Raw genomic sequence first — 71,015 nt, 5'->3', positions numbered from 1 at the left:
AACAAGGCTAGGCAACTACACGTGAAAACAAGGCTAGGAAAATGCGTTGTTATGTCACTGTGGCAGAAAAAAGACTCGGCAAAGTGAATGAGTGTGTGTGCTGCTTAAATAGTGTGTGCAATCAGTCTCTGACAATCCTCAGGTGGTGCGAGTGTAATCAGTCTAGATGAGGAAGCATGTGTGTCTGGGTGAAGTGCATGTATGCAGTTGTAGTCCATAAACTGGCAGATTTGTAGTTAGAATGAGAGATAATGTTTAGAGGTTTAGAGGTAATAATGGTTAGAGGTCGCTGGTGATTGTGACACGCGCACACGCATTTAAAATAGAATTTAATATTAGATTTAGTAAAAATATGCACTCGCTTTCCATATTAACTGAAATATATGTAAATGACACAAACAGGGCTAATGTTTGTTTACTAATATTATTGAGAAGTTAAACATTACACATTCTATTCTAAAACATATCACTTACAAAAGCTAACACGTATTCTAATATCATATAAATCATAAAAATAAATAAATAATAAAGGCTATTTATTATAAAATGAAATGTAATATTAATTATTTATTAGAAATGAAAAAATCATACGTTAATAATAATATTAATGATGATGATGGTGATGATGATGATTATTATTATTATTAGGTAGGATATATACTTTAACACATATAAACCACTGCAGAAAGTTCTAACCAGCAGGCCTATGTCATATACAATACAGATACTTAATAAATAACCCACTATAAATTGAAATAATTAATGTATGCTTTTTGTTTTCACAAACTTTGAAGACGTAACATAAATTTTGCTTTTAAATAATAGGTCACCTATAGCTTTCGTCATGAGGCTTGTTCAAAATGACATCAATGTTTTCAAAGTGCACTGCGAAGGGAGCACAGTTGTAAACTGTAAGATCTGTAAGATCACGAAAACTGAACTGTAAAAATAGTTTGAACGCAAATTACACCTAAGAGAGATGACTTTAATGTTTTTTTTTTTTTTAATAATTGTAACTTTGAATGTTAAAATGTTCTAAATGAATAGGGCATAGGGGGATAACTGAGAATAGAACACAGTCAGGAACTGTTTCTAATTACAGCTCCAGAGCTGTAGTTTCAAGTGCTCAAGTTTGTGACGCAGTTTGTGAATGTTCTTTGGAGCGATGGATTTGGGAAACGGCAAATTAACAAACTATGTTTATAACAATGGAACTTGTGACCTTAGTTGGCTAACAATGGTTTTGGGAAACGCACCCCTGGTTAGGTATTTTTTGGATGAATGGATGGATGATAGATTAATGAATGAATGGCTGGTCAGATGGTAAATACAGTAGATGTCCTTCCAAGAGGAAGGGGGTGGAGGTGGGCATAGATAGTTGGAAAGATGTGTGGCAGCTATTTATATTGTAGTTGATGTACACACAACAGACAGAATAGGAGATTGACCAGGGGTGTCGCTAGACCCCATATACGGAGACACGTGCTCCATTAAAGGGGGCAATGCAGTAAATAAAGCAACAGTTTAATCGAGAACAAACTGACGCATGTGTGCAGAAAACCACTCTTGTGTGCCTCACGCACGGCTGCTTCTGCTTCTGCTGTGAATCCCGGTTGTTTAACATGCACACTGAAAAAAATACATGCCACTCATAAAACCAGCAGAACAGCCTTTAATGCAGTGGTGTCTGCGCTCAGTAAGTTTTGCAAGTCTGCAAAACTACTGTTTAAGTAATATGAGGATGATCATATTTTGACTATACAAGGCTTTTTTTGTATGAAGCACAAAGGAGAGATGATGAATGAGTCAGGAAAGTTAGACTTAATAACATTATTTCTCGGCCATCAGAGTCAGGTCTCAGACAACAGATAATTCTATACATTTTTGTTTTGTGTTTCTCAGAATTCTCATAATTTAAAATTCATGCAAAAGTTTTTTAAGAAAATTTAAAATCAGTTGAATGTAAAGACACAACTGAGTGATAGATTATGAGAGTGATTCGATTATGTTAATTATTTAGGGAAAAAAGTATTATTATAATACAAACATTAAATAATAATAATAATAATAATAATAATAATAATACTTTTATTTATAATATAATTCAAATTTTAATGTAAAATATTCAGTATAGCTATTTATATATGGGTAAATAAATGTTTTTTTGGGTGGGGTGAGGTTGAGGGGGGCTCATGGCCCAGTAGAGCTTTACCCCTGAGACTCACAAGGGGAACAGTGGAGATATACTGGAAGACCTGGAGCTCGGCAAAGAGGTAGAACTGCTTGAACAGACTGAAAAATGGAGTTAGTTTCCAAAGAAATGTAGTAAGATTAATTATAGACCTGATATCTTTCTCTTTGGCAGATTTGTACGGAGCATGTGAAAGAACAGGGAAACACACCTCAGTAATCACAAGTGCATCGTAATAAATTAGGTACAGCCTTACATTTTTAAGTTGAGTCAAATTAACTTCATCAAACATTTTAATTTATTTATTTACATTTTCACAGAGTGATAGTCGGGTATTTTCTTTAGATAGGATGGATGGACGGACGGACGAATAGATAGTATCAAACAAGCAGGTAGAGCTCTGTTGATGTTTTCTTTGTCTTTTACAGAGTGGAGTGGAGAATTTAGGGAATCACATCTCTGCAATGATGAGAAACTGCTGGTCAGGAATCACCTATCACCGAAAGATGTTCAAGAGGAAGGGGGTGGTGGTGGGCTTGAGCTGGGCTCAGACTATAGGAGTTTTAAAAACCTAACCAATAATGAAATCTGGTTGCTGTGAACACATGAGGAGAATCTTTGGCTAATTTTTTAGCCCACCTCAAATCTTAAATGTGTGCTAAGTACAAAATATGAAAACTGCGCCACAGAACACAAGATATTAAGGTTATCGTGACCGATGGAGCACATCACTCTCTTTATCAATAATTACCATTTATTACTATACTAATATTAGACCAACTGCCACTACTGGCAAAACACTCTCATGCGCTCAAAATACATTTGGATCCTGTTTGAGTAGCTGTTAGTGGCGGTGATAAAGTTAAATAAATGGTGACCAATATGAATTATGTCCAGTAAGGGTGTTCGGCTCTGGGTTCTTCGGGGTCGACTGCTATTCTCTTCTCCTAATTTTGGAGTCGGTGGAATCGGCTCAAGAATCGACACCTTTTACATTCACTTAAAATAGCGCAAGGATTAAACATGCTGTATCATATCGTTCTTTATACAAGCAGTTCTCCTGTGGTCAGACAAAATCAGCATTTTAAATCATCTGCAGTCGAAATAAAATAATAATCCGCCTATACTTTTTTTAATTTAGAAAAGTAAATTGCAATCTTTGAGACAGAAAGTTAAAACATCAATTTATTATCAAAATATTTAATGAAAAGATGTGTAGCAGCAGTTCAATAACAAATTAAAAAACACCCCAATTGAGCCCAAACAACGCTTAAATAAAAATCTAAATGTTTGATACATAAACACAGAGCATGAGTGAACAAAATAATCAGGAATAGTAATTTTTTCTGCAGTTCTTATGTAAGTTGATCCGCTTCCAATTTAGAAACAGACTCAACTCCCATATTTCTGTTCTCAAGTCGATTCCAGTACTAGGTTCATTGAGAGTCGAGGAGTCGACTCCCCGTCCCTAATGCCCAGACAAATGTCTAATAATAATAATAATAGGCTTATAATCTCTCCATCATGCCACGATGTGCTGTGCATTCTTGCTCAAAAGCTAAATTGTTACCTGTTGCACTGCCTATATTGTGTAGAAAAATAATCTGTTATAGCATATAGAGCTACTCTATGTTGGTTTACGGCACTAGACACAGGCCTCACAGGAAAGATATATCTGTAATTTCTAAAAGCACATTTTAATGTTGAAGCTTTTTGTTTTTTGGAGATAACTAGCAATTTAGTAGGCATAGCTACCCAGCTACATCTGGCTCATAAATATTCACACACAGAATAACGTTAGTGGCTAATGAAAACTGATCATTTAAGCTTATTATAAGGAGGTTGTTGTCCTATCCACAAACGGAATAACTCACTTTTTTAATTACTTATTATTAATTTAGTAATATTTTACCAACTGCCACTACAGGAAAACACTAATATCCTGCACTCGAAATAGGCTACACTACGTCTCAGTGTGCATAGCTGTTCATGCAGTTAGCCTGTAAAATTAAATTAACACACGCAAGTTGAGCTGCAAGTGTCTTTTAAATTTGCTCTCACACACAAACATTCATTTCATAAATGCGTATTATATATAACTAATAATCATTGGCAATTGGGATGTTTATAAGGGTCTGACATGCAGGTAGTGGACAGCAGAATGAAGAAATGTTGATTTGATATGTCTAAACGAATGTTCAATTATAATTATATCAATTATTCACACACCCATACACTCTCACATTCACACCAATACACTATGGCCAATTTAGTTTATTCAGTTCACCTATATCGCATGTCTTTGGACTGTGGGGAAAACCACACGAACATGGGGAGATCATGCAAACTCTACATAGAAATGCCAACTGACCCAGCTGGGACTCAATCCAGCAACCTTCTTGCTGTAAGGCGACAGTGCTAACCACTGAGCCACCCTGTCACAGTGATATTACTATTTATGACAATAATTGAAATCTCTCCGTCTTGCTGCGATGGCTGTGCTGTGTTTGACTGGCAATAGCTCAGCTTTTAGATTGCTAGAGCCTCTTTAAAAGTGAAATTGTACCTGTCACGCATTTAATAAGCCCAGTAGTGTAGAAAAATAAAATAATTCACTCAATCCAACACCCCTGATCTTCAGTTATCACTTACTGTCAAATTATTCTCATAGATTAAAATATTGTTTACTGGACTAGGCTATATAGACGTTGACCTAATGATTTTATAGGCTATTGAACTCATTCTATCCTCATCACAGAAAAATAAATAAATAAATGTATAAAAACACAGTTTAGTTTTTCTCAGTGGCTTTGGTGCATTTCTCACAACACTTTTTCCATTTGCACAACAGTTAATGCATTTCTCAAAACAATTAGCACAAACTGCAAAACCTAGATGATAACCTGAAAAAGTGAGTCACTTACTCAAAATGGATAGCTCATTCCTCAAAAGCAAGTATTGATGTCAATGAGAGTTTCAGTGTCATCGAGAGGAAAAGTCCTGACACCATTGTTTATTCACAAGATAGTCAAATGGCTTTGTCATGTTTTCATTATGACAGTTTGCTCTATTTTTTTTTCAATGCAATAAAGTCTGATTTTGGTGACACTTTCTGAAAATGCTCAAGACAGCACTATATACTATTTGCTCAGCCATTTGAAAACTACAGTAAAGTTAGACATCACTGCATTTAGTGAGGAATCTGATTACAAGACACTGAATATGTATGTTTCACATTTTTACTGCAGATGCTCTTTGCAATTCTAATTTATTCACAGCATTGGGCAAAAGAATAAATACACTCTTATTTACAACAAACATAAACTCCCTTTGGGCAGAGCTGTGCACAACTGTAAACAATGTGTGCTGTGCACAACTTTCAAACATTAAGTACAAATTGCAACTGAACCTACAACATACACAGGTCTGTAAATCATTCATGAAATTGTTCAATTTAGAAGACATTTTCTGGAAAATAAAGATGTAAAAGTTTTAATAAAATTTTCTTGTCAGATTTCGACAACTAGTTCAACATTTTTGTATGTAATGACTCAAGTAATGAGATGAGGACTATTAGTTTTTAAATGGAATGACTTTTCAGTATTCACAAGTTTAGTTTATTTTGACTGACATGACATAAGCGAATAATAATTTTATAAACAGCAGAGAGTTGTATGAAAGCAATTGATACATGTCCAAAAGCATTCACAATTTGTTGGAAGGAATGAGAAACTGCTACTATGATGTGCACAAATTACTAATAGTTTTGAGAAATGCATTAACTGTTGTGCAAATGTAAATAGTGTTGTGAGAAATGCACCAAAGCCACTAAGAAAAACTGTAATATGTTGAATCATTTTGGGTTTTGGAGATAACTGGCAACGTTCTAGTGCCCGGCTACACATGTGTCATCAATATCTGCACACCGCTATAAGAATAACGTTAAATCTGGCTAATAATAAAGGATAATTCAAGCTTATTATTCAAAAAAATTATATATTTATTTATTTATTAAAAGCAACATGATTCTCTCCAGCTCATGGCTTTGTTAATACTGAATAGGTTTGAACTGCTGTGATTAGCCCGATTTCAAATCCTGGATTTCAATCATGTCTGTTATGATCAGGGAGGCTGCAATTTGTGTTCAAGATGGCGAGGTGCAAGATTCTATCTTTAAACGGCTCACATTACCAGATAATCTGCGCTGAGAACCGATCAAAGTCCTCGACAAGATTTCATCTCCGATTCTCAGGAGGTCAAAATAAATTGGATTACAACTTCTGTAGTCTGAGCTCAGCTTTAGATAGATAGATGTATTCTCTGCGGCAGGCGTTTCATTTTCAGGTAATGGACACACAACAGACAGAAGAAGGAAACTCACAAGAGCATCAGTGGAGATTTGTCTAAGGAACGCTGGAAAACATTTAGTGCACTGCAGGAGTTCAGCAAGCATGTAGAGCTCTGTTAGTCGTGTCTTTGTCTTTTACAGTCTGGAGTGCAGCTTGTGGAGAAATATAGGAATCACACACCTCAGCAATGACTGGACACTGATGGTCAGGAGTGTCCTTTAAAAACAGGTGGATAGGTGCATGGCATGAATGTCCTTCCAAGAGGAAGAGGGTAGTGGTAGACATGGATTGTTAGCTAGATGTCTTCTCTGTGGCTGTTATTTATTGTAGGTAATGGACATACAGCAGGGAGAAGACAGAGACTCACAAGAGCATCAGTGGAGATTTTTTTTTTAATTGCCGGAGAACCGCATGTGCATTGCAGGAGCTCAGCCATCAGTTAGGGCTCTGTTGGTGCTGTCTTAGTCTTTTGCAGATTGGAGTGAAGCAGAAGGAGGAGAGTCACAAGGCAACAGTTGAGATATATCTGAAGAGCACTGGAGAAAACTTTGTTTATTGCTGGAGATCAGCAGCATGTAGAGTTTTGTTAGTCTTGTTTTTGTCTTGTATGTCAGATTACACTGGGGCATGAGGAGAAACGGGACTCACACCTCAGCAATGACTAGAAACTGATGGTCTGGTTAGTCATTTTACTGAATAGATAGGTGGATAAATGAATGAAAAATAGATGTCCTTCCAAGAGGAAGGGGGTGGTGGTGGGCTTAGATAGTTAGCTAGATGTCTCGTCTTTGGCAGGTGTTCAAGTAATTGACACACATCAGGCAGAAGAAGGAAACTCACAAGAGCATCAGTGGAGATTTATCTGAAGAACACTGGAGATTATCTTGTGCATTGCTGGAGTTCAGCAACATGTAGAGCTTTGTTAGTCGTGTCTTTGTCTTTACAGAATGGAGTGCAGCATGTGGAGTAAAATAGGAATCACACACCTCAGCAATGACTGGACACTGATGGCTAGAGGTTAAGTGTTTCCTTAATGGATGGATGAATTGAAAAATAGATGTCCTTCCAAAATGAAGGGGGTGGAGGTGGGCATAGATTGTTAGATGTCTTCTCTGTGGCAGTTATTTAAATTGTACACTGTTAACCCTTGATGTAGATTATGCGGTAAATAACTCTAAAATAGCCAGTGTTCTGCTGTAATGAATGGAAACAGTATTTTACTGTAAAACCAGCAGGATTTGTATGTGTTGTGATTGGAAGTGACACAAACAACTGAAGGTAAGATCTAAATGCAGGTTTATTCGAAGGTCAGGCAAGCAATGGTCAAAACAGGTATGAACAGGTATGTGAGGGCAAATCCAGAGTCGTAATCGAGGTACAGGCAAAAGGTCGAAAGGCTGGCGGCTAAACAGGATAACGAGGATACTAAGCTAGATTAAGACACGGAAAAACAAGACAGGAAGAAACGCGTAGAATTGTCACCAAACAGTAAACAAGACTCTGCAACCTGAATGAGTGTGTGTGCTGCTTAAATACTGTGTGAAATATCAGTCTGTGACAAGTTTCAGCTGGTGATGTAATCAGAAAGATGAATGACCAGGCGTGCGTGTTTGGAAGAAGTGCATGTATGAAAATGTAGTCCTGGAGAATGCGGAAGTTGAGTTCATGATGATAGAGGAAACCAGCGATCTCCAGAGAATGATCGCTGGTTATCGTAACATAGCCCCCCCTCTAAAGAGCGACTTCCAGACGCTCCAAATACAGTTCAGGCGGGAGGTGGAGCAGAGGCGGAACAGGGGGAGGGATGGAGGGCCAGGACCATGCAGCTGGAGCGTACCTGGGGCGTGAAGCTGAGGCAGGCCTGGAGCGTGGAGTTGCTGAAGGCCTGGAGCGTGGAGCTGCGGAAGACCCGGAGAAGGGAGCTGCGGAGGACCTGGAGCGTGGAACTGCGGAAGACCCGGAGAGTGGAGTTGCGGAGGGCCTGGAGCGTGAAGCTGCGGAAGACCTGGAGAGTAGAGCTGTCGTGGTCCTGGATCGTTTGACAATGGAGGACCAGGAGCGTGGAGCTGTGGAAGACCCGGAGAGTGGAGTTGCGGAGGGCCTGGAGCGTGGAGCTGCGGAAGACCCGGAGAGTGGAGCTGTCGTGGCCCTGAATCGTTTGACAATTGAAGACCTGGAGCGTGGAGCTGGCTGCGTCTCCAGCTGTGGCGCTGACTGCGGCGTCGACTCTGGCTGCGGCGTCGACTCTGGCTGCGGCGTCGACTCTGGCAGCGGCGCTGGCAGCTCCGGCGGTGGCAGTGACTCTGGCAGCTCTAGAGGATCTGGCAGCACTGGACGGTCTGGCAGCACTGGAGGTTCTGGCAGCACTGGAGGTTCTGGCAGCTCTGGAAGGTCTGGCAGCTCTGGAGGGACTGGCAGCTCTGGCAGCACTGGAGGGTCTGGCAGCACTGGAGGTAGCCTTTCAGGGACATGAACAGATTCAGGACAGGAAGCCATCTTGTGAGCTGGCATACTGGAAGCGGCCATCTTGTGAGCTGGAGGACTGGATGCGGCCATTTTGTGAGCTGGATGTGCGGTGCCCCTCCCCAAAAAACATTTAGGAGTTTGAAATTAGGTCATTACTTTATGTAGCCATTACAGGTAGTAACTGTGGTAATAAATGGTAAATTACTGTCTCATCTACTCTGATGCTTTATGTGGATATTTATAGAGTTGCATTTATTTTAAGACAGAAAACAATGGTTTAGGCATTAACACACACATACACTGGCTGTCCGTCTTATTCTAAACACAAATGTGTTGTCCTTTAAGGGAGCCACAGGTGTTTGATTTGTTTACTTCTGAGTGTGCTCTATTCTCTGTCTGTCAGTTCAGATGCAGAGTCTGATGTGTTTTAAGCTCTAAATAAGAATCTACAATGAGTGTAAAGGAGTAAATGTGTTCAAATATTTTGAGGGTTTCTTAAATAAAGTCTTTGTGTTAAATCCAATTGTTGTTATCCTGAACTGTGCACTTGAAAGCTACATTGTTAGCTAGTTAGCATCTCCTCACACTTCTTACATGACTTTCATTGAAGTATATGTATTAATTGGACAACTCATCTTTAATGGTTTTGCCATAATGTACAGATGCAAACAGTGTAATGTGCCTTTCTGGAACTAAGCAGATTTTATACCCATTAAAATCCTTCAATTTGAATCTCCTCAGTTAGATAACGTGCACAGAAATCCTCACAGGGAATCATAACAGATGATCTATACTGTACAGCCATCCACACACAGACCTCCACTGTCAGGTCCCAAGTTGTGAATTTGATGCTGAGAGTTTTTCAGAGATGTTTCCACCTGTCGGTTCATATTAGCGACAATAGAAAAGTTTGTTGTCTTGAGCTTTTTTTAAGTAAATAATAATAAAAGATATTTGGATCCTTGGTGTTGCCGACTTTTGTTTTTACCATTATATTAAGATTAATCAAGTCAATCAATGCCACACTAGAGCTTATTCAAAGGCAAGTATTATCTATGGACAAGATACATTTGAAGGCAAAATTATTCAGCCTCTTTTGAAATTTCAATTATTTTCTAAAATATAAGTGATGTTAAACAGCGCAAGGAAATTGTCACAGTATTTCTTATAACTTTGTTTACTTTTCTTATAATTAACCTGACTTGCCTAGTTTAACCTAGTTAAGCCTTTAAATTGTATTTTAAGCTGAATATTAGTATATTTGAATATCTTGCAAATTAACTAGTAAAAATGTGTTTGTTTTTTAAATCTTTCCGTTAAACAGCACTTGCATTCATTTTTGCAGAGGCTAAATGAATTTGACTGGAGAACTGAACAAATTAAGTTTTTTAATTATTATTATTTTATGTGTGATTGAGATAAATGTTGCCAGTTGCTTTGACAATGTGCTTTATACCATCAGTGTTGGGGAAAGATACTTTTAAAAGTAATGCAATACAATATTGAGTTACTCCCCCAAAAAAGTAACATTATAATGTAAAGCTGTGTTACTTATACTTTATGGAAAATATTGTATGTTACCTTTCAGCTTTATTTGTACAGCGCTTTTACAATGTAGATTGTGTCAAAGCAGCTTCACATAAATAATCATAGTAACAGTTATAGTGTTTCTGCTGGGAGAAAACTATTATTAATATTACTATTATTTATTTATTTATTTATTTTTTAATTCAACAATAAATGTTTTAAAAGAGAATTAATTAAACTAAGAAGTAACTCAAATACTCCTTAATTTGTTAAAGTAATGTGTTACTTGTTACTTAGAAAAGTCATATTATTTCATAACTTGTGTTACTTGTAATGCGTTACCCCCAACACTGTAACCATCGATGTCAAACTCAGTTCCTGGAGTTCCCCCCCTACTTCAACACACAAGTCCTACTGTATATACACTGCATGTGTTGTTCATTATTGAACCTTTTTGTTTCATTGTGAATAGAAAATGTCTTCATACCTGCTGATTTGTTTAATTTTGTCAGACATTTTCTGTTGTTTGTTTGTTTGCTGCCAAAACAATAAAATACATTTGTCTGAAGAATTGATTTGCTTTTTATTTTTCATAACAGTTCAGAAAACTGATTAATTTGAGTTAAACTACAATAACTACTGTATATATGATTTACCATTAATGTGTGTGCAGTAGCGATTATGCTGTGAGTACAGAAGTACAGTACAGTAATTAACTGTAAGCAGTTTCCAGTTAGTTTCCGCTACTGCTCTGTTACACTGACTAACACTGTTGCCAGTATTCTACTGTAAAAAAAAAGTCAAACCTGGTAAGATCTAATACATTTATTACAGTATTTATTATTTGTTAACATTAGTTAATGTAAATAAAGTTTCATTGTTAATTCACGTGAACTCACAGGACATTAACTAATATTAACAATTTAATTTAATATTACATTAATAATAAAACAGCCCAGACCTGGCAATGGTCATGCAAGCAGACTAGCTTTTCTCACACTGAAGCAAATATATGCATAAACACACTCCTCAAAGATCTCTTTTTTTAAATGAATATTTGAATAAATGAATGCTTTATTTTAATATATTTGTGCATAAACATTAGATCAGTCAATATCAAAGTCAAAACTGTAAACAAAAAACTTCAAAAAAAATCTTAAGATCACATTTAAAAAATGAGTTCACCCAAATGGTTCACGCCACTGGTACTTCACAGCTACTGTGGGGTCACCCATTGTGGAGAGGTCTCAGCTGAGATGCCCAACCAAGACAAACCACCTGATTCTGGACAGCAGAAGATTGGCCTGACGCCCAGAAAGAAGATGTTGCCTGAATGACTGGAAGAAACTTCAAAATGACCGGAGTTACAGATGGACCAAGCTACTGTAAGCTCTTCTCTGGAATAAATATAACACACACACACACATAGAATAACACGAAATAAATCTAGCAGACATTAAGAATGAAATATTTATAAGTCAAATATTTATTAATAACCTTCATTTAAAGAATATTTTAATAATAATAAAATAAAACATTTTCAGTGTCTTGAAATGGCCGAGTCTACTTTCACTAAAACACATTGAAATGAAAGGATTATTTCATCAAACATGTAAAACTTACGATCCTGAGGAAAAATAAAAAGAAGTGACCACTATAAAGTTATTGGTTATCCTGAATTAAATTAATGCAAATTATTGAGAAAATTCCATGTTTAATGTTATAAAATTGACTCGAAAAAGCGAAAATTTTCAATTCATCATTGTGTTAAATGTGAAAAGCAGCAAGTAAACACACAAAATAATCTACAATAAAAAAGAAATTGATTTAAATGGCACAAAATGTGTAAATGATGACAAGTTTATTTTATATGTGTGAAAACAATTCAGCTTATTGTACTTTACTGCATTTATGAAAAAAATATGTTTTAAAATAAGAAAATAATAATCTTCAAAATAAGAATCTAAAACTTCCAGTAGGTGGTGGTAAATACATACACTTACATACCTTTAACTACACATGACATTTTACTCCACCTTACATATTACTCACCCGGATATATATAATTGTATAAGGGTCATTCTCACTATAAAGTGCCTTCGAGACATCAAAATGATAAAACTAAATTGTTTGAGAGTTTTGATTTAACCACAGTTGTTGTATTAATTAGAACTTAGACTGTAAGAAATGAATGTTGGTCAAGCTCCTGCCCTTTTTACAAATAATCTGCAAGTAGAAAAACAGTAAACAAACCTCACATTGTGTCAACCCTCACGTCCAGCAGTGAGCCAGTGCATCTGTGCTGAGCGGAGCAGTGGCCGGTCTTGGGTGAAGCAAACAGGTAAACCTGAGTTTCTCCAAAACACCCCCATATCAGCTGGAGTACTTTAGGGTGAAGTTGGCACTTTCCTGGGAGTGTGAGCTGCATGATATTCCTTGGTGCTTGCCACTGACATCCCTGAGACATGCAACAAAAACCTAAAATTAATAACAGAATTTAACATGAACCTGTTTATAATAAGAACAATTAAGAACAATCAGTAAATAAAAGTGAATAAAAAGTTAAATGTGAATTAGAGTTTTATAACAGATTTGGACAGTTGCACAGTTTAACCAAGCTTAATGTTGTGTTCAATGTTCTCTGTATTTCTCAGTTCTCCTGCATTTGTTCTGTTAATAGGTGTGGATGCCAGTTCACAGGCCAGTACTCATGAACTTTGAGAGACAGTTTTTGGGGAAACTGTATCATAGATAGGGGTGTAACGATACACTCAAGTCCTGACGATGCACTGAGGTCTTATGAAGCAAAGGAATCTCTCTCTGTGCAACAAAGTGAACATTATTTACAAATGTATCATCTGTAATATCTCTGTGGTAAACAAACGTGTGATTTCACGGCCATGAAACAGCATTATCAGCGTAATACAGGAAAACAGAATTGACCTTTTTGGGTGAAAATTAACCTTATACAATAAGTCGAGTACTGCAAAAAAAAAAACAAGTTCAGTATTGCAAGTCCTATCGTTTACACAAGCGATGCACATCAGCACATTTATATTTCACAGTTTCACATTATGATGTATCGTTATACCCCTAATCAAAGAAGAATGTAAAGAACACGCCTTGAACTCATTTTAATCTGTCTACTTTATATTTTCAGCTAATAGGCTGTATAATTGGACGTCAGGGCACTAAAATTAATGAAATCCGTCAGATGTCTGGGGCTCAGATCAAAATTGCTAATGCCATGGAGGGGTCATCAGACCACCAGATCACCATTACTGGAACACCTGCCAACATCAGCCTGGCACAGTATCTTATAAACGCCAGGTGAGATTCAAAGCAAGTAACAGAATAAATGCTAAACACAGATGTGAATAAAATGTATTTAATATATATATATATATATATATATATATATATATATATATATATATATATATATATTTTTTTTTTTTAATACTGTAATCAAACGTAAAGGAATGCAAAAGTTTAAAGAAAAGTGTTATAGATACCAAGGCTGAATTTAATTGATGAATAAATAAAGTAAAATTACAACAATCTTTTATTATTACAGATTTATTTTTAAAGCTAAAGCTCACTTTTTAATGATCCTCACTAAACCAATGTTTCTATCTTGTCTTCAAAATTAATTCTATACTGATTGTTTTCAGGAAAATTATTATTATCTGTAGTAGTAGTAGTGTTATTAGTAGTAAACATAGCAGTAGTGGCAGCAGCAGTTTTTATTTTTTTTTCTTAGCAGTGTGGTTGAATTTGGTGGTGGTCAGTATTGCCAGGATAACATTTTTATTTTTTTGAAAATGCAGTTGCAGGAAAGAATAATTCTTAATTAAATCTAGTTTAGAATTATAGCACAGAAACTTAGCATGCTGAATGTCTAGCGGTTATTACTCTTATTTATTTCAAACTAATTGTTTTATTCATATTATACAGTATATTCAAATGTATTTAAGTTATCATACATGTAATGTGAGCAATAAATTGTATGAAAATATGCTTCATTTTAAATTTGTAAGTGGCGAAACGGGCAGTCATAAATGTTGTGATTTTGAGAAAATAAAATCTCATTTTAATTACGCTGTAAAAAGCAATTAGTTGACTATAAAAAGGTAAGTTAAGTCAACTTAATAGGTCCTCATATTTTTAAGTGAAGTCAATTGGTCACTTTTAAGGCAGCGGTTTTGATCTCTTCATTAAAGTAACTAATCGCTTTTTATAGGAAACAAAATGATTCTTTACATTTGAAGGTGACATTTATTCTTTTTTCGATTATATATTTTTATTTCGCTTTTTCAACAATTAACAATACAGAACATCAAAACAAAACAGCAAACAAACTAAATTAAAGCATACACCGTATATTAAATAAATGAGTAAAATTAAATTAAATAAATCAATAAAAAGGGAGGAGATACAGCATAAGCTAGTAGAAACAAAACATTTTGTCAAATCAAATCAAGTGGTACTGTTTTAATGTAGTTCAAAAATGGATTCCAAATCTTTTTAAATACTTCATCCTTTCCTCTCAAAGAATATGTGATCTTCTCCAATGGTATACAGTTGCAAACTTCTGAGATCCACAGTCCAGTTGGTACATAAATGTCTGTTTTCTTTTTTAAAGCAATGCATTTTTTAGCTATCGTCAGCAACATTTCGGTAAGTTTAATAGCATAATTATGCTGGAGGTTAGAATTTGTGTAATTACCCAATAAACTTATCTCTGGATCCAATGGAAAATCAATTGCATGAATCTGTGATATAATATTACATACTTGTACCCACAATACTTTCACTTTAGGGCACAGCCATGTAGAATGCAAAAATGTAGCTTCTTCTATACCACATCTAAAGCAGAAAGGAGAAATACTGTTCCCCTTCGGGGGGAACTTCAGCACTATAAGTGGATTTGATTTGTAAAATCCACGCATTGGGAGGTTCGGTTCAGAAGCTACTCGTCTGAAAGAGTATTGAACGGGCCAATTAAGAATGAATTGGCAGCGCAAGCCTGCGCAGGTGAGCGGCATAAGCAATCAACTGAGTATATAAGCTCACCTGGCGCCAGCAGACGCTATCCTTTTCGCTTCAGAGACTTTCTGATCGAGTCGATGAGGGTTCCTCCTGCTGTGACCAGCGATTCTGAGCGAACGAGAGCATTCTCCCGGTCCAGAGTGTGTACACGCAGTGGCAGACGGTCGAGCTGGGTTTCTTCCTTTGCCTGGCGTTCTTTGGGTCCGGTCCTCCAGAGCGGTGCGTATAAAGTTGCAAACTTCACAGAAAGAGCAACACAGTCGTGCAGCACGTCCTTATCAGGACGGCGCTCCGACTGTGCGTTTCTGGATGCGGTGGTTTCCTGTCCTCGGATGATGGGCGCGGGCACTGCGTTGCATGTCTGGGGGTCCAGCATGTTAATGCGCTGCTCGCGGGCAGTTCATGTCGTCATTGCGATGCCATGACTGTTGCGCAAGATCGCGGTTAGCCTTTGCAAAAGGGTGAACCACCCCAGTTGTCCCCTGCTCTGCAGCGGGCACTCGGGCAGATCTGAGGGTTTCAGCGAGAGATAATCCGTCGCCCACGGGCCCGCGGACCTCCCGCTCCTCTAAGCGCTCCATCCAAGCTTCGGGCGGGGGAAGCGATCCGTCTAACAGATGGTAGCCCTTACGCCCGATGACACCGGAGACCAGATGTCCACCGCGGCATCGGAGGGTGGGCTTTCATTGTCCGATGATGATCCAGACCCGCTCGCCCCCTTCGGGCTGGTGAGCGCTGTCACTACGGATCCTGAAACGGACATGTTAGCCGTGCTTTCCCGGGCTGCTTCGGCCGTGGGTTGGAGATGGTTTATCCCCCAGCTCCGCGGCCGGACCGACTAGAGGGGCGTTCCCTTCTTCCCGGAGGTGCACAGTAGGCTCACGCGGTCTTGTAAAGCACTTTTTTCTGCTCGTGCTGCGTGTTCCTCCACCCTAACCACTCTTGACGGTGAAACAGCCAGGGGGTATGTGGCGATTCCTCAGGTTGAGTGCGCGATGGCGGTAAATCCGCGCGGCGCCTCTTCTTGGCGGGGTCCGCCTCGTCTCCCATCCAAAGCCTGTAAGTTATCTACCTCCCTCGGAGCTAGAGCTTACATAGCTGCGGGCCAGGCTGCTTCCGCCTTGCATGCGATAGCCACCTACCAGCGCTACCAAGCGCAGGCGCTGGCCGAGCTGCACGAGGGTGGGTCCAACCCAGGCTTACGAGCTTCGCACCGCCGCCGACTTAGCTCTTCGGACTACTGAGTCCGCTGCGTGTGCGTTGGGGAGGACGATGTCCACATTAGTGGTCCAGGAGCGCCACCCCTGGCTGATATGCGCAAAGTCGACAAAGTCCGCTTTCTTGACTTCCCCATATCCCCAGCCAGGTTCGGCGACACTGTCTGTGAATTCACCCAGGAATTCAAGGCGGTGAGAGAGCAGTTGGTGGGTGATGTCTTATCGGCGGTCCGTAGCCCGCTCCGCCCGCCGTGCCATTCATACCTGCTCCTCGCCGAAGGCGCCCGCCTACGAGAGCTGCTCCGCCCCCGCACACGCCTCAGGCGAAGCGAGCGCGTCGGGCACCTCGGAAGCAGGCTGCCCCCCTGCCCAGAACGCCGCTAAGTCCGGCAACGGACCGCGAAGCGCCCCTGGGACAGGCCATCTGGAGAAGAGGGAACTTGCTCTTTCCCCGCTGGAGGGCGGGGCCCCATTTCCAACGGCACTTTTTACTGCCATGAAAACATTATGAAAGGGCACTTTTCACTTCCCCAGATGTGACAGCCCGAAATCTGCCAGTCTGGGACGCTATGCTTTCTAGCTTGCAGATTCGGTGCGTTTCGCCAGTGGCTCACGAGCGCTGGGAGGACGGTCTCCTTTCTCCCACCCCTCGAGCCTCCCCTCCGGAGCTCGGGTTTGGAGTGAGAGCAAATATCTCACCTCCAGCTTTTCCGTGGGACCCGCGAGCTTCCCGGATCAGCACACCCACTCCGCGCTGCCCCACTGCTGGTACGTCAGCGATTGTAGCGATGAGTCCATTAGCGAGAGCTCTGCCTGCCTGGTTAGCGCGGGCCAGCTCTTCGCGGTGGCTCATACGCACAATCAGACTCGGCTATGCGATTCAGTTCGCGAAACGGCCCCCCAAGTCACGGGTGTGTATTCACCAGGGTCAGCCCCCTGTCCGCCCCTGTCTTGCGAGAGGAGATTGCTGTCCTCCTGGCGAAGGATGCAATCGAGCCGCTCCCTCCAGCCGAGATGGAGGGTGGGTTTTACAGCCCACGCTTCATCGTGCCCAAAAAGAGCGGTGGGTCACGGCCAATCCTAGATCTGCGCGTTTTGAACCGCTGCCTGCACAAGCTGCCGTTCAGAATGCTCACGCAGAAGCGCATCCTCCGGTGCGTTCGTCCTCTGGGTTGGTCTGCAGCATTAGACCTGATGGACGCGTATTTCCATGTCTCCACTCTTCCTCGCCACCGACAGTTTCTGCGGTTTGCGTTTGAAGGTCGAGCTTGGCAATACAAAGCCCTCCCCTTCGGGCTCTCTCTGTCTCCGCGGGTCCTCACCAAGCCCGCGGAGGGTGCCTCAGCGCCCCTTCGGCTCGCGGGCATCTGCATACTCAATTTCTTTACGACTGGCTGATTTTTGCCCTCTCTCGGAGCAGTTGATTATGCACAGAGACAAAGTGCTCTGGCACTTCCACCTGTGGGGATTTCAGGTCAACCGAGAAAAGAGCAAACTCGCCCCCGTGCAGAGGATCTCTTCTCTCGGGCTGGAGCTGGACTCGGTCACCATGGCAGCGCGCCTCTCCGGAGAGCGCGCTCAGCTGATGCTGTACTGTCTGAGAGAGCTCGACAGTAAAATAGTGGTCCCACTGAAACTATTTCAGAGGCTCCTGGGGCATATGGCATCCGCAGCCGCTTCATGCCGCTCGGATTATTCTATATGAGACCACTTCAGCACTGGCTTCACGATCGAGTCCCCAGACGCGCATGGCACGCGCGCGCACACCGAGTCTCTGTTACTGCGCTGTGTCGCCGCGCCCTCAGCCCTTGGAGCGACCCCTCGTTCCTACAGGCCTGGGTGTCTCTAGAACAGGCGTCCAGTCTTGTTGTCGTTTCAGCAGACACTTCCAACACGGGCTGGGGGGCTGTGCGTTGCGGGCATGCGGCTGCGGACCTGTGGAAAGGTACCCAGTTGCATTGGCATATCGCCTGGAGCTGTTGGCAGTGTTCCTCGCTCTCCACCGTTTTTTTCCGGTGCTGGAGCGGCAACACGTGCTGGTCAGGACGGACAGTACGGCGGCGGTGGCGTATATCAGCCGTATAGGGGGTATGCGCTCTCGCCGCATGTCTCAGCTCGCCCGCCGTCTGCTCCTCTGGAGTCATCCGCGGCTGAAATCGCTGCACGCCATTCATATTAAGGCAAGCTCAACCGTGCAGCCGATGCGCTCTCACGGCAGCCTTGCGTCCTGGAGAATGGAGACTCCACCCCGAGTCTGTTCAGCTGATATGGGCGCGATTCGGGGAAGCCCAGATCGATCTGTTGCTTCCCCCGAGATCGCTCATTGCTAGTTGTTCTTTCCCTGACCGAGTGCTCTCGGCACGGATGCACTGGCTTACAGCTGGCCTCGGGGCACGCGCAAATACGCGTTTCCCCCAGTGAGCCTGCTCGCGCAGTTACTGTGCAAGGTCAGGAAGAGGACGAGGAACAGGTTGCTGGTTGCGCCCCTCTGGCTCAACCGGACCTGGATGTCAGAGCTCTCCCTCGCGATAGCCCTCCCCTGGCAGTCCCTTCGAGAGAGCACCTACTCTCTCAGGGACAGGGCACCACCTGGCACCCTCGCCGATCTTTGAAGAGATTTTAGACGCGAGGAAGACTTAGGTAACCTCCGATTGCGGTGGCTAATACCGTCACTCGGGCTAGAGTCCCCTCCCCGAGCGCGCCTATGCCCTGACGTGGAGTCTATTCACTGAATGGTGTGTCTCTCGCTGAGAAGACCCCCGTAATTTGCCAGATCAGCGTTGTGCTTTCTTTACGCCGAGAGAAGCTGGAGAGCAGGCTGTCGCCCTCCACACTCAAGGTTACGTGGCTGCCATCTCCGCTCTCATAACGCGGTGGCTGGCAGCACCGTGGGAATGCATAACCTCATCATCCGGTTCCTCAGGGGCGTTAAGCGAATTAATCCACCCCGCCCCCTCTCATGCCCTCTTAGGATCTCGCCCTCGCTACACAAGCCGCGTCAGATCCCTTCGATCCTCGACTCAGTATCTTTCTGTCCCTGAAGACAGCTCTGCTGGTCGCGTTGATATCGATTAGAGGGTCGGGGACCCGGAGGCATTTTTCGGTCAGTGACTCGTGCCTGTAATTGGGCTGGCTTCTCTCACGTCCTGAGACCCCGCCCGCGATATGTGCCCAAGGTTCCTACCACTCCGTTTTAATACGAGGTAGTGAGCCTGCAAGCGCTGCCCTCGGAGGAGGCAGACCCAGCCCTTCTTTATTGTCCAGTTCGCGTTTTGCGTATTATCCGGACCGCACTCAGAGTTTAGATCATCTGAGCAGCTCTTCGTCTGTTATAACGGTCGGCAGCAGGGAAGTGCCGTACCGAAATAAGTTCCCACTAGATTGTGGATGCCTTTCTTTCACTATCAGAGCCGAGATAAGCCGCGTCCCCCGAGAGCGCGTGCGCACTCCACTCGGAGTTTCGCATCCTCTCGAGCGCGCGCACGCGGCGCCCCTCTAACAGACTTCTGTAGAGCTGCGGGCTGGGTGACACCCAACACATTTGCAAGGTTTTACAATCTGCGAGTGGAGCCGGTTTCCTCAAGGGTATTAGGTAACCCTTGGTGATTGAGGAAACAATTCGGTAGGGTGTTGAAACACGCTTGCTGCGCCATTTTCCCTAACACGGAGATACGTGCGCCTTTTTATCTGTCAGTAAAGTTCCCCGTCAGGTGAGCCCTGCAGATTCCTCCGTGGCCCCCAGCACTGACTCAGCGGAGGAGTCACTTGCTGGCCCACTACGTTGTAGGTCTGCCCGCTGGTCAGCCCGCGTTTTGGGTAAAGGTGCCTGCTATGCGTGGTCCCCACTAGGCGATCCCATATGCTTATTCAGCCACGGTTAAGTCCCCCCCCCTGGGCGGACCCGTGTCTTCCCTCCCCGCTAACCACTCTTTTGCTATGCGTACTCCCCCTTTTTAGGGCTAGTCCATATGTAAATTCTGCCATCTATCCCCCCTTGGGTAACGAATGGCCTCCGCAGCGTCCTCCCTATCGGGATTGCACGCTTCCCAACGTACTGTCGTATTTTCCTAGAATTATCTAGATGCTCACGACTTCCCAAAAAATATATCTAAATCCGTAAAACTTCTGTTGAAGTAGGATAAATTAGGGCCAGGGACACGTTGGAGGACCGCGCCCCCCATGATGCGGGTGCGTCACGCTTGCTTGACTATCTCCTCATCGGGGGTGTTGGTAAGGTGCAGTCATTATGGCGCTTTCAATGGGCTCCCAATGCGTGGATTTTACAAATCAAATCCACTTATAGTGCTGAAGTTCCCCCCGAAGGGGAACGTTCGAGGTTACTAAAGTAACCCTTCGTTCCCCGAGGAGGGGAACGGAAGCACTATACTCCGTCGCCATAATGACTGTCCCTTAGCTGTTGAAAGTCTCTTCAGCTTAAAAAGGATAGCGTCTGCTGGCGCCAGGTGAGCTTATATACTCAGTTGATTGCTTATGCCGCTCACCTGCGCAGGCTTGCGCTGCCAATTCATTCTTAATTGGCCCGTTCAATACTCTTTCAGACGAGTAGCTTCTGAACCGAACCTCCCAATGCGTGGATTTTACAAATCAAATCCACTTATAGTGCTTCCGTTCCCCTCCTCGGGGAACGAAGGGTTACTTTAGTAACCTCGAACGTTTTTAAATTTGTGTAATCCGGATGGATTATAATAAAGCTGGTGTAAGAAATTAAACTGGATTAGTCTAAATCTGGAATTCAAAGTTGAGGTTACCCCATCTCTACATAGCTGACCCCACAGGTCATTTTCTAGTGTTATCCCCAAATCCTGTTCCCATCTAGTTTTAGACTTATCTGGGTCAGTCAAAGGTTGTCTAAGCATCAAAGCATCATATATTCTAGAAACTGTTTTATGTAATGGTTTATCAAAGAAAACAAGTTCCTCCATAGCAGTTAAATTGGGTATCTTGGGATATTTTTTTAATTTGACCCTTAATAGTATATTAGTGGGACAGTCCTCTTTCATCTCAAATGTCTCCATATTAAGCCATGACGGGTAGGGGGTTTCAGCGGACATCTGTGCCAGATACCTGGATTGGGCTGCCCAATAATACATCTTAAAATTGGGGAGTCTAAGTCCTCCTTTGCTGTAGTCTAAAGCCAGTTTGTCAAGACCAACCCTTGGGGTTTTCCGATAGCAAATAAATGATCTCACTAGTGAATTATGAGAAGTCAAAAAGGATTTAGGTATTGATATTGGAAGAATGAAATACATATAAGAACCTGGGCAAAACATTCATTTTAACTGCATCAATTCTACCAGACAATGTGAGTGGTAAATCCATCCAATTTGTTAAGTCTCTGCCAGTTTTTTCTAAAAGATTAGCCAAATTAAATTTATAGAGATTTTTTAGGTTGCCGTCTACATGTATACCCAAATACTTAATGCCAGCAGGTGAGCATTTAAAAGAAAAGGTATTTAATGAAGTATAATCAAAACCTGATAATGGCAAAATTTCACTTTTATCAATGTTAACTTTATATCCAGAAAAAGTACTATATGACTGTAATACATTCTGTAAATTAGATAGGGAGTCTACAGGGTCAGTAAGAAACAAAAGAATATCATCGGCGAACAAAGATATTTTTTGTATTTCAGGGCCAGTTTTAAAGCCTTTTATGTTGGGGACACATCTAATAGCCTCAGCTAGAGGTTCGATCGCAAGGGCAAAGAGAGCTGGGCTGATGGGGCAACCTTGTCTACATCCTCTATACAAAGGTATTGAAGAAGAAATAATACCATTTGTAATAATTTTAGCTTTTGGGGATTTATAAAGTGATTGAATTAGCTCTATGTATACAGTTCCAAATCCAAATTTTTTTAGTACTTCAAATAAGTATGACCACTCAAAAGCCTTTTCGGCATCGAGAGAGGCGACTATCCCTGGTATATGTTTTTCTTTAGCAGTGTGAATAATGTTAAAAACTCTCCTCAGATTATTTGCGCCTAATCTCCCAACTACAAAACCAGTTTGATCTGGATTAATCAATTGAGGAAGTCGAGTTTCTAATCTTTTAGCTACCATTTTAGTGACTATTTTATAATCTACATTGAGGAGTGAGATTGGTCTGTAGGAGGCACAGTTATTTGGATCCTTGTCTTTTTTGAGTATTACTGAAATTATAGCATTTGAAAAGGAGTCTGGAAAACTTTTTTCCACCTTAGCCTGATTAAGAACTTCCATTAAATATGGCACAAGCAAATCTTTAAACTCTTTATAGAATTCTAATGGAAAACCATCTTCACCTCTTGATTTATTATTAGACAATAGATTAATAGCTTCAATCAGTTCAGAAGTAGAAAAAGGCTGATCCAGACTAGATCTGTCTTCCTCTGAGAGATATGGTAAATGGACTGAGGAGAGAAAAGCTTTCATTTGTAACTGATCTATACATGATTGAGAGGTATATAATTCTGTGAAATATTGCTTAAATACATCATTAATTTCTACCGGGTTTCATGTTTCCTTGTTACCAGTTTTAATAACATTTATTGTTCGTTTCTGTTCCTCTCATTTTAATTGCCAGGCCAAGACATTCTAAGCTTTCTCACCGAGTTCGTAATAACGTTGATTAGAGTAAATAATAGCTTTCTCTGCTTGGTAGGTGTTCAATTTATTGTATTCAATCTTTTTGTTTAGTAATTCTTTATAAATATCCTTTGTTTGCGACTTGTGGTACAATTTTTCAAGTACTAGTTTTTCAACTTCTAAAGTACTTAATTTGGATTTTTTGTTTTTTAACAGCCCCTTAATGTAGGAAACTATTTGACCTCTAAGATAAGCTTTTAAAGTGTCCCATAATATAAAACTATTGGAGCATGAGGGTTTATTTGTTGCAGTAAAAATATCAATTTGTTCCCTTATGAATTTATGAAATTCAGGTTGTTTAAAAAGAGTAGGGTTTAGTCTCCACCTGTAAGTTCCTTTTGTTTTTTCTGGAATGGACAGTGACATTACAAGGGGAGAATGATCACTCAGTAATCGAGGGAGATATTCAACATCTAGCACTCTGTATAGAAGTTGAGAGGGCAACAAGAAATAATCTATACGAGTGTGTGTATTATGGGGATGCGAATAAAAAGAGTAGTCTCTTTCTTGTGGGTGTTCTTTCCTCCATACATCCACTAAATTCAGATCTTTCATAAATGTTGTAGTAGATTTAGCTGCTTTAGAAAGGGGCACTGGTGTCGTTGAAGATCTTTCTAGTATATTGTCTAAAACAAAATTAAAATCTCCACCTACCAGGAGGTGACATTTATTCTTGATTTATTCTTTGTAACACAGTTTGTTTCATTCAGCGCATGATATTCTTTGGTCTGAAAATGGTTGTTGATTACAAACCAGATGATAGTCAGTGTTTAATGATTTATTTCAGCCTTCAGAAGGGCCTGATTGTTTAATCTTTGACATTTTTACTTGGCTCGACTTCATTGATGTTGACTGTGCTTCAAGTAATTGTAATAGTTCATAAAGCAATGTACTTTGTTTACATCTTTGTTTATTACCGTGATGTGCTGCAGTGACTTGGATCTGAAAGTGTGACGGTGTCACATTCGTCCAGACATACTTAAGAAAGATTAATTTAATTATTTAAGAACTGACCCTTTTGGGCAACGCAACTGTGATTAAAGTAAAGCAGCAAGTAACAGAAGCTGATTTGAATGTAATGTTGTGACTTTTTAACAAGTCATTTGCTGTTAAATTTGAATAATAATAAATAATAAATATACTCAAGTTCTTTTTTTTCCAAACTTGGTTTTAATAGATAGTGACTACATTGTGAGTTCTATTGTATCTCTGCTGTATTTGCTCAATGTTACAGTACTCTGTTCAGAATGTTTATTATTTATATCACAGAAATGGGATTCATTCAAACGTAATGTATTATGTATGGATTTCAGTGTTGACTGCTGTAAGATTTTATGTGATTAATAATATGACATAAAATCTCTTTTTTTCATTGCGATCTCATTTTCACGTCATTGCAAGGATACTTATGAAGGTAAAAAATGAATATGTATTTGCTTCTGTCATTTCTATTTCTAAAGACAGTTAATTTTGCTCCAGTGACTTATAATTGTATAATCATGTCTATATTCTTCTGAGTCTAAAATATTGTTATTCTGAATGTCTTGACACCCTTGGCAGTCTTTATCCAGTATAACATCATATAACAGGTTATGTCACCATATACAAAATAGATCCTCCGTTGTGCAAAGACAATCATTTATTTAAGGTCTTAGAAAACAAGAACTGACTACAATCTTTAAGTGATGATTGCTGCTGATTGACGCATTGTATGACTTAATTTCTTGATTTTTCTTTTAATAAAGTCTCTTGGTCTCACGTAGGTTTTGTTTGTTTTCTGTGCCAGTGATTTATACTTGAATATGTTTACGAGGTGGGTTGTTAGCCCAACGATCAACCCTCAACCTGGAGGACCAGGACATACACACATACGGACAATTTAGCTTACCCAATTCACCTATAGCGCATGTCCTTGGACTTATGGGGGAAACTGGAGCACCTGGAGGAAACTAACGTGAACGAGGGGAGAACATGCAAACTCCACACAGAAATGCCAACTGGCCCAGCCAGGACTCGAACCAGCGACCTTCTTACTGTGAGGCGACAATGCTAACCACGGAGTCACTGTGTTGCCCCAGCGTGTATATCAATTAAGAAAAAAATATATCAGCATTTAAATATCTACTGACTAATTTAACTTTTCTCTTTTCGTCAGATGGGTTCAGGTAGTGCCTCTGTCCTGCTGCGCTTCAGGAGAATTCAGCATCACAAGCAAAATGACCACGTTGAGTCAAATAACATATATTGATCAATCAGTGCGGTTGTCAAGGCAGAATCTCAAGCACAACCAATCATTTTAAATGACATGGTGAATCATTTAAAGAAATTTAAATGTTAAGTTCAGAGAACTTACAATAAGAATTAAAAGTTTGTTGCTGCCTAATGGGTAAGTTAAACACACCTTTGATGCCAAAACTTGGTATTTTAAATAATATCAAGTTATATTAACTTAATATCTTTAATAATGACTACAGCAGGGTTTACAGTGCATAATCAGGGCGGATTAAATCAATAAGCTAACTAAGCAGTCGCTTAGGGCCCCAAGGAAGTCTGGAGGCAGACAATAAACACTAATAATGTCATTTCCTGTCATATTTTGCAGGATAAGGCTCTAACAAATACATTTTACCTTAATCAGTATGTGTGCAATTGTGTCCCCCCACCCCAATCATGGATCAGTCCAGCAGTCAAATCAGATGAAAATTAAATCTTTTAAAATGTAGAGATTGTGTTCAGATAAAAATATAGAAAGCAAGACAGAGTGCTATAAGATAAAGACAGCTAAATAAATAAGCAAATATGAAAAGTGCTTATTACTGTAGGACTTCTGGGTCTCATGACTCGAATTGCTTAGGGCCCCAAAATCACTGAATCCGGCCCTGCTCATAACAAACAATCATCATGATCACAGTAAAAAGTGTAGAGTAAACAATGTTATTAACACTATGAGCTGTATTTGTTAAAATAAATGTTAAATTATTGTGTGTTTCATTAGAAAAACTGTTGAGATGATGAAAAACACGCAGTCTTATACGTTTTAGTTAAATTGTGATTCTCTGTGCTGAACATTGCCCCCTTGTGTTGTCCATGATCACTTACTGAGGAGAGACGTGACCCTGCACCACAAAAGCACTTTTTTACTTCTTTTAGTTTGAGCACATGCTTTTTAAAATGATTGAGCTGTTGAAACTTTGACCTACACATGAAAAAACAATATGTACATTTTAAATTATTTTCAAAATTATAATTGTATTCTAACTTGAAACTGAAGATCGTCCTAAAAAGAGATTTATTGCACTATATTGGGATAATTTGCAATTTGATGTGCACAAAGAAGAAAAACACAGTAGTGTTTACTTTAAATTCTCGTAAGAAGTTTAGTATTTGTATTTTTTCTAACTTTGAATTGAAGATTATATCAAAAAACTATTCAGCACGCTTCAATGTTGAAATTTTGTAGTTCCATGTCCACAAAAACACAATATTGTTCATTTCAAATTCTCATACAAACTTTTCTTTTTTACCTAAAATTGAAGATCATTCAAAATAAAAAACATTTGTTAAATATCAGCATGCGTGTATGGACATTTACTGAGTTTATTATCGACAGATCTGTGTTTAAGTAAAACAATTCGGCTAGTTTAGATTTTTATGTTTTAAATTCAGACATCAAATTTTGCAAATAAAGGTTTGGTCTAGTTAGTTCAGCACACTACAGACAGCATGATCATATCTGACTGAACAGAGTCTCCTAATTCCTCCAGTGTCTGTGTTCATTCATCAATTTTCCTTCAGCTTAGTCCCTTTATTCATCAGGGTTCGCCACAGGGGAATGAACCGCCAAAATATCCAGCATATGTTTTACACAGTGAACCTTGCTGTGAGGTTACAGTGCAAACCACTGAGTCACTGTGCTGCCCTAGGTTTGAACATTTACATTTTAGTGAAACCAGTAAAGAAAAAAACAACTGCTGTAATTGCGAATAAAATAACTTTATTGTTCATGATTTATTTAACATCTGTCCCCGTTTTTCTCTAAGTGGTCAAGAAACTGTACATTTGTCTACTGTAGACTAGCTTGTGTGTGTGTGTGTGTGTGTGTGTGTGTGTGTGTGTGTGTGTGTGTGTGCCTTCAGCTCGTACAGCTTCACACAGAGCCTCACAGATGCAGCAGAGGAAGCTCAGGATCAGGATCTGTTCTCCTCAGTTCCTCTGCCCCTCCTGCTCTCCTTCTACAAATCATTGACAGCGTTTATCTACACTGAACCTGACAATGCAACCCAAGCCATGACTGCTGGATTCAGATAAGTGTAATGTCACTGGCCACCTGTGCAGTGCAACCAGGGATGGCTCTCAATGTCATCTAAACTGGGCCGATCAGCCGGTGCTGCACTGAGACACCAGCGAATCAGCTGACGGCACTCTGTTACACACAACACCGTCTTCAGAAACACACAACAACACACTTCTGCTCGCTTACCAGGCTATCTCTGAATGTGTCTGAATCTCTTACCTGTTGACAAGCTCCTAGGGAAGGTCAGTCTGCTTCTGGACGTGACCCTCTGTGCGCCTCTGAATGGGAAACGGTCACACAGGATGTTGTAGAGCGTCACTCCTACTGACCAGACTGTAGCTGGAGTCGCATGGTAGCGATGTCTACGAAACCACTCAGGAGGAGCGTATGCAGGAGTGCCTGAGAGACATAAGAAGACCACAAACATCTGCTCAACATGCTCCAGTACAGACAAATTCCCTTTAGTGGATCAGCAGAAGTTCACAAACATCAACAGAACGTTTCCTTCTGTAACTCAAACTCACCTGCAAAGTATTTGTAGGCCGAGCGCTTCAGCAGATCTCCACAGCCGAAGTCCAGCAGCTTGATGTCCTGGGACTCTGTGGAGATCAGGAGGTTTTCTGGTTTGACGTCCCGGTGCAGGACGCCGCGGCTCTCGCAGTGTTTTAGGGCGGCAATCAGCTGCACCAGCACTTTCTTTGCAAGACGCTCATCCAGACAGCCGTTCTCCTCACAGAAGCTCTGGAGATCTTGGCAAGGATCCGGTCGCTCCAGGATCAGGATGTAGCGCCTGGGACGGTCAAACCAGTCCAGCAGCTGCAGGACACTGGGGCAGGCAGGAGCTGATGTGACACGGGTCATCAATGCCACCTCCAGCGGCAGCCGACCCTGACCATCCTGCAGGACAAACCCTCCATTATATCCAGAACTCAATCAAACACAGCAAACACAACAGATTCACATCAAAACATACAACTTTCAGTCGCTCGGGGGTCCGGTCCTTCGACACGTACTTGATGGCCACCTGCAGACAGGAAAAGCAGAGTAAATCACACCTGCCTGATTGTGACACATGACATTTACTGACAGCAACATTTCTAAAGCATGTCTGAACAAAGGAGGGAAGAAAATCTCTTACTGGCAGTCCATCAGACCTGCGCATCCCAGCAAACACAGAGCCGAATCCACCTCGTCCCAGCAACGGGCCCTTCTGGTACAAGTCTGCAACACAGAAGAGCACAAGAAATGAAGAGAGAAAGAGAAAACATGCTGCGGTCTCATCAATGACAAATCATTTCCTAACTGAGCCATAAGATCTAGAAGATGAGCTGTGCTGACCTCTGCGAGAGCGTTTGGCTGGTCTGCTGGACGAGGTGGACAGTGTTTGCTGGCTGCTGCTCTGCCTTTTCCTCTTGCTGTTCCTCTGGTCTGTGGATGCAGAATCAGCCAAATGTGAAGGCAGAGGAGCCAAAAAACCAGGAAGCTCAGTGGTGCCGTCCCGTGTATCTTCTGTGCATCAAAACATTTTTAATGAATCTTTTTTGTTAACTTCTGTAATCCTTTTCATATTAGTCAAACATCATACAGCATCATACAGTGATATACAATGACAAACAAATGAAAGATTAAAAACACTCACCTCCTCTTTCTTCACCCATGTGGGACATGGACAATCTCCTCCAACCTGCAATAAAACAGACAAATACAGACAAATATAAAAAATAAATGTAAAACAAAGTAAAGAAAAAAGAAAAAGAAAAAGAAGAAAAAAAACGAAATGAAAAAAGAGCAACAAAGTTGTGTTTAAAAAAATAATCAGAAAAATAACGAAAAAAAGATGATTAGAGAAATTGTGCTCTTTAAAATAAGTCTTTTTCTCTCAGAAATCCTCCAACAGCTTCAGAAATCTCAGGAATCGCACAGAAATGCTCTGCAAAGTCGCCTCGTCTCTCAACCAACAGATTGCGATGGGTTTGATTGTTTTTATATGCGGTCAGAAATCATACCATAACACACGTTGCTATAGCAACTAACATTGGCGTGACCTTGCGTGCCTGAGATATTTTTATTTTATTTTCATAAATATAATTCATGCAGTTATTCGATTTTCTAAATCTTAATTATTAATAGTAATAATTAATCTAAAGCTCTTATAAAATTAAATAACTATCATTTTAATAGGCCAATCAGCTTTCCGTAAAACTTGATTGCGTCACCACCGACATTAGCAGAAGAGAAACCTTTACATTTAACGAAAATCACACAGAAATTCAAGAATAAAGATTTTAATAAACAGTACTAAACAAACGAGCTCTTCTATAAATGTAACTTACCATAATGAAGAAGTGGACAAGGATGAAATTGTTCTCCATTCGGGAGAGCTACAGGAATCATAAACTGTTTTCAGAAAAAATATTGTATTATTTTCAGAGAAACACATTTCTAGGAGTTTATTTACGCTAAATTTCATATTATTGCCGAATCACGCTGAAGCAGGGCATTACGAAAGGTCATGTGACTGACGTCCCTGACGTCACTCCTTGCGTAATAAATGTATGGCGAACGCACAATTTAGGTATATTAATGAATTATATTTTTAAATAAAATAAATTGTATAATAAACAACAATGATATTAAATTAAATAAGGCTTTTAGTATTTCATTTCATTTAATTTCGATAGCTCAATCAGTGTATGTTGATGACGCAGTGTTGATGAAAGCTGATTGGCCTATTGAAAATTATGCCGGAAATTAAATTTTTATACATTTTTAATTTAATAACAAGAGCTTTTAATTAGAACTAATCGGATTTATACCCCTTTTTGGCTATTTGTATTTTACAATGTTAGTTGCTATAGCAACGCGTGTTATGATATGAATTCTGACTGCATATAAAAACAATCAAACCCATCGCAATCTGTTGGTTGAGAGACGAGGCGACTTTGCAGAGCATTTCTGTGCGATTCCTGAGATTTCTGAAGCTGTTGGAGGATTTCTGAGAGAAAAAGACTTATTTTAAAGAGCACAATTTCTCTAATCATCTTTTTTTCGTTATTTTTCTGATTATTTTTTAAACAACTTTGTTGCTCTTTTTTTATTTCGTTTTTTTTCTTCTTTTTCTTTTTCTTTACTTTGTTTTACATTTATTTTTTATATTTGTCTGTATTTGTCTGTTTTATTGCAGGTTGGAGGAGATTGTCCATGTCCCACATGGGTGAAGAAAGAGGAGGTGAGTGTTTTTAATCTTTCATTTGTTTGTCATTGTATATCACTGTATGATGCTGTATGGTGTTTGACTAATATGAAAAGGATTACAGAAGTTAACAAAAAAAAATTCATTAAAAATGTTTTGATGCACAGAAGATACACGGGACAGCACCACTGAGCTTCCTGGTTTTTTGGCTCCTGTGCCTTCACATTTGGCTGATTCTGCATCCACAGACCAGAGGAACAGCAAGAGGAAAAGGCAGAGCAGCAGCCAGCAAACACTGTCCACCTCGTCCAGCAGACCAGCCAAACGCTCTCGCAGAGGTCAGCACAGCTCATCTTCTAGATCTTATGGCTCAGTTTGGAAATGATTTGTCATTGATGAGACCGCAGCATGTTTTCTCTTTCTCTCTTTTCTTCATTTCTTGTGCTTTTCTGTGTTGCAGACTTGTACCAGAAGGGCCCGTTGCTGGGACGAGGTGGATTCGGCTCTGTGTTTGCTGGGATGCGCAGGTCTGATGGACTACCAGTAAGAGATTTTCTTCCCTCCTTTGTTCAGACATGCTTTAGAAATGTTGCTGTCAGTAAATGTCATGTGTCACAATCAGGCAGGTGTGATTTACTCTGCTTTTTCTGTCTGCAGGTGGCCATCAAGTACGTGTCGAAGGACCGGACCCCCGAGCGACTGAAAGTTGTATGTTTTGATGTGAATCTGTAGTGTTTGCTGTGTTTGATTGAGTTCTGGATATAATGGAGGGTTTGTCCTGCAGGATGGTCAGGGTCGGCTGCCGCTTGAGGTGGCATTGATGACCCGTGTCACGTCAGCTCCTGCCTGCCCCAGTGTCCTGCAGCTGCTGGACTGGTTTGACCGTCCCAGGCGCTACATCCTGATCCTGGAGCGACCGGATCCTTGCCAAGATCTCCAGAGCTTCTGTGAGGAGAACGGCTGTCTGGATGAGCGTCTGGCCAAGAAAGTGCTGGTGCAGCTGATCGCGGCCCTAAAACACTGCGAGAGCCGCGGCGTCCTGCACCGGGACGTCAAACCAGAAAACCTGCTGATCTCCACAGAGTCCCAGGACATCAAGCTGCTGGACTTCGGCTGTGGAGATCTGCTGAAGCGATCGGCCTACAAATACTTTGCAGGTGAGTTTGAGTTACAGAAGGAAACGTTCTGTTGATGTTTGTGAACTTCTGCTGATCCACTAAAGGGAATTTGTCTGTACTGGAGCATGTTGAGCAGATGTTTGTGGTCTTCTTATGTCTCTCAGGCACTCCTGCATACGCTCCTCCCGAGTGGTTTCGTAGACATCGCTACCATGCGACTCCAGCTACAGTCTGGTCAGTAGGAGTGACGCTCTACAACATCCTGTGTGACCGTTTCCCATTCAGAGGCGCACAGAGGATCACGTCCAGAAGCAGACTGACCTTCCCTAGGAGCTTGTCAACAGGTAAGAGATTCAGACACATTCAGAGATAGCCTGGCGAGCGAGCAGAAGTGTGTTGTTGTGTGTTTCTGAAGACGGTGTTGTGTGTAACAGAGTGCCGTCAGCTGATTCGCTGGTGTCTCAGTGCAGCACCGGCTGATCGGCCCAGTTTAGATGACATTGAGAGCCATCCCTGGTTGCACTGCACAGGTGGCCAGAGACATTACACTTATTTGAATCCAGCAGTCATGGCTTGGGTTGCATTGTCAGGTTCAGTGTAGATAAACGCTGTCAATGATTTGTAGAAGGAGAGCAGGAGGGGCAGAGGAACTGAGGAGAACAGATCCTGATCCTGAGCTTCCTCTGCTGCATCTGTGAGCCTCTGTGTGAAGCTGTACGAGCTGAAGACACACACACACACACACACGCACACCTGCACACACACCAGCTCGGAGTGCAAACTGGTATAAAGTGTTTTTAAAATGAGACTATGCAATGAAAAAAATATATAATATAAATTAGTAAAACAAGCCTAGAGTAATCTAAATGTTTTTCATAATGAAAAATGGTTGTTTATATTCTGTCCTTTTTTTTTAAAGAAAATTAACAATAAAATTGATTTTATACCCAATAACCAAGAACTGAGTCTTTACTGTTTTCAAATAAAATGTAAATCTTGAACTTTTTTCACCTCCAGTAAACAAAATGTTTAAAGTCTGCATGAACCGGAAGTTGCGACTTTTTTTTTTTATATTGTGACACAGTTCCTAGAGAAACTGAATATTAAATGACACAACGGTGGGCGTGGCTTGTTTTTTGTACTGCGAGCTGATTGGATGTAGTAAAGTAGGCATTTCATTCCGAAAGATTGGGAAAAGTGTTTGGGCAAAGTTATTAAAACCTAACAGACACCTCCTGCTCACCATTTCTGCTTAGTGTCAAAACTGACAGTTGGAGCAGCGTGGTTAAATATGTTAGTCATGCCCAATTCCTAAGATATACGTAATCTGGCAATTTAACAGAAAAACAAACAGGAAGTGCATTTTTGTATTTCAATTAAGATTATAAGGGTAAGGATTATAAGAATTATTTCTGCTATAAATATGGCAATAACAGATCAGTTGGACATTAACAAGCAGTTTAAAAAATTCTATGAAAAGTTATATACATCCGAGACAAATAATAAAGCGAATATATCCCATTTTTTGATACAATAGAAATGCCCAATATCAGTGATCAAGACAAGGATAATCTTGAACTACCCATATCTATAAAAGAAAATGAACAAGCTATCAAACAAATAAAAAGCGGAAAGGCACCTGGCCCTGATGGATTTATAATTGAATTTTATAAAACATTTTCACACAAATTATCCCCAATATTCAAAAAGGTGTTTATAGAAATAACTGAGCAGAAATCTTTACCACCAACTATGTCACAAGGTATTATCACTGTTATACACAAAAAAGGTAAGGATCCCTTGAAGTGTGACTCATATCGACCTATAAGTTTACTTTCGAATGATTACAAGATATTTGCAAAGATTTTGGCAGCAAGGCTTAATCCAGTCATACAAACACTTATTCATCAAGATCAAACAGGATTCATAGCAGGGCGGCAGCTTTCAAGCAACTTACGGAGACTATTTAATATACTTTACTCACAAAGTTCACATTTGCCAGAGGTGCTATTGTCATTAGATGCTCATAAAGCCTTTGACCGTATTGAGTATGAATATCTATTCACAGCTCTGAAAAATTTTGGCTTTGGTCCTGGTTTTTGCACTTGGATTAGTATACTAAATTCGCATCCAACTGCTTGTATAAGAACTAACAAGGTAATATTAAACTTTTTTCCTTTATATAGAGGCACCAGACAGGGCTGTCCCCTTTCTCCCCTCCTATTTAATATAGCAATAGAGCCACTAGCTATAGCTTTAAGGAAAGAGTCAGACTTGCTAGGCATTAATAGGAGTGGGAAGACTCAAAAGGTTTCACTGTACGCAGATGATCTCATTATATACATATCCAATCCTGATAGTTCCATACCCAAAACAATAGATCTTATAAATAGCTTTGGGGCAGTTTCAGGATAAGAAATTAATTTCAGTAAAAGTATATTATTTCCAATTAATAAGATAGCAAAACAGTCAGACCTCAGTAAATTTTCATTTAAAATTAGTAATATATCTTTTAAGTACCTGGGAATTTCTGTGACCAGTACATACAAACAGCTATTTAGATGTAATTTTGATGCAGTGATGGAAAAAACGAAACAAGATTTAAACCGATGGTCTTTATTGCCTATCTCTCTTGCAGGCAGAATTAATGCGGTTAAGATGTCTACTTTGCCAAGGTTCTTGTTTTTGTTTCAAAATGTCCCAGTATTCATTCGTAAATCCTTCTTTAAGGAGCTGGATAAACAGGTGTCTTCTTTTATATGGAATAAAAGCATTCCATGAATTAGGAAAGCATTTTTAGAAAGGCAGAAAGAAGTTGGGGGACTGGCGTTGCCCAACTTTATGTATTACTATTGGTCATGTAACATTGAAAAAATTGTTTATCTGACAGATCCTGAAAATCAGGAGAATGAACCTGAGTGGGTAGAGATGGAGCAGGCATCCTGTGGGACAGTTTCTCTGTTTTCAATGCTTTGTGCCTCACTACCACTTAATAGAAAATATCTGCCAAACAATCCTATAATCAATGGTTTATTAAAGATATGGGTTCAGTTTAGGACGCATTTTAAGCAAAAGCAAGCACTTTCTTTATTACCCATTACTTCCAATGCATTATTTCCACCATCCTTAATTGATCATGCTTTTCAGATCTGGTTTAGAAAGGGACTCAGATATGCAAGGGACTTATTTCAAGGAAGTCATTTTATGTCATTTAAACATATGACTAAAGAATTGGATATTCCTAAATCACATTTCTTCAGATATCTTCAGGTAAGAAGTCTAGTAAAAAGGTATTTTAATACACTTTCAGCTCCTCCCATAAGTAGCTGGATTGAGGAGATCTTTGATCTAAATGCATCTGAGGGTGGTCTGATATCAAAAGTATACAGTCTGATTCACAGAGCAGCTGCACCATCTCTAGATTTTCTAAAGAAACAGTGGGAAGATGACTTAGGAAATATAGTTCCAGAGTCAGTCTGGCAATCAACAATTAAGCAAATTCACTCAACATCTATTTGTGTCAAACACGGTTTATTACAATTTAAGATAATTCAAAGGCTGCACTTTTCTAAAAGCAAATTGTCCAGAATATTTCCAGAAATTGACCCAACATGCTCTAGGTGCCACAGAGACGAGGCCACCTTAGGTCATATGTTCTGGACATGTCCATCCCTAAGACCATTTTGGACTGTGGTGTTTGAGCCTTTTTCTTATATATGTGAAAAGGAGATACTATTAGATCCAGTAATGGCAATATTTGGTGCGACACCTGAAAATCTTTCACTACCAGCAGGTCAATTAAATGCACTAGCGATCTCTACTTTGCTGGCCCGAAGACTTATTCTTTTGCAGTGGAAGTCAACTAAACCACCAACACATACTAAATGGGTAGAAAATGTCATGACGTATCTAAAGCTTGAAAAACTCAAATATAACATCCAGGACTCAAATAATAGATTCTTCAAACTTTGGAGACCCTTCCTGTCATATTTTGAGAACAGATTTAACCCAAATACTAAAATGTAAGCCCCCCAAACACCCCCCCCCCTTTCCCCTAACTTTATTTATTTATTTATTCATTTATTTATTTACTTATTTATTTTTATTTATGTATTTTTTCGTACCTTTTACCTTTTTCTTTTTAATTAATATTATTTCACCTTGTATTTGTTTTCTTTTTTTATGTACCTTGTTCTTGTATATGTTTAAGTTGCTCTGTTAAAAGTTTAATAATAAGATTTTTCTACTAAATATGGCAATAAATAAATGCAGTAGGGCTGGATGGTATGATGTATATATCATTATCATGTACTGAAAAAGAGTTTTCTATTCTGTTTATACCTCAATGTAGGTGTAGTTAGCTCACGTCTAGCATGCGTGAGGCTGAGAAAGACTCTCTGGCAGTGTTGTCAATTCCTTTATATTAGGGCTGCTCGATATTGGAAAAATCTGACATTGCAATTTTTTAGTTTTGCTGCGATATACATTGCGATAGGAATATAATTTCACCAGATGATTTGAATAGCTATATTTGGAAAGATTTTATTAATTTAGCTCGACTTGGATGAACAAGACTTTTTCTATGCAGTTCATCTGCATAAATTATAACAAATTACAAGCAATAATAAATAAATAAACAGTGCTTTATGCTTTTCTGGGGAGTGGAACAGTATTCAAGTACAGAAACTAAACAATCAAATGTAAAATAACATGGTCATCATTGGATAAATAATGTCAAATTTTGATAATATCTTTATCTTTTAATCACTATTAAAATTAATCCTGCATTGTGACTATTGCAAATACGCACATTGCGATATCGATGCTCAAACAATATATTGTTCATCACTACTTTATATTTTCAACAAAAAGGATCACAAAGTTTTATTTATACAAATTTTTATACAAGAAATGAAATATTTGTATTTTAAAGGGGGAAAAAACTGTTTATTTCCTTAAAGTGTTTACATGTTTATAATTTCATTTTTGAGTAATTTACTTGGGATATATTTTATATTTGTGATTAGATGTTACTTGAGAAATGTTTATAATAATATAATTAAAGTTTGTCCATAAAACTGTGAAATGTGAGATACAGTGGAATTTGTTGTTCATCTGAAGTCATGTGTTATTTACAAAATACACCAGAGATGTTAATGTCTGTTAACTTTACCAGGTAATGATCATCATTTTTGTCATGAAGACTCCTGCTCCGCACCAGAGCCAATGCCTTCCACTGATTGACCAATGGTTCCTGTTCCTGGTTTACCTGTCGCTGGTCAGAAAGAGCAGGATCTGAGGGATTGTCTCAACATCCATCAGTCCACTCTCAGCGGGATTAGAAACACTTGGGTCAGTTTATTTATTTAATTTACTTGGCGCAGTTGGAATTTGGATGTCTCCTAAGGACATTAAAGCCACGATGACAAGTGTGTGTGGCAAGAAGACTTACACCTAGTTATCATTAGCTGTGTTTCCATCCAAAGAGATTTATCCACAAAACTGGAATATTGCATAAGACATTTATGAATAAAGCACTGTTTCCATCTAAGAGAACAAAACTGGTCACTTCCTGATAAACCGGCACCAAATATAAAAAAGAAAAAGGGAATTTGCTGTGGTAGGAGAAGACACTGTGGTCCTTTCTCTTATATAATAAATGACTTGCGCCTGGAGATAATAATACTGAACCAGTCTAAGGATGAACTTTGGCTGAATGATTTTAGAATGACCAAAACAACATGTCAGATGCTCTACATTGTGGTCGGTCCACTTGTTTGCCTTATGCTGTACCATCACTCCTAGTTTTCACATAATCTGTTAAAACAAAATCACATGACTTTCTTTGATGCGCATGACCTTAGTTGGCTAACAATGGTTTTGGGAAACGCACCCCTGGTTAGGTTTTTTTTGGATTAATGGATGGATGATAGATTAATGAATGAATGGCTGGTCAGATGGTAAATACAGTAGATGTCCTTCCAAGAGGAAGGGGGTGGAGGTGGGCATTGATAGTTGGAAAGATGTCTTCTTTGTGGCAGCTATTTAAATTGTAGTTAATGAACACACAACAGACAGAAAAGGAGACTGACCAGGGGTGTCGCTAGACCCCATATACGGAGGCACGTGCTCCAGTAAAGGGGGCAATGCAGTAAATAAAGCAACAATTTAATCGAGAACAAACTGACGCATGTGTGCAGAAAACCATTCTTGTGTGCCTCACACACCGCTGCTTCTACTTCTGCTGTGAATCCCGGTTGTTTAACATGCACACTGAAAAAAATACATGCCACTCATAAAACCAGAATAACAGCCTTTAATGCAGTGGTGTCTGCGCTCAGTAAGTTTTGCAAGTCTGCAAAACTACTGTTTAAGTAATATGAGGATGATCATATTTTGACTATACGAGGCTTTTTTTGTATGAAGCACAAAGGAGAGATGATGAATGAGTCAAGAAAGTTAGACTTAATAACATTATTTCTCGGCCATCAGAGTCAGGTCTCAGACAACAGATAATTCTATACATTTTTGTTTTGTGTTTCTCAGAATTCTCATAATTTAAAATTCATGCAAAAGTTTTTTAAGAAAATTTAAAATCGGCAAAGAGGTAGAACTGCTTGAACAGACTGAAAAATGGAGTTAGTTTCCAAAGAAATGTAGTAAGATTAATTATAGACCTGATATCTTTCTCTTTGGCAGATTTGTACGGAGCATGTGGAAGAACAGGGAAACACACCTCAGTAATCACAAGTCTATCGTGATAAATTAGGTACAGCCTTACATTTTTAAGTTGAATCAAATTAACTTCATCAAACATTTTAATTTATATATATATACATTTTCACAGAGTGATAGTCGGGTATTTTATTTAGATAGGATGGATGGACGGACGGATGAATAGATAGTATTGAACAAGCAGGTAGAGCTCTGTTGATGTTTTCTTTGTCTTTTACAGAGTGGAGTGGAGAATCTAGGGAGTCACATCTCAGCAATGATGAGAAACTGCTGGTCAGGTATCACCTATCACCGAAAGATGTTCAAGAGGAAGGGGGTGGTGGTGGGCTTGAGCTGGGCTCAGATTATAGGAGTTTTAAAAACCTAACCGATAATGAAATCTGGTTGCTGTGAACACATGAGGAGAATCTTTGGCTAATTTTTTAGCCCACCTCAAATCTTAAATGTGTGCAAAGTACAAAATATGAAAACTGCGCCACAGAACACAAGATATAATTATTTTTATAGGCTATTGAACTCATTCTATCCTCATCACAGAAAAAAAAATAAATAAATGTATAAAAACACAGTTTAGATTTTTTCAGTGGCTTTGGTGCATTTCTCACAACACTTTTTACATTTGCACAACAGTTAATGCATTTCTCAAAACAATTAGCACAAACTGCTAAACCTAGATGATAACCTGAAAAAGTGAGTCACTTACTCAAAATGGATAGCTCATTCCTCAAGCAAGTATTGATGTCAATGAGAGTGTCAGTGTCATCAAGAGGAAAAGTCCTGGCAAGTGTTTATAAAAAGATAGTCAAATGGCTTTGTCATGTTTTCATTATGACAGTTTGCTCTATTTTTTTTTCAATGTAATAAAGTTCGATTTTGGTGACACTTTCTGAAAATGCTCAAGACAGCACTATATACTATTTGCTCAGCCATTTGAAAACTACAGTAAAGTTAGACATCACTGCATTTAGTGAGGAATCTGATTACAAGACACTGAATATGTATGTTTCACATTTTTACTGCAGATGCTCTTTGCGATTCTAATTTATTCACAGCATTGGGCAAAAGAATAAATACACTCTTATTTACAACAAACATAAACTCCCTTTGGGCAGAGCTGTGCACAACTGTAAACAATATGTGCTGTGTACAACTTTCAAACATTAAGTACAAATTGCAACTGAACCTACAACATACACACGTCTGTAAATCATTCATGAAATTGTTCAATTTAGAAGACATTTTCTGGAAAATAAAGATGTAAAAAATTTTAATTACATTTTCTTGTCAGATTTCGACAACTTGTTCAGCATTTTTGTATGTAATGACTCAAGTAATGAAATGAGGACTATTAGTTTTTAAATGGAATGACTTTTCAGTATTCACAAGTTTAGTTTATTTTGACTGACATGACATAAGCAAATAATAATTTTATAAACAGCAGAGAGTTGTATGAAAGCAATTGATACATGTCCAAAAGTATTCGCAATTTGTTGGAAGGAATGAGAAACTGCTACTATGATGTGCACAAATGACTAATAGTTTTGAGAAATGCATTAACTGTTGTGCAAATGTAAATAGTGTTGTGAGAAATGCACCAAAGCCATTGAGAAAAACTGTAATATGTTGAATCATTTTGGGTTTTGGAGATAACTGGCAACGTTCTAGTTCCCGGCTACACGTGTCATCAATATCTGCACACCGCTATAAGAATAACGTTAAATCTGGCTAATAATAAAGGATAATTCAAGCTTATTCAAAAAAAAGGATATTGTAATGAAGTTTACGACCCTTTGGCTGCCGGGAAGAAGGAGGCGGAGAACCGACGCAGGTTTAAAATATTTATTAATCACAATGACGGCAGCTCCTCACGGAGACTGCCATCTAAACCAAAACAAACGGACGGCAGCTCCTCACGGAGACTGCCGTCAAACTGAAAGCAAAAGTAAAACAATATGCCCGGGCCCGATCCTCTCTCGCCTTCCTCTGCCATCGGTCCTCCTTTTATGGTCCAGAGCTCCTTCCGTGGGATCCGATCCGAGGCAGGTGCGCACCGCAGGTGTATCCACTTACGCGGTGGCCTCACCCCGTTCCCACGGCTCTCGGCCACGCCCCCTCGCCACAGATATATTTATTTATTTATTGAAAGCAACATGATTCTCTCCAGCTCATGGCTTTGTTAATACTGAATAGGTTTGAACTGCTGTGATCAGCCGATTTCAAATCCTGGATTTCAATCTTGTCTTATGATCAGGGAGGCTGCAATTTGTGTTCAAGATGGCGAGGTGCAAAATTCTATCTTTAAACGACTCACATTACCAGATAATCTGCGCTGAGAATTGGAACCGATAAAAGTCCTCGACAAGATTTCATCTCCGATTCTCAGGAGGTCAAAATAAATTGGACTACAACTTCTGTAGTCTGAGCTCAGCTTTAGATAGATAGATGTATTCTCTGCGGCAGGCGTTTCTTTTTCAGGTAATGGACACACAACAGACAGAAGAATGAAACTCACAAGAGCATCAGTGGAGATTTGTCTAAGGAACTCTGGAGAACATTTAGTGCACTGCAGGAGTTCAGCAAGCATGTAGAGCTCTGTTAGTCGTGTCTTTGTCTTTTACAGTCTGGAGTGCAGCTTGTGGAGAAATATAGGAATCACACACCTCAGCAATGACTGGACACTGATGGTCAGGAGTGTCCTTTAAAAACAGGTGGATAGGTGCATGGCATGAATGTCCTTCCAAGAGGAAGAGGGTAGTGGTAGACATGGATTGTTAGCTAGATGTCTTCTCTGTGGCTGTTATTTATTGTAGGTAATGGACATACAGCAGGGAGAAGACAGAGACTCACAAGAGCATCAGTGGAGATTTTTTTTAAAATTGCCGGAGAACAGCATGTGCATTGCAGGAGCTCAGCCATCAGTTAGGGCTCTGTTGGTGCTGTCTTAGTCTTTTGCAGACTGGAGTGAAGCAGAAGGAGGAGAGTCACAAGGGAACAGAGGAGATATGTCTGAAGAGCACTGGAGAAAACTTTGTTTATTGCTGGAGATCAGCAGCATGTAGAGTTTTGTTAGTCTTGTTTTTGTCTTGTATGACAGATTACACTGGGGCATGTGGAGAAACGGGACTCACACCTCAGCAATGACTAGAAACTGATGGTCTGGTTAGTCATTTTACTGAATAGATAGGTGGATAAATGAATGAAAAATAGATGTCCTTCCAAGAGGAAGGGGGTGGTGGTTGGCTTAGATAGTTAGCTAGATGTCTCGTCTTTGGCAGGTGTTCAAGTAATGGACACACAACAGGCAGAAGAAGGAAACTCACAAGAGCATCAGTGGAGATTTATCTGAAGAACACTGGAGATTATCTTGTGCATTCGTGAGTTCAGAAAACATGTAGAGCTCTGTTAGTCGTGTCTTTGTCTTTACAGACTGGAGTGCAGCATGTGGAGTAAAATAGAAATCACACACCTCAGCAATGACTGGACACTGATGGCTAGAGGTTAGGTGTTTCCTGGGTGGATGGATGAATTGAAAAATAGATGTCCTTCCAAAATGAAGGGGGTGGAGGTGGGCATAGATTGTTAGATGTCTTCTCTGTGGCAGTTATTTAAATTGTACACTGTTAACCCTTGCTGTAGATTATGCAGTAAATAACCCTAAAATAGCCAGTGTTCTGCTGTAATGAAAGGAAACAGTATTTTACTGTAAAACCAGCAGGATTTGAATGAAATTAGATCATGCAAAGAACTAATGACTGCAATTTACTTTATGTAGCCATTACAGGAAGGAACTGTGGTAATAAATGGTAAATTACTGTTCATCTACTCTGATGCTTTATGTGGCTATTTATAGAGAGTTGCATTTATTTTAAGACAGAAAACAATGGTTTAGGCCTTAACACACACATACACTGGCTGTCCGTCTTATTCTAAACACAAATGTGTTGTCCTTTAAGAGAGCCACAGGTGTTTGATTTGTTTACTTCTGAGTGTGCTCTATTCTCTGTCTGTCAGTTCAGATGCAGAGTCTGATGTGTTTTAAGCTCTAAATAAGAATCTACAATGAGTGTAAAGGAGTAAATGTGTTCAAATATTTTGAGGGTTTCTTAAATAAAGTCTGTGTGTTAAATCTAATTGTTGTTATCCTGAACTGTGCACTTGAAAGCTACATCGTTAGCTAGTTAGCATCTCCTCACACTTCTTACATGACTTTCATTGAAGTATATGTATTAATTGGACAACTCATCTTTATTGGTTTTGCCATAATGTACAGATGCAAACAGTGTAATGTGCCTTTCTGGAACTAAGCAGATTTTATACACATTAAAATCCTTCAATTTTAATCTCCTCAGTTAGATAACGTGCACAGAAATCCTCACAGGGAATCATAATAAAGGATTCATACTGTACAGCCATCCACACACAGACCTCCACTGTCAGGTTGTGAATTTGTTAATGTGTTACTTGTTACTTGGAAAAGTCATATTATTTCATAACTTGTGTTACTTGTAATGCGTTACCCCCAACACTGTAACCATCGATGTCAAACTCAGTTCCTGGAGTTCCCCCCCTACTTCAACACACAAGTCCTACTGTATATACACTGCATGTGTTGTTCATTTTTGAACCTTTTTGTTTGATTGTAAATAGAAAATGTCTTCATACCTGCTGATTTGTTTAATTTTGTTAGACATTTTCTGTTGTATGTTTGTTTGCTGCCAAAACAATAAAATACATTTGTCTGAAGAATTGATTTGCTTTTTATTTTTCATAACAGTTCAGAAAACTGATTAATTTGAGTTAAACTACAATAACTACTGTATATATAATTTACCATTAATGTGTGTGCAGTAGCGATTATGCTGTGAGTACAGAAGTACAGTACAGTAATTAACTGTAAGCAGTTTCCAGTTAGTTTCCGCTACTGCTCTGTTACACTGACTAACACTGTTGCCAGTATTCCACTGTAAAAAAAAGTAAAACCTGGTAAGATCTAATACATTTATTACAGTATTTATTATTTGTTAACATTAGTTAATGTAAATAAAGTTTCATTGTTAATTCACGTGAACTCACAGGACATTAACTAATATTAACAATTTAATTTAATACATTAATAATAAAACAGCCCAGACCTGGCAATGGTCATGCAAGCAGACTAGCTTTTCTCACACTGAAGCATATATATGCATAAACACACTCCTCAAAGATCTCTCTTAAATGAATGTTTTCTGCAGAATGTTTTATTTTAATATATTTGTGCATAAACATTAGATCAGTCAGTATCAAAGTGAAAACTGTAAACAAAAAACTTCAAAAAAATCTTAAGATCACATTTAAAAAATGAGTTCACCCAAATGGTACACGCCACTGGTACTTCACAGCTACTGTGGGGTCACCCATTGTGGAGAGGTCTCAGCTGAGATGCCCAACCAAGACAAACCACCTGATTCTGGACAGCAGAAGATTGGCCTGACGCCCAGAAAGAAGATGTTGCCTGAATGACTGGAAGAAACTTCAAAATGACGGGAGTTACAGATGGACCAAGCTACTGTAAGCTCTTCTCTGGAATAAATATAACACACACACACTCACACATAGAGTAACACGAAATAAGTCTTGCAGACATTAAGAATTAAATATTTATAGGTCAAATATTTATTAATAACCTTCATTTAAAGAATATTTTAATAATAATAAAATAAAAAACGTTTTCAGTGTCTTGAAATGGCCGAGTCTACTTTCACTAAAACACATTGAAATGAAAGGATTATTTCATCAAACATGTAAAACTTACGATCCTCAGGAAAAATAAAAAGAAGTGACCACTATAAAGTTATTGGTTATCCTGAATTAAATTAATGCAAATTATTGAGAAAATTCCATGTTTAATGTTATAAAATTGACTCAAAAAAGCGAAAATTTTCAATTCATCATTGTGTTAAATGTGAAAAGAAGCAAGTAAACACACAAAATAATCTACAATAGAAAGAAATTGATTTAAATGGCACAAAATGTGTAAATGATGACAAGTTTATTTTATATGTGTGAAAACAATTCAGCTTATTGTACTTTACTGCATTCGTGAAAAAAAGATGTTTTAAAATGAAAATAATCTTCAAAATAAGAATCTAAAACTTCCAGTAGGTGGTGGTAAATACACACACTTACATACCTTTAACTACACATGACATTTTACTCCACCTTACATATTACTCACCCGGATATATATAATTGTATGAGGGTCATTCTCACTATAAAGTGCCTTCGAGACATCAAAATGATAAAACTAAATTGTTTGAGAGTTTTGATTTAACTACAGTTGTTGTATTAATTAGACCTCAGACTGTAAGAAATGAATGTTGGTCAAGCTCCTGCACTTTTTACAAATAATCTGCAAGTAGAAAAACAGTAAACAAACCTCACATTGTGTCAACCCTGTCATGGACAAATGTAAAGTATCAGTACAGTCAGAGCATCTGGAAAGTTTTCATAGCGCTTCACTTTAACCACGTTTTTATGTTACAACCTTAATCCAAAATGAGTCAAATTCATTTATTACCTCTAAATTCTACACACAATACCCCATAATGACAATGTGAAAAAATTAAAATTATTTCAAATTATTTCAAATCATCTCACAAATGTTTTAAGTGTTGCCCAGCCGCAGCTCTACAGTTGTCTACTAGAGAGGCTTTGCGTGATCATGCCCAGGAGGAGGCGGGACTTCTATTTGAGTGTGCCCTTATCCCTGAGGACACACTTTGCCTTGGGTATGATACACAAGGGAGATGGCATCCACAACCCAGTGCACCAGCCTCTGCTGGGATATGGCACTTTCCTTCTGCCGACCGACAAAACAGACAAAAAGCAAAAAATAAATAAAAATAAAAAATAAAAACAGACTAGAGAATGCTCTGTGTGGGCCACGTAAAACCGTAAAACCTCATCACAGCAATGGAGGGGTTGTGTATACCTCCTCCAGGGTCAATGCTTGAAGTCCCAACACCTGATCTGGAAATGGAGTGGTAGGAACCTTGGGCACATAGCCAGGCCAGAGTCTCAGGACAATGTGAGAGTTAGCTGGCCCAAATTCCAAGCATGATTTGCTGACAGAAAATGCCTCCAGGTCCCGGACTCTATTAATAGAAGCCAGTGTGATCAGCAGAGCTGTCTTCAAGAAAAGAAAACTTAAAGATACTGAATCAAGCGGCTCTCTTTGCAGTGCGCAGAGGACCACAGAGTGATCCCAAAAGGTCATGAGAGGTCAGCTACCGATGCTGGCAGGTCACTTAAGGTTTCTATGTCATGTCTATAGATCACACATGAAGGTTTCAGAGATTTGATTTGATTTATTTATTTCCAAACAGAAATATCATACATAAAACATCATTAACAAAAAATACATTTCAACATGGTGGAAAATGGAGTGGGATGAAGCACAAGCTTATTATTTTCCCACTTCATTACCACACACATCATTCGTCTATTACTTAAACTGATTTCTTCTTTCACTGATCTCTTCTTTTTCATAAAATATATTTTATCCTTTTGGCATCTTTGACAAATTATATGTTTGATTCCATTTGTAAAAAATACACTGCAAATAATTAAAATGTCATCATACCTTTCTCGTTTTATTTATAAAGGATTTGTATTCTCCAAATAGCCCACATTTTCCATCAGTCTAATGACTTTTTTGTATTTTAAGGGATTGATTGTATTTGAAAACAACATCAATTAGGACTAACAAAAACCAGAAACAACTATCTAATAATGCTGAGATGACTTATTGATATTTGTGTGCAATAATTCCAAAATGTATGTCTAATCATTATTAAATATTAATGATGACAATAATACTAACAATGAATTACATCTCTCATGATCGTGCTGCCCTGAATGTGCTTGAATGTAAGTTATCTATTTATTTACCAATATATTATCATTTATTGTATCAAATGCCTTCTTTAAATCTATAAAAATTCCAACTACCTTCTCCTTTTTCTGATCTGGACGTAAGTGCCAGATGGAAAACCTCCTTGAGAAAGAAGGTCCTTCCTCAGGAGAATCTGTCAGGGAGGGTCTGTCCCGAGGAGTGTGAGTTCTGGAAACCGGGTCTGGGTGGGCCAGTGTGGTGCAACCAGCAAGATCTGCTCCTCGTCCTCCCTGACCTTGCCCAGGGTCTGTACAAGAAGACTCACTAGGGAAACGCAAACTTGCCTGATACACATGTCCGAAGCCAGCAGTGAGCCAGTGCATCTGTGCTGAGCGGAGCAGTGGCCGGTCTTGGCTAAAGCAAACAGGTAAACCTGAGTTTCTCCAAAACACCCCCATATCAGCTGGAGTACTTTAGGGTGAAGTTGGCACTTTCCTAGGAGTGTGAGCTGCATGACATTCCTTGGTGCTTCCCATTGACATCCCTGAGACATGCAACAAAAACCTAAAATTAATAACAAAATTTAACATGAACCTGTTTATAATAAGAACAATTAAGAACAATCAGTAAATAAAAGTGAATAAGGAGTTAAATGTGAAGTGCCATTAGAAACTCCTGGAATGTCAGTCGCTTTGTAAAAATGAACAGTATTTTACTGTAAATCAGGAAATTCTCCATTAGATTTATTAGTGTTTTATAACAGATTTGGACAGTTGCACAGTTTAACCAAGCTTAAAGAGCCCATATTATACATGAAATAGGGTCATATCTTGGTTGTAAGGGTCTCCAACAACAGTCTAATATGCATGCAAAGTCAAAAAACACTTTCATGGTCTTATAATCTGCATTTATTTTGACCTAATTATCCCAGCGACTGCTGTATGAATCGTCCAGTGATTCATTTGTTCCCAAACCCCTCCTTAGCGCGAAGCTAATCTTCGCTGATTGGACCGATGACAGTCTGTCATGATTGGTCGACTGCCTTCAGTCAGAGAATGAAATGCCCAATAGCTAATCAGCAATATAAAAGTAATCACAGTTCATACGCGCTCCATAGTGTAGGCGTGGATTTTAGCTGCCACACACACACACACACAAACACACACACACACACACCTCTGGACGACAACGCTCCAGCTTCCGCCCGCACCCGCCAGGTTTTAGCCTGAACCCGACCGCTCCCGCTTATATTTAGAATTTCTTGTCCCGGTGCCCGAACCGCCCCATTTTCTGCCCGCCGCGCCTGATCCCGCTAAAGAGCGGGGGAGAACATAACCGAAAATCACCCAGCTAAACAGTCCAGAGACAGCCAGACAGAGCTCTCTCTCTCTCTCTCTCTCATACGCGCGCACTAACACATACACACAAGCGGCAAGCAGACACACAGGCAGGCAAAGCTCTGTCTCATTCCCATAGCAATATCCACGATATTGCTAGAAAGCCCGCTCCCATCCCAAATTAAACCTGTTACCGACCGCTCCCGCGATTGATTCTGAAATTTATTCCCGCGCCGCAGAAATCTGGCGCGGGGACAGCCGCAGACCAGAATGCAGACCTCTACCACGGAGCTCCGTAAACAAACAGCACGCGTCGCGTTTTTAACGTGACTTTGCACGCGATAAGAGAATTTAGCCAGTTAACCTGATACAGTACACGCGGTTACAAGTAACAAATCACAACTAAATACATTTGCAAGCTAGAGTCAACGAGGCAACTTTAATCGCACGTACTTACACTTGAGAAATGGAGGAAGAAACTCATCCTGACGTCCATTAGTAAGTTACTCTTTACTGATCCTTACTTTAACAAACGCAGATGAAGTATTCTTTGTAGCATGTAGTTTCCAGAAGTTTCCAACTGCTTGGTTATAATGCTGAGGTTTCATCTCTGGGTAGAGAATCGATAATGTCCATCTGCAGTGTGACTTCAATCGACCGGCATGTTTGTGTGTGTGTGTGTGTTTGTGTGTGTGTGTGTGTGTGTGTGTCTCGGTTTCTGCGTCAGAGGGCGGGGCCTCAGGTTTGTAATCTCCCGGGTTTGCACGTGCACGTGAATAACTTGGTTTCGTTCGTACGTCATGGCGAAACACCTAATGAATCGGTATCAAGGCGACTCGTTTGAAGCACTATGAGTCGACTCTTTTATAGATGAATCAACCGTTTTAAACACTGTATTCTTACAGATTTAAGCCTTAGCTGGATACTTCACTTCACTTAGAGCTGTGTTACACACTACATGGAGGGGAATTTTCAAAAACCCATAATATGGGCTCTTTAATGTTGTGTTCAATGTTCTCTGTATTTCTCAGTTCTCCTGCATTTGTTCTGTTAATAGGTGTGGATGCCAGTTCACAGGCCACTACTCATGAACTTTGAGAGACAGTTTTTGGGGAAACTGTATCAAAGATAGGGGTGTAACGATACACTCAAGTCCTGACGATGCACTGAGGTCGTATGAAGCAAAGGAATCTTTCTCTGTGCAACAAAGTAAACATTATTTACAAATGTATCATCTGTAATATCTCTGTGACTGACTTTTTCTTCATGAATATGTTGTGAATTTAAAGACGAGACAAACCAGGAGGATTTTTCGGGTATCTTCAGAGCAGAATCCTTTAATAAGAACTCGCCGTTGCTGTGATTCATCAAGAAAATCTCTCAACTACTGCAGCTGACACTCAGTTAAATCCACAAGTTAGTGGGCAGTGCTTATTAGTAGAAACAGAAACTGCCATTACAGGTTTAGTACAAAAGTCTTTTTTCGGCTTTTGTCAGACAAAAGACACAGCCGTGTCTGGAATAGAGGATGACATGGGAGGGAATTTTCACTTCTGTCCCGTTCCCACTCTCACAGAAAGAAATCTTTTCCTGTCCCACTCCCAGACCAAAGTTTAAAAAATGATCCTGTCCCATCCCGCTCCTATTTAAAATGACTCCCGCTCCTGTACCGCTCCATATATTTTTTTTCTTCATTTAGTCTTTAGGTAATACATATAATTTGATTTGATCTGCTCCCCATCCCGTTTTAGACCAGCTGCTGAGTCCCTGTTTCTAGATTTTCTGGAGATCAGTTACAGTGAATGAAAGAGTAGTTCACACCATGTCTACAATAGTTTAATGAGCACAAACAGCACATAAAGCTGCATTTAACTCATTTATTGAAAACTGTTTAATTAAGAAGAGCTTCTACTATTACAGGCAGCAGCTCTTTCACTAATTTTGTTGGAATTGAGTCTAACATGCATTTAGCTGGTTTAGAACCATTTATCATTTTATTTAGCTCTTCCTTCCTGTTCTGTGATTTTGAAGCACTGTAAATTATCTAGATTCAGTGGAATGTTGAGAAGTATAAGGCGGTGCAGAAAGTTTAGCGTCTGCTATTTTCTGTCTGAAGGCTTTTATTTCATCACTAAAAAAATCATCACTACTAATTTGCGGTGGGACATTTTGTTCCAAAGATGACTGATTATTTGTTAATTTAGCAATGGTGTTAAATAAAAATCTAAGACTGTTATGATTATTTTCTATCGGTTTGTGGAGGTGCTCAGTCCTGGCAGATTTTAGAGCTGTCCTATAGCTGTGGGAAGCACTGAATCTTATAGTTACGACATTTTCATTTTGTTAAAAATAATGTTTCTCATAAGAAAGGTGGGGGATGGGATTAAAACTGACATTACATTCTTAAAATCAGAGGAGTGTAATAATTGAGTGTTTAAAATGGCTTTTCTTGACTGTGAACACTCTTATTTGTCAGTCACTGATCATTATGCTCTACGTGCTTAACTGTGTTTTTTCTACTGTGCAGGTTCAGAGATGTGGCAGCCATGTGGACGGACCCTTCAACCATGACCACCTCCTGAAGTCACATTATGCTCTATTTATCGAAGATGTTCTGCTCTCTCTTTGAACTATTTGGGCCTCATCAATTCTCTTGATCTGGGATATAGTCTGAAGATTGTTTCTCAGGATTACTGAAATCGCATTTACTGTAATTCACCCGATTAAAATCAATCATTCCATCACAAAACAAACAAATCTCTGTGCATATACTGTATTTACTATTGTCTGCATTAAAATTATTCTAATAAGCATTATTTAGGCAGTTTTGGAATCGTGTCTGTGTTCAAGAATATGATGCATCGTCTTCTTAATTAAATCTAGTTTAGAGTATTAGCACAGAAACTTAGCATGCTGAATGTCTAGCGGTTATTACTCTAATTTATTTCAAACTAATTGTTTTATTCATATTATACAGTATATTCAAATGTATTTAAGTTATCATACATGTAATGTGAGCAATAAATTGTATGAAAATATGCTTCATTTTAAATTTGTAAGTGGCGAAACGGGCAGTCATGAATGTTGTGATTTTGAGAAAATAAAATCTAATTTTAATTACGCTGTAAAAAGCAATTAGTTGACTATAAATAGGTAAGTTAAGTCAACTTAATAGGTCCTCATATTTTTAAGGGAAGTCAATTGGTCACTTTTAAGGCAGCGGTTTTGATCCCTTCATTAAAGTAACTAATCGCTTTTTATAGGAAACAAAATGATGTTTTACATTTGAAGGTGACATTTATTCTTGATTTATTCTTTGTAACACAGTTTGTTTCATTCAGCACATGATATTCTTTGGTCTGAAAATAGTTGTTGATTACAAACCAGATGATAGTCAGTGTTTAATGATTTATTTCAGCCTTCAGAAGGGCCTGATTGTTTAATCTTTGACATTTTTACTTGGCTCAACTTCATTAATGTTGACTGTGCTTCAAGTAATTGTAATAGTTCATAAAGCAATGTACTTTGTTTACATCTTTGTTTATTGCTGTGATGTGCTGCATTGACTTGGATCTGAAAGTGTGACGGTGTCACATTCGTCCAGACATACTTAATAAAGATTCATTTAATCATTTAAGAACTGAACCTTTAGAGCAACGCAACTGTGATTAAAGTAAAGCAGCAAGTAACAGAAGCTGATTTGAATGTAATGTTGTGACTTTTTAACAGGTCATTTGCTGTTAAGCTTGTCAAATGTTCACTCAGTTGAAACAAACAGCTTACAGCATCAATAAATATATTTAAGTTCTTTTTTTTCCAATCTTGGTTTTAATAGATAGTGACTACATTGTGAGTTCTATTGTATCTCTGCTGTATTTGCTCAATGTTACAGTTCTCTGTTCAGAATGTTTATTATTTATATCACAGAAATGGGATTCATTCAAACGTAATGTATTATGTATGGATTTCAGTGTTGACTGCTGTAAGATTTTATGTGATTAATAATATGACATAAAATCTCTTTTTTTCATTGCGATCTCATTTTCACGTCATTGCAAGGATACTTATGAAGGTAAAAAATGAATATGTATTTGCTTCTGTCATTTCTATTTCTAAAGACAGTTAATTTTGCTCCAGTGACTTATAAATGTATAATCATGTCTATATTCTTCTGAGTCTAAAATAGTGTTATTCTGAATGTCTTAACACCCTTGGCAGTCTTTATCCAGTATAACATCATATAACAGGTTATGTCACCATATACAAAATAGATCATGCGTTTTGCAAAGATAATCATTTATTTAAGGTCTTAGAAAACAAGAACTGACTACAATCTTTAAGTTATAATTGCTGCTGAATGACGCATTGTATGACTTCATTTCATGATTTTTCTTTCAATAAAGTCTCTTGGTCTCACGTAGGTTTTGTTTGTTTTCTGTGCCAGTGATTTATACTTGAATATGTTTACGAGGTGGGTTGTTAGCCCAACGATCAACCCTCAACCTGGAGGACCAGGACACACATACGGACAATTTAGCTTACCCAATTCACCTATAGCGCATGTCCTTGGACTTGTGGGGAAAACTGGAGCACCTGGAGGAAACCAACGTGAACAAGGGGAGAACATGCAAACTCCACATAGAAATGCCAACTGGCCCAGCCGGGACTCGAACCAGCGACCTTCTTACTGTGAGGCGACAATGCTAACCACGGAGTCACTGTGTTGCCCCAGCGTGTATATCAATTAAGAAAAAAATATATCAGCATTTAAATATCTACTGACTAATTTAACTTTTCTCTTTCGTCAGATGGGTTCAGGTAGTGCCTCTGTCCTGCTGCGCTTCAGGAGAATTCAGCATCACAAGCAAAATGACCACCTTGTGTCAAATAACATATATTGATCAATCAGCACGGTGGTCAAGGCAGAATCTCAAGCACAACCAATCATTTTAAATGACATGGTGAATCATTTAAAGAAATTTAAATGTTAAGTTCAGAGAGCAGTCGCTTAGGGCCCCAAGGAAGTCTGGAGGCAGACAATAAATACTAATAAAGTCATTTCCTGTCATATTTTGTAGGACAAGGCTCTAACAAATACATTTTATCTTAATTAGTAGGTGTGCAATTGTGTCCCCCCACCCCCAATCATGGATCAGTCCAGCAGTCAAATCAGATGAAAATTTAGTTTTAGAAAACAAATAGTTTGTTCATTATTTTTAGTTGTGAACTCACTTTAAGCACACAAATCTTTTAAAATGTAGAGATTGTGTAAAGGTAAAAATATAGAAAGCAAGACAGAGTGCTATAAGATAAAGACAGTTAAATAAATAAGCAAATATGAAACTTGCTTATTACTGTAAGACTTCCGGGTCTCATGACTCGAATTGCTTAGGGCCCCCAAATCACTGAATCCGGCCCTGCTCATAACAAACAATCATCATGATCACGGTACAAAGTGTAGAGTAAACAATGTTATTAACACTATGAGCTGTATTTGTTAAAATAAATGTTAAATTATTGTGTGTATCATTAGACAAACTGTTGAGATGATGAAAAACACGCAGTCTTATACGTTTTAGTTAAATTGTGATTCTCTGTGCTGAACATTGCCCCCTTGTGTTGTCTATGATCACTTACTGAGGAGAGACGTGACCCTGCACCACAAAAGCACTTTTTTACTTCTTTTAGTTTGAGCACATGCTTTTTAAAATGATTGAGCTGTTGAAACTTTGACCTACACATGAAAAAACAATATGTACATTTTAAATTATTTTCAAAATTATAATTGTATTCTAACCTGAAACTGAAGATCGTCCTAAAAAGAGATTTATTGCACTATATTGGGATAATTTGCAATTTGATGTGCACAAAGAAGAAAAACACAGTAGTGTTTACTTTAAATTCTCGTAAGAAGTTTAGTATTTGTATTTTTTCCAACTTGAAATAGAAGACTATATCAAAAAACTATTCAGCACGCTTTAATGTTGAAATTTTGTAGATCAATGTCAACAAAAACACAATATTGTTCATTTCAAATTCTCATAGAAACTTTTGTTTTTTACCTAAAATTGAAGATCACTCAAAATAAACATTTGTTAAATATCAGCATGCGTGTATGGACATTTATTGAGTTTATTATCGACAGATCTGTGTTTAAGTAAAACAATTCAGCTAGTTTAGATTTTTATGTTTTAAATTCAGACATCAAATTTTGCAAATAAAGGTTTGGTCTAGTTAGTTCAGCACACTACAGACAGCATGATCATATCTGACTGAACAGAGTCTCTTAATTCCTCCAGTGTCTGTGTTCATTCATTCATTTTCCTTCAGCTTAGTCCCTTTATTCATCAGGGGTCGCCACAGGGGAATGAACCGCCAAAATATCCAGCATATGTTTTACACAGTGAACCTTGCTGTGAGGTTACAGTGCTAACCACTAAGTCACTGTGCTGCCCTAGGTTTAAACATTTTACATTTTAGTGAAACCAGTAAAGAAAAAAAACTGCTGTAAATGCGTATAAAATAACTTTATTGTTCATGATTTATTTAACATCTGTCCCCGTTTTTCTCTAAGTGGTCTAGAAACTGTACATTTGTCTACTGTAGACTAGCTTGTGTGTGTGTGTGTGTGTGTGTGTGTGTGTGTGTGTGTGTGTGTGTGTGTGTGTGTGTGTGTGTGTGTGTGTGTGTGTCTTCAGCTCGTACAGCTTCACACAGAGCCTCACAGATGCAGCAGAGGAAGCTCAGGATCAGGATCTGTTCTCCTCAGTTCCTCTGCCCCTCCTGCTCTCCTTCTACAAATCATTGACAGCGTTTATCTACACTGAACCTGACAATGCAACCCAAGCCATGACTGCTGGATTCAGATAAGTGTAATGTCACTGGCCACCTGAGCAGTGCAACCAGGGATGGCTCTCAATGTCATCTAAACTGGGTCGATCAGCCGGTGCTGCACTGAGACACCAGCGAATCAGCTGACGGCACTCTGTTACACACAACACCGTCTTCAGAAACAAACAACAACACACTTCTGCTCGCTCGCCAGGCTATCTCTGAATGTGTCTGAATCTCTTACCTGTTGACAAGCTCCTAGGGAAGGTCAGTCTGCTTCTGGACGTGACCCTCTGTGCGCCTCTGAATGGGAAACGGTCACACAGGATGTTGTAGAGCGTCACTCCTACTGACCAGACTGTAGCTGGAGTCGCATGGTAGCGATGTCTACGAAACCACTCAGGAGGAGCGTATGCAGGAGTGCCTGAGAGACATAAGAAGACCACAAACATCTGCTCAACATGCTCCAGTACAGACAAATTCCCTTTAGTGGATCAGCAGAAGTTCACAAACATCAACAGAACGTTTCCTTCTGTAACTCACACTCACCTGCAAAGTATTTGTAGGCCGAGTGCTTCAGCAGATCTCCACAGCCGAAGTCCAGCAGCTTGATGTCCTGGGACTCTGTGGAGATCAGCAGGTTTTCTGGTTTGACGTCCCGGTGCAGGACGCCGCGGCTCTCGCAGTGTTTTAGGGCCGCGATCAGCTGCACCAGCACTTTCTTGGCCAGACGCTCATCCAGACAGCCGTTCTCCTCACAGAAGCTCTGGAGATCTTGGCAAGGATCCGGTCGCTCCAGGATCAGGATGTAGCGTCTGGGACGGTCAAACCAGTCCAGCAGCTGCAGGACACTGGGACAGGCAGGAGCTGACGTGACACGGGTCATCAATGCCACCTCCAGCGGCAGCCGACCCTGACCATCCTGCAGGACAAACCCTCCATTATATCCAGAACTCAATCAAACACAGCAAACACAACAGATTCACATCAAAACATACAACTTTCAGTCGCTCGGGGGTCCGGTCCTTCGACACGTACTTGATGGCCACCTGCAGACAGGAAAAGCAGAGTAAATCACACCTGCCTGATTGTGACACATGACATTTACTGACAGCAACATTTCTAAAGCATGTCTGAACAAAGGAGGGAAGAAAATCTCTTACTGGTAGTCCATCAGACCTGCGCATCCCAGCAAACACAGAGCCGAATCCACCTCGTCCCAGCAACGGGCCCTTCAGGTACAAGTCTGCAATATAGAAGAGCACAAGAAATGAAGAAAAGAGAGAAAGAGAAAACATGCTGCGGTCTCATCAATGACAAATCATTTCCTAACTGAGCCATAAGGTAGAAGATGAGCTGTGCTGACCTCTGCGAGAGCGTTTGGCTGGTCTGCTGGACGAGGTGGACAGTGTTTGCTGGCTGCTGCTCTGCCTTTTCCTCTTGCTGTTCCTCTGGTCTGTGGATGCAGAATCAGCCAAATGTGAAGGCAGAGGAGCCAAAAAACCAGGAAGCTCAGTGGTGCAGTCCCGTGTATCTTCTGTATATCAAAACATTTTAATGAATCTTTTTTGTTAACCTCTTTAATCCTTTTCATATTAGTCAAACATCATACAGCATCATACAGTGATATACAATGACAAACAAATGAAAGATTAAAAACACTCACCTCCTCTTTCTTCACCCATGTGGGACATGGACAATCTCCTCCAACCTGCAATAAAACAGACAAATACAGACAAATATAAAAAATAAATGTAAAACAAAGTAAAGAAAAAAAAGAAGAAAAAAAACGAAATGAAAAAAAAGCAACAAAGTTGTGTTTAAAAAAATAATCAGAAAAATAACGAAAAAAAGATGATTAGAGAAATTGTGCTCTTTAAAATAAGTCTTTTTCTCTCAGAAATCCTCCAACAGCTTCAGAAATCTCAGGAATCGCACAGAAATATACTGCAAAGTCGCCTCGTCTCTCAACCAACAGATTGCGATAGGTTTGATTGTTTTTATATGCAGTCAGAATTCATATCATAACACGCGTTGCTATAGCAACTAACATTGTAAAATACAAATAGCCAAAAAGGGGTATAAATCCGATTAGTTATATATAAAAGCACTTGTTATTAAATTAAAAATGTATAAAAATTTAATTTCCGGGATAATTTTCAATAGACCAATCAGCTTTCATCAACACTGCGTCATCAACATACACTGATTGAGCTATCGAAATTAAATGAAATGAAATACTAAAAGCCGTATTTAATTTAATATTATTGTTGTTTATTATACAATTTATTTTATTTAAAAATATAAATCATTAATATACCTAAATTGTGCGTTCGCCATTCATTTATTACGCAAGGAGTGACGTCAGGGACGTCAGTCAAATGACCTTTCGTAATGCCCTGCTTCAGCGTGATTCGGCAATAATATGAAATTTAGCGTAAATAAACTCCTAGAAATATGTTCCTCAGAAAATAATACAATAATTGTTCTGAAAACAGTTTATGATTCCTGTAGCTCTCCCGAATGGAGAACAATTTCATCCTTGTCCACTTCTTCATTATGGTAAGTTACATTTATAGAAGAGCTCGTTTGTTTAGTAAGTTACTGTTTATTAAAATCTTTATTCTTGAATTTCTGATTGGCCTATTAAAATAATAGTTATTTAATTTTATAACAAGAGCTTTTAATTAATTATTATTATTAATAATTAAGATTTAGGAAATCGAATAACTGCATGAATTGTATTCATGAAAATAAAAAAATATCTCAGGCAAGCAAGGTCACGCCATTATTAGTTGCTATAGCAACGCGTGTTATGGTATGAATTCTGACTGCATATAAAAACAATCAAACCCATCGCAATCTGTTGGTTGAGAGACGAGGCGACTTTGCAGAGCATTTCTGTGCGATTCCTGAGATTTCTGAAGCTGTTGGAGGATATCTGAGAGAAAAAGACTTATTTTAAAGAGCACAATTTCTCTAATCATCTTTATTTTAGTTCTAACTTTTTTCCTTTATATAGAGGCACCAGAAAGGGCTGTCCCCTGTCTCCCCTCCTATTTAATATAGCAATAGAGCCACTAGCTATAGCTTTAAGGAAAGAGTCAGACTTGCTAGGCATTAATAGGAGTGGGAAGACTCACAAGGTTTCACTGTACGCAGATGATCTCATTATATACATATCCAATCCTGATAGTTCCATACCCAAAACAATAGATCTTATAAATAGCTTCGGGGCAGTTTCAGGATAAGAAATTAATTTCAGTAAAAGTATATTATTTCCAATTAATAAGATAGCAAAACAGTCAGACCTCAGTAAATTTTCATTTAAAATTAGTAATATATCTTTTAAGTACCTGGGAATTTCTGTGACCAGTACATATAAACAGCTATTTAGATGTAATTTTGATGCAGTGATGGAAAAAACGAAACAAGATTTAAACCGATGGTCTTTATTGCCTATCTCTCTTGCAGGCAGAATTAATGCGGTTAAGATGCCTACTTTGCCAAGGTTCTTGTTTTTGTTTCAAAATGTCCCAGTATTCATTCGTAAATCCTTCTTTAAGGAGCTGGATAAACAGGTGTCTTCTTTTATATGGAATAAAAGTATTCCACGAATTAGGAAAGCATTTTTAGAAAGGCAGAAAGAAGTTGGGGGACTGGCGTTGCCCAACTTTATGTATTACTATTGGTCATGTAACATTGAAAAAATTGTTTATCTGACAGATCCTGAAAATCAGGAGAATGAACCTGAGTGGGTAGAGATGGAGCAGGCATCCTGTGGGACAGTTTCTCTGTTTTCAATGCTTTGTGCCTCACTACCACTTAATAGAAAATATCTGCCAAACAATCCTATAATCAATGGTTTATTAAAGATATGGGCTCAGTTTAGGACGCATTTTAAGCAAAAGCAAGCACTTTCTTTATTACCCATTACTTCCAATGCATTATTTCCACCATCCTTAATTGATCATGCTTTTCAGATCTGGTTTAGAAAGGGACTCAGATATGCAAGGGACTTATTTCAAGGAAGTCATTTTATGTCATTTGAACATATGACTAAAGAATTGGATATTCCTAAATCACATTTCTTCAGATATCTTCAGGTAAGAAGTCTAGTAAAAAGGTATTTTAATACACTTTCAGCTCCTCCCATAAGTAGCTGGATTGAGGAGATCTTTGATCTAAATGCATCTGAGGGTGGTCTGATATCAAAAGTATACAGTCTGATTCACAGAGCAGCTGCACCATCTCTAGATTTTCTAAAGAAACAGTGGGAAGATGACTTAGGAAATATAGTTCCAGAGTCAGTCTGGCAATCAACAATTAAGCAAATTCACTCAACATCTATTTGTGTCAAACACGGTTTATTACAATTTAAGATAATTCAAAGGCTGCACTTTTCTAAAAGCAAATTGTCCAGAATATTTCCAGAAATTGACCCAACATGCTATAGGTGCCACAGAGACGAGGCCACCTTAGGTCATATGTTCTGGACATGTCCATCCCTAAGACCATTTTGGACTGCGGTGTTTGAGACTTTTTCTTATATATGTGAAAAGGAGATACTACCAGATCCAGTAATGGCAATATTTGGTGCGACACCTGAAAATCTTTCACTACCAGCAGGTCAATTAAATGCACTAGCGTTCTCTACTTTGCTGGCCCGAAGACTTATTCTTTTGCAGTGGAAGTCAACTAAACCACCAACACATACTAAATGGGTAGAAAATGTCATGACGTATCTAAAGCTTGAAAAACTCAAATATAACATCCAGGACTCAAATAATAGATTCTTCAAAGTTTGGAGACCCTTCCTGTCATATTTTGAGAACAGATTTAACCCAAATACTAAAATGTAAGCCCCCCCCTAACTTTTTATTTATTTATTTATTTATTTATTTATTTATTTATTTATTTTTATTTATGTATTTTTTCGTACCTTTTACCTTTTTCTTTTTAATTAATATTATTTCACCTTGTATTTGTTTTCTTTTTTTATGTACCTTGTTCTTGTATATGTTTAAGTTGCTCTGTTAAAAGTTTAATAATAAGATTTTTCTACTAAATATGGCAATAAATAAATGCAGTAGGGCTGGATGGTATGATGTATATATCATTATCGTGTACTGAAAAAGAGTTTTCTATTCTGTTTATACCTCAATGTAGGTGTAGTTAGCTCACGTCTAGCATGCGTGAGGCTGAGAAAGACTCTCTGGCAGTGTTGCCAATTGCTTTATATTAGGGCTGCTCGATATTGGAAAAATCTGACATTGCAATTTTTTAGTTTTGCTGCGATATACATTGCGATAGGAATATTATTTCACCAGATGATTTGAATAGCTATATTTGGAAAGATTTTATTAATTTAGCTCGACTTGGATGAACAAGACTTTTTCTATGCAGTTCATCTGCATAAATTATAACAAATTACAAGCAATAATAAATAAATAAACAGTGCTTTATGCTTTTCTGGGGAGTGGAACAGTATTCAAGTACAGAAACTAAACAATCAAATGTAAAATAACATGGTCATCATTGGATAAATAATGTCAAATTTTAATAATATCTTTATCTTTTAATCACTATTAAAATTAATCCTGCAATGTGACTATTGCAAATACGCACATTGCGATATCGATGCTCAAACAATATATTGTTCATCACTACTTTATATTTTCAACAAAAAGGATCACAAAGTTTATTCATACAAATTTTTATACAAGAAATGTAATATTTGTATTTTAAAGGGGGAAAAAACTGTTTATTTCCTTAAAGTGTTTACATGTTTATAATTTCATTTTTGAGTTATTTACTTGGGATATATTTTATATTTGTGATAAGATGTTACTTGAGAAGTGTTTATAATAATATAATTAAGGTTTGTTCATGAAACTGTGAAATGTGAGATACAGTGGAATTTGTTGTTCATCTGAAGTCATGTTTTATTTACAAAATACACCAGAGATGTTAATGTCTGTTAACTTTACCAGGTAATGATCATCATTTTAGTCATGAAGACTCCTGCTCCGCACCAGAGCCAATGCCTTCCACTGATTGACCAATGGTTCCTGTTCCTGGTTTACCTGTCGCTGGTCAGAAAGAGCAGGATCTGAGGGATTGTCTCAACATCCATCAGGCCACTCTCAGCGGGTTTAGAAACACTTGGGTCAGTTTATTTATTTAATTTACTTGACGCAGTTGGAATTTGGAGGTCTCCTAAGGACATTAAAGCCACGATGACAAGTGTGTGTTCGGCAAGAAGACTTACACCTAGTTATCATTAGCTGTGTTTCCATCCAAAGAGATTTATCCACAAAACTGGAATATTGCATAAGACATTTATGAATAAAGCACTGTTTCCATCTAAGAGAACAAAACTGGTCACTTCCTGATAAACCGGCACCAAATATAAAAAAGAAAAAGGGAATTTGCTGTGGTAGGAGAAGACACTGGTCCTTTCTCTTATATAATAAATGACTTGCGCCTGGAGATAATGATACTGAACCAGTCTGAGGATCAACTTTGGCTGAATGATTTTAGATTGACCAAAACAACATTTCAGATGCTCTACATTGTGGTCGGTCCACTTGTTTGCCTAATGCTGTACCATCACTCCTAGTTATCACATAATCTGTTAAAACAAAATCACATTTTCTTTGATTTCTTTGACTTTCTTTGATGCGCATGACCTTAGTTGGCTAACAATGGTTTTGGGAAACGCACCCCTGGTTAGTTTTTTTTTTGGATTAATTAATGGATGATAGATTAATGAATGAATGGCTGGTCAGATGGTAAATACAGTAGATGTTCTTCCAAGAGGAAGGGGGTGGAGGTGGGCATTGATAGTTGGAAAGATGTCTTCTTTGTGGCAGCTATTTAAATTGTAGTTAATGAACACACAACAGACAGAAAAGGAGACTGACCAGGGGTGTCGCTAGACCCCATATACGGAGGCACGTGCTCCAGTAAAGGGGGCAATGCAGTAAATAAAGCAACAATTTAATCGAGAACAAACTGACGCATGTGTGCAGAAAACCATTCTTGTGTGCCTCACACACCGCTGCTTCTACTTCTGCTGTGAATCCCGGTTGTTTAACATGCACACTGAAAAAAATACATGCCACTCATAAAACCAGAATAACAGCCTTTAATGCAGTGGTGTCTGCGCTCAGTAAGTTTTGCAAGTCTGCAAAACTACTGTTTAAGTAATGTGAGGATGATCATATTTTGACTATACAAGGCTTTTTTTGTATGAAGCACAAAGGAGAGATGATGAATGAGTCAAGAAAGTTAGACTTAATAACATTATTTCTCGGCCATCACAGTCAGGTCTCAGACAACAGATAATTCTATACATTTTTGTTTTGTGTTTCTCAGAATTCTCATAATTTAAAATTCATGCAAAAGTTTTTTAAGAAAATTTAAAATCAATTGAATGTAAAGACACAACTGAGTGATAGATTATGAGAGTGATTCGATTATGTTAATTATTTAGGGAAAAAAGTATTATTATAATACAAATATTAAATAATAATAATAATAATAATACTTTTATTTATAATATAATTCAAATTTTAATGTAAAATATTCAGTATAGCTATTTATATATGGGTAAATAAATGTTTTTTTGGGTGGGGTGTGGTTGAGGGGGGCTCGTGGCCCAGTAGAGCTTTACCCCTGAGACTCACAAGGGGAACAGTGGAGATATAATGAAAGACCTGGAGCTCGGCAAAGAGGTAGAACTGCTTGAACAGACTGAAAAATGGAGTTAGTTTCCAAAGAAATGTAGTAAGATTAATTATAGACCTGATATTATTCTCTTTGGCAGATTTGTACGGAGCATGTGGAAGAACAGGGAAACACACCTCAGTAATCACAAGTCTATCGTGATAAATTAGGTACAGCCTTACATTTTTAAGTTGAATCAAATTAGCTTCATCAAACATTTTAATTTATATATTTACATTTTCACAGAGTGATAGTCGGGTATTTTCTTTAGATAGGATGGACGGACGGACGAATAGATTAGTAGTATTGAATAAAATAGTAGTATTGAACAAGCAGGTAGAGCTCTGTTGATGTTTTCTTTGTCTTTTACAGAGTGGAGTGGAGAATTTAGGGAATCACATCTCTGCAATGATTAGAAACTGCTGGTCAGGTATCACCTATCACCGAAAGATGTTCAAGAGGAAGGGGGTGGTGGTGGGCTTGAGCTGGTCTCAGACTATAGGAGTTTTAAAAACCTAACCGATAATGAAATCTGGTTGCTGTGAACACATGAGGAGAATCTTTGGCTAATTTTTTAGCCCACCTCAAATCTTAAATGTGTGCAAAGTACAAAATATGAAAACTGCGCCACAGAACACAAGATATAATTATTTTTATAGGTTATTGAACTCATTCTATCCTCATCACAGAAAAATAAATAAATAAATGTATAAAAACACAGTTTAGATTTTTTCAGTGGCTTTGGTGGATTTCTCACAACACTTTTTACATTTGCACAACAGTTAATGCATTTCTCAAAACAATTAGCACAAACTGCAAAACCTAGATGATAACCTGAAAAAGTGAATCACTTACTCAAAATGGATAGCTCATTCCTCAAAAGCAAGTATTGATGTCAATAAGAGTGTCAGTGTCATCAAGAGGAAAAGTCCTGGCAAGTGTTTATAAAAAGATAGTCAAATGGCTTTGTCATGTTTTCATTATGACAGTTTGCTCTATTTTTTTTTCAATGCAATAAAGTCTGATTTTGGTGACACTTTCTGAAAATGCTCAAGACAGCACTATATACTATTTGCTCAGCCATTTGAAAACTACAGTAAAGTTAGACATCACTGCATTTAGTCAGGAATCTGATTACAAGACACTGAATATGTATGTTTCACATTTTTACTGCAGATGCTCTTTGCGATTCTAATTTATTCACAGCATTGGGCAAAAGAATAAATACACTCTTATTTACAACAAACATAAACTCCCTTTGGGCAGAGCTGTGCACAACTGTAAACAATATGTGCTGTGCACAACTTTCAAACATTAAGTACAAATTGCAACTGAACCTACAACATACACACGTCTGTAAATCATTCATGAAATTGTTCAATTTAGAAGACATTTTCTGGAAAATAAAGATGTAAAAAATTTTATTAAATTTTCTTGTCAGATTTCGACAACTAGTTCAACATTTTTGTATGTAATGACTCAAGTAATGAAATGAGGACTATTAGTTTTTAAATGGAATGACTTTTCAGTATTCACAAGTTTAGTTTATTTTGACTGACATGACATAAGCGAATAATAATTTTATAAACAGCAGAGAGTTGTATGAAAGCAATTGATACATGTCCAAAAGCATTCACAATTTGTTGGAAGGAATGAGAAACTGCTACTATGATGTGCAAAAATGACTAATTGTTTTGAGAAATGCATTAACTGTTGTGCAAATGTAAATAGTGTTGTGAGAAATGCACCAAAACCACTGAGAAAAACTGTAATATGTTGAATCATTTTGGGTTTTGGAGATAACTGGCAACGTTCTAGTGCCCGGCTACACGTGTGTCATCAATATCTGCACACCGCTATAAGAATAACGTTAAATCTGGCTAATAATAAAGGATAATTCAAGCTTATTCAAAAAAAAGGATATTGTAATGAAGTTTACGGCCCTTTGGCTGCCGGGAAGAAGGAGGCGGAGAACCGACGCAGGTTTAAAATATTTATTAATCACAATGACGGCAGCTCCTCACGGAGACTGCCATCTAAACCAAAACAAACGGACGGCAGCTCCTCACTGAGACTGCAGTCAAACTGAAAGCAAAAGTAAAACAATATGCCCGGGCCCGGTCCTCTCTCGCCTTCCTCTGCCATCGGTCCTCCTTTTATGGTCCAGAGCTCATTCCGTGGGATCCGAGGCAGGTGCACACCGCAGGTGTATCCACTTACGCGGTGGCCTCACCCCGTTCCCACGGCTCTCGGCCACGCCCCCTCGCCACAGATATATTTATTTATTTATTGAAAGCAACATGATTCTCTCCAGCTCATGGCTTTGTTAATACTGAATAGGTTTGAACTGCTGTGATCAGCCCGATTTCAAATCCTGGATTTCAATCATGTCTGTTATGATCAGGGAGGCTGCGATTTGTGTTCAAGATGGCGACGTGTAAGATTCTATCTTTAAACGACTCACATTACCAGATAATCTGCACTGAGAATTGGAACCGATAAAAGTCCTCGACAAGATTTCATCTCTGATTCTCAGGAGGTCAAAATAAATTGGATTACAACTTCTGCAGTCTGAGCTCAGCTTTAGATAGATAGATGTATTCTCTGCGGCAGGCGTTTCTTTTTCAGGTAGTGGACACACAACAGACAGAAGAAGGAAACTCACAAGAGCATCAGTGGAGATTTGTCTAAGGAACGCTGGAGAACATTTAGTGCACTGCAGGAGTTCAGCAAGCATGTAGAGCTCTGTTAGTCGTGTCTTTGTCTTTTACAGTCTGGAGTGCAGCTTGTGGAGAAATATAGGAATCACACACCTCAGCAATGACTGGACACTGATGGTCAGGAGTGTCCTTTAAAAACAGGTGGATAGGTGCATGACATGGATGTCCTTCCAAGAGGAAGAGGGTAGTGGTAGACATGGATTGTTAGCTAGATGTCTTCTCTGTGGCTGTTATTTATTGTAGGTAATGGACATACAGCAGGGAGAAGAGAGATACTCACAAGAGCATCAGTGGAGATTTTTTTTAGAACAGCATGTGCATTGCAGGAGCTCAGCCATCAGTTAGGGCTCTGTTGGTGCTGTCTTAGTCTTTTGCAGACTGGAGTGAAGCAGAAAGAAGAGAGTCACAAGGGAACAGAGGAGATATATCTGAAGAGCACTGGAGAAAACTTTGTTTATTGCTGGAGATCAGCAGCATGTAGAGTTTTGTTAGTCTTGTTTTTGTCTTGTATGTCAGATTACACTGGGGCATGTGGAGAAACGGGACTCACACCTCAGCAATGACTAGAAACTGATGGTCTGGTTAGTCATTTTACTAAATACTTACTACTACTATTATTATTATTATTATTATTATTATTATTATTATTATTATTATTATTATTACTTGTCCTCTCCCTGATTTCCCAACCTCCCCTCCCCTTCCCCCTGCCACTTTTATCATTAATGGTATTACTTTTACTTTTGTTATCATTAATATTATCACTGTTCTGACCTGTCCTCCTGTTATCTTTTCATTATCATTAAAATAAGTATTAATTCGATTATCATTATTAAGGTTGCAGTAATTGTTGTTGTTGTTGTAGTAGTAGTAGTAGTTGTAGCAGTAGTCATCATAGTAGTATCGATCGTAATTGTATTTTGAAGTAGTAGTTCCTGTAGTAGTTGATGTCGTTGGTATAGTGGTAGCAAAAGTAGTAAAGGTGTCGTTGTAGCAGTAGTAGTAGTAGTCGTTGTTGGTGTAGTAGTAGTAGTAGTCATTGTAGTAGTATCGATCGTAATTGTGATTATTGAAGTATTAGTTCCTGTAGTAGTTGATGTCGTTGGTATAGTGGTAGCAGAAGTAGTAAAAGTGTCGTTGTAGCAGTAGTAATCGTTGTTGGTGTAGTAGTACCAGTAGTAGATGTCGTTGATGTAGATGTTGCAGTAGCAGTGATTGCGGTAGTAGTAGTAATAGTAGTAGTAGTAGTAGTAGACGTTGTATTAGTTGTAGCAGACGCTGTAGTATCAGTAGTGGTAGTCATTGTTGTGGTAGTATCAGCAGTAGTAGACATTATAGTAGTAATAGTTGTGGTTGTGATTGTAGTAGCAGCCATAGTAGTTAATAATTATATAGTAATATAAGTAACTTTCTGCAGTAGTAGTAGTTAGGGTAGTACTTGTGATTTATTATCATTGTCATTTATTATTACTGTTGTCCTTTCTTTCTTTTTACTGTCATTATTTCTATTATACATTACTAAGCATAGTTGTTACTCCCTAACTCTGACTGGTTTCTTTTGTATCTGTTTTACTTATATCTGCGAGACTAGATTCATTTATTGGCTAACATTGTTCCTAATGTATGTAATCTGACCTTCCACCAAGTTACCTTTACATGGACACACACACACACACACACACACAACAGTACCTGACTATATTGTTTTTTTTGTTTTTTTTTATTGTTGTTTTGTTATGGTTTTTTGTTGATGTTTTTTGTATTTGTATGATCCCAATTTATGTACCTTTTTGCATATTCTAATAAAAAAAAATAAAAAATTTACTAAATAGATAGGTGGATAAATGAATGAAAAATAGATGTCATTCCAAGAGGAAGGGGGTGGTGGTGGGCTTAGATAGTTAGCTAGATGTCTCGTCTTTGGCAGGTGTTCAAGTAATGGACACACAACAGGCAGAAGAAGGAAACTCACAAGAGCATCAGTGGAGATTTATCTGAAGAACACTGGAGATTATCTTGTGCATTGCTGGAGTTCAGCAACATGTAGAGCTCTGTTAGTCGTGTCTTTGTCTTTACAGACTGGAGTGCAGCATGTGGAGTAAAATAGAAATTACACACCTCAGCAATGACTGGAAACTGATGGCTAGAGGTTAGGTGTTTCCTGAATGGATGGATGAATTGAAAATAGATGTCCTTCCAAAAGGAAGGGGGTGGAGGTGGGCATAGATTGTTAGATGTCTTCTCTGTGGCAGTTATTTAAATTGTTCACTGTTAACCCTTGATGTAGATTATGCGGTAAATAACTCTAAAATAGCCAGTGTTCTGCTGTAATGAATGGAAACAGTATTTTACAGTAAAACCAGCAGGATTTGTATGAAATTGTGTCATGCAAAGAATAAATGACAGTAATTTACTTTATGTAGCCATTACAGGTAGTAACTGTGGTAATAAATGGTAAATTACTGTCTCATCTACTCTGATGCTTTATGTGGCTATTTATAGAAAGTTGCATTTATTTTAAGACAGAAAACAATGGTTTAGGCATTAACACACACATACACTGGCTGTCCGTCTTATTCTAAACACAAATGTGTTGTCCTTTAAGGGAGCCACAGGTGTTTGATTTGTTTACTTCTGAGTGTGCTCTATTCCAGGGCTTCCCAAACTTTTCAGCCTGCGACCCCCAATATGACAATGCCAGTGACTCGCGACCCCCAATATGCTGGTTATGAATACAGAAACCTTGCATGCAATGTCACACATACACCAATACACCCAGGTATATTCTTCGTTTAATGTCAGTGCTGTAAATAGATACTTTAACCTGGTGTTATAAAATCAATCTGCTGCATCTGAAGCTATTGCTGTGTCTTTAATATAATGTATTTACCACTGGGGTTGCAATCCAATAGAACTAGTAACTATAAGCTACTATAGTAACTATACAGTAATTATAAACGACTATATTTTTTCTCTTCTGTAGGTTATTGATAAAATATGGTCATTCTTATATGATTTAATAATAATAAATAGATTTTTTTTAAATCACCAGGCGACCCCCCTTCATTGTCCCGCGACCCCTCGAGGGGTCCCGACCCCCACTTTGAGAACCCCTGCTCTATTCTCTGTCTGTCAGTTCGGATGCAGAGTCTGATGTGTTTTAAGCTCTAAATAAGAATCTACAATGAGTGTAAAGGAGTAAATGTGTTCAAATATTTTGAGGGTTTCTAAAATAATGTCTGTGTGTTAAATCCAATTGTTGTTATCCTGAACTGTGCACTTGAAAGCTACATCGTTAGCTAGTTAGCATCTCCTCACACTTCTTACATGACTTTCATTGAAGTATATGTATTAATTGGACAACTCATCTTTATTGGTTTTGCCATAATGTACAGATGCAAACAGTGTAATGTGCCTTTCTGGAACTAAGCAGATTTTATACACATTAAAATCCTTCAATTTTAATCTCCTCAGTTAGATAACGTGCACAGAAATCCTCACAGGGAATCATAACAAAGGATTCATACTGTACAGCCATCCACACACAGACCTCCACTGTCAGGTTGTGAATTTGTTAATGTGTTACTTGTTACTTGGAAAAGTCATATTATTTCATAACTTGTGTTACTTGTAATGCGTTACCCCCAACACTGTAACCATCGATGTCAAACTCAGTTCCTGGAGTTCCCCCCCTACTTCAACACACAAGTCCTACTGTATATACACTGCATGTGTTGTTCATTATTGAACCTTTTTGTTTCATTGTAAATAGAAAATGTCTTCAAACCTGCTGATTTGTTTAATTTTGTCAGACATTTTCTGTTGTATGTTTGTTTGCTGCCAAAACAATAAAATACATTTGTCTGAAGAACTGATTTGCTTTTTATTTTTCATAACAGTTCAGAAAACTGATTAATTTGAGTTAAACTACAATAACTACTGTATATATGATTTACCATTAATGTGTGTGCAGTAGCGATTATGCTGTGAGTACAGAACTACAGTACAGTAATTAACTGTAAGCAGTTTCCAGTTAGTTTCCGCTACTGCTCTGTTACAGTGACTAACACTGTTGCCAGTATTCCACTGTAAAAAAAGTCAAACCTGGTAAGATCTAATACATTTATTACAGTATTTATTATTTGTTAACATTAGTTAATGTAAATAAAGTTTCATTGTTAATTCATGTGAACTCACAGGACATTAACTAATATTAACAATTTAATTTAATATTACATTAATAGTTAAACAACCCAGACCTGGCAATGGTCATGCTAGCAGACTAGCTTTTCTCACACTGAAGCATATATATGCATAAACACACTCCTCAAAGATCTCTCTTAAATGAATGTTTTCTGCAGAATGTTTTATTTTAATATATTTGTGCATAAACATTAGATCAGACAGTATCAAAGTCAAAACTGTAAACAAAAAACTTCAAAAAAATCTTAAGATCACATTTAAAAAATTAGTTCACCCAAATGGTACACGCCACTGGTACTTCACAGCTACTGTGGGGTCACCCATTGTGGAGAGATCTCAGCTGAGATGCCCAACCAAGACAAACCACCTGATTCTGGACAGCAGAAGATTGGCCTGACGCCCAGAAAGAAGATGTTGCCTGAATGACCGGAAGAAACTTCAAAATGACTGGAGTTAGAGATGGACCAAGCTACTGTAAGCTCTTCTCTGGAATAAATATAACACACACACACACACACACACACACACACACACACACACACACACACACACACACACACACTTATACATAGAATAACACAAAATAAATCTAGCAGACATTAAGAATGAAATATTTATAGGTCAAATATTTATTAATAACCTTCATTTAAAGAATATTTTAATAATAATAAAATAAAAAAACGTTTTCAGTGTCTTGAAATGGCCGAGTCTACTTTCACTAAAACACATTGAAATGAAAGGATCATTTCATCAAACATGTAAAACTTACGATCCTGAGGAAAAATAAAAAGAAGTGACCACTATAAAGTTATTGGTTATCCTGAATTAAATTAATGAAAATTATTGAGAAAATTCCATGTTTAATGTTATAAAATTGACTCGAAAAAGCGAAAATTTTCAATTCATCATTGTGTTAAATGTGAAAAGAAGCAAGTAAACACACAAAATAATCTACAATAGAAAGAAATTGATTTAAATGACACAAAATGTGTAAATGATGACAAGTTTATTTTATATGTGTAAAAACAATTCAGCTTATTGTACTTTACTGCATTTATGACAAAAAGATGTTTTAAAATGAAAATAATCTTCAAAATAAGAATCTAAAACTTCCAGTAGGTGGTGGTAAATACATACACTTACATACCTTTAACTACACATGACATTTTACTCCACCTTACATATTACTCACCCGGATATATATAATTGTATGAGGGTCATTCTCACTATAAAGTGCCTTCGAGACATCAAAATGATAAAACTAAATTGTTTGAGAGTTTTGATTTAACCACAGTTGTTGTATTAATTAGACCTTAGACTGTAAGAAATGAATGTTGGTCAAGCTCCTGCACTTTTTACAAATAATCTGCAAGTAGAAAAACAGTAAACAAACCTCACATTGTGTCAACCCTGTCATGGACAAATGTAAAGTATCAGTACAGTCAGAGCATCTGGAAAGTTTTCATAGCGCTTCACTTTAACCACGTTTTTATGTTACAACCTTAATTCAAAATGAGTCAAATTTATTTA

At 38.6% G+C, this 71,015-nt stretch overlaps 3 protein-coding genes and 2 long non-coding RNA genes across 14 annotated transcripts in view; 2 read left to right on the top strand and 3 right to left on the bottom strand.

The window, feature by feature from the left end:
• The window catches only part of LOC147843421 (uncharacterized), a 3,384-nt gene extending 2,883 nt beyond the window's left edge, over positions 1–501 (top strand). Inside the window, exon 3 of one of the 2 annotated variants that reach the window (XR_015493556.1) lies at positions 1–501. This exon is cut by the window's left edge and continues 952 nt beyond it. This is a non-coding gene — a long non-coding RNA (uncharacterized LOC147843421). The other variant, XR_015493557.1, reaches the window with a different exon arrangement.
• A 10,232-nt stretch (positions 502–10,733) lies between these two features.
• Positions 10,734–30,261, bottom strand: LOC137495945 (serine/threonine-protein kinase pim-3-like). 3 transcript variants are annotated; one of them, XR_015493447.1, is made up of 9 exons: positions 30,075–30,261; positions 29,381–29,425; positions 29,080–29,250; positions 28,880–28,962; positions 28,715–28,765; positions 28,266–28,638; positions 27,961–28,140; positions 12,787–12,991; positions 10,734–11,930 (listed from the first exon to the last, which is right to left on the bottom strand). XR_015493447.1 is itself a non-coding variant. In XM_087257039.1 (9 exons), the coding sequence occupies exons 1-9, from the start codon at positions 30,133–30,135 to the stop codon at positions 27,651–27,653; spliced, it is 1,089 nt and encodes a 362-aa protein (XP_087113165.1). In that variant the 5' UTR covers positions 30,136–30,221; the 3' UTR covers positions 27,425–27,650. The 3 variants fall into 3 exon arrangements, 2 of the variants coding, with proteins under 2 accessions (XP_087113164.1, XP_087113165.1); XM_087257039.1 differs by lacking the exons at positions 10,734–11,930; positions 12,787–12,991 and adding exons at positions 27,425–27,679; positions 27,775–27,870 and having other exon boundaries at positions 30,075–30,221; XM_087257038.1 differs by lacking the exon at positions 30,075–30,261 and having other exon boundaries at positions 12,787–13,011; positions 29,381–29,700.
• A 399-nt stretch (positions 30,262–30,660) lies between these two features.
• LOC137488147 (serine/threonine-protein kinase pim-3) lies at positions 30,661–43,533 on the top strand. Of its 5 annotated transcripts, XR_015493462.1 has the most exons (10): positions 30,661–30,970; positions 31,102–31,272; positions 31,395–31,477; positions 31,592–31,642; positions 31,719–32,091; positions 32,217–32,396; positions 37,229–37,404; positions 38,752–38,821; positions 39,008–39,212; positions 40,375–43,533. XR_015493462.1 is itself a non-coding variant. In XM_087257068.1 (8 exons), exons 1-8 carry the CDS (start codon positions 30,943–30,945, stop codon positions 32,704–32,706), a joined length of 1,011 nt encoding a protein of 336 aa, XP_087113194.1. In that variant the 5' UTR covers positions 30,661–30,942; the 3' UTR covers positions 32,707–33,008. The 5 variants fall into 5 exon arrangements, 3 of the variants coding, with proteins under 3 accessions (XP_087113194.1, XP_087113195.1, XP_087113193.1); XR_015493461.1 differs by lacking the exon at positions 38,752–38,821; XM_087257068.1 differs by lacking the exons at positions 37,229–37,404; positions 38,752–38,821; positions 39,008–39,212; positions 40,375–43,533 and adding exons at positions 32,487–32,582; positions 32,678–33,008.
• Positions 43,534–44,802: 1,269 nt separating this feature from the next.
• LOC147843420 (serine/threonine-protein kinase pim-3-like) lies at positions 44,803–56,839 on the bottom strand. 3 transcript variants are annotated; one of them, XR_015493484.1, is made up of 9 exons: positions 56,498–56,807; positions 56,198–56,368; positions 55,995–56,077; positions 55,830–55,880; positions 55,381–55,753; positions 55,076–55,255; positions 46,780–47,207; positions 45,761–45,923; positions 44,803–45,628 (listed from the first exon to the last, which is right to left on the bottom strand). XR_015493484.1 is itself a non-coding variant. In XM_087257092.1 (8 exons), exons 1-8 carry the CDS (start codon positions 56,523–56,525, stop codon positions 54,766–54,768), a joined length of 1,011 nt encoding a protein of 336 aa, XP_087113218.1. In that variant the 5' UTR covers positions 56,526–56,839; the 3' UTR covers positions 54,513–54,765. The 3 variants fall into 3 exon arrangements, 2 of the variants coding, with proteins under 2 accessions (XP_087113219.1, XP_087113218.1); XM_087257092.1 differs by lacking the exons at positions 44,803–45,628; positions 45,761–45,923; positions 46,780–47,207 and adding exons at positions 54,513–54,794; positions 54,890–54,985 and having other exon boundaries at positions 56,498–56,839; XM_087257093.1 differs by lacking the exons at positions 44,803–45,628; positions 45,761–45,923 and having other exon boundaries at positions 46,711–47,207.
• A 5,838-nt stretch (positions 56,840–62,677) lies between these two features.
• On the bottom strand, positions 62,678–69,148 carry LOC147843419 (uncharacterized). The gene is made up of 4 exons (XR_015492917.1): positions 68,400–69,148; positions 67,108–67,927; positions 64,311–65,876; positions 62,678–63,145 (listed from the first exon to the last, which is right to left on the bottom strand). It is a non-coding gene; the product is annotated as an uncharacterized LOC147843419 (long non-coding RNA).
• Positions 69,149–71,015: the final 1,867 nt, after the last annotated feature.

The sequence above is a fragment of the Danio rerio genome, chromosome 6, assembly GCF_052040795.2.
Source record: "Danio rerio strain M-AB ecotype USA chromosome 6, GRCz13ab, whole genome shotgun sequence".
Taxonomy (NCBI): Eukaryota; Metazoa; Chordata; class Actinopteri; order Cypriniformes; family Danionidae; genus Danio; species Danio rerio.
This window is presented reverse-complemented; position numbering and strand designations above follow the sequence as displayed.

What these genes read in the sequence shown, in the direction of transcription:
- LOC147843420 (XM_087257092.1), bottom strand. Translation starts at nt 56,525, where the DNA reads ATGTCCCACATGGGTGAAGAAAGAGGAG. An exon ending in CCCCCGAGCGACTGAAAGTT is followed by an intron (nt 55,754 to 55,829) that starts GTATGTTTTGAT and finishes TTTGTCCTGCAG; the next exon opens with GATGGTCAGGGTCGGCTGCC. An exon ending in GGCCTACAAATACTTTGCAG is followed by an intron (nt 55,256 to 55,380) that starts GTGAGTGTGAGT and finishes TATGTCTCTCAG; the next exon opens with GCACTCCTGCATACGCTCCT.
- LOC137488147 (XM_087257067.1), top strand. Translation starts at nt 30,943, where the DNA reads ATGTCCCACATGGGTGAAGAAAGAGGAG. An exon ending in CATGGGTGAAGAAAGAGGAG is followed by an intron (nt 30,971 to 31,101) that starts GTGAGTGTTTTT and finishes TTTGATGCACAG; the next exon opens with AAGATACACGGGACAGCACC. An exon ending in GCAGGTCTGATGGACTACCA is followed by an intron (nt 31,478 to 31,591) that starts GTAAGAGATTTT and finishes TTCTGTCTGCAG; the next exon opens with GTGGCCATCAAGTACGTGTC.
- LOC137495945 (XM_087257038.1), bottom strand. Translation starts at nt 29,408, where the DNA reads ATGTCCCACATGGGTGAAGAAAGAGGAG. An exon ending in CATGGGTGAAGAAAGAGGAG is followed by an intron (nt 29,251 to 29,380) that starts GTGAGTGTTTTT and finishes TTTGATGCACAG; the next exon opens with AAGATACACGGGACGGCACC. An exon ending in CCCCCGAGCGACTGAAAGTT is followed by an intron (nt 28,639 to 28,714) that starts GTATGTTTTGAT and finishes TTTGTCCTGCAG; the next exon opens with GATGGTCAGGGTCGGCTGCC.